Here is a 56,408-nt window from a genome sequence, read left to right on the forward strand (position 1 = left end):
GTGTGCCATTTAGTGGATATATAGTAATCACGCCTACTTAGACTACATAACTATTCACCATTGCAGAACGTGATTGTAAGAAGGTGTAAAACTTATACTTTGAAATTCAAGTATTTGCACGAGTAACATGCCATCGCACTTAAATTAGTTTAAATATCACTAAAGATCCTCCTATATGTTTGCTGTTGTTTACTTTGATGGGTGGGGGTAAGTCTTGTTGCATAATCTGCAATTGACAATTGTTTATTTATATTCTACTAAATTCATCAATCCGAAAATATTCAGGGGAAGCTACGAGCATTTTAGATAATATCGAAATAATTTTGATCAGCTCGGAAGAATCTTCAGCAGTTAAGAGCATATCGGAAAATATTGAGATAAGCTATGAGCAACTAATAAAATATCGGGAGCACTCATAAGTATCTCAAATAATGTTATAAAGGTACTAAAAACGATAGACAAGCGTGAGAAACTCGATAAAGAAGATGAAAGATTGTGGAACGACATGATGTTAACGAAGCAGGGTACATAAAGATCACAAGGCAAACTTCAATTACTTTTTTTTAGTACCTCCCAAAATAAAGACGTCACCATGATATGACATATGTATACCTGATAATAAATCAACACCTAAATGTTTTGTATTTTTTTTTAATTTTTTTTTTAAAGAAAATGAAATGAACTATAGAAAAGCACAATACTTACATACATTGGTTAAGTTCTATTGCAGCATAATTGACATTTGATAAATAAAGCTATTGTTTTATGTCCTTTTTTGGCAGGCTTTCTAATTTTTAGCGTTCTAATTGAGGGTAAATAGTCATCAAAGGTACCAGGCTTATAATTAATAAGCCAGACGATTGTTTCGTCTACATAGAACTCAGCAGAGACGCTCAGATAAAAAAAACAGAAAACCAAACAAATATGAAGTTGAAGATCATTGAGGACCCAAAATTCCAAAAAGTTGTGCCAAATACGGCTAAGGTAATCTTTGCCTGGGATGAGGAAAACCTTAGTATTTTTAATAATTCATAATTTTGCCAACCGTGAATTTATAAAAAGGACTATATAACTGATATACATGTCAACACCAAAGTTCTGACTACTGGTTTGTTGATCCAGCGATTTATGAAGTGGTGTTCTCATTTCTTATAATCTTGGATCAATACTGCTCTTGACACTTTCTATCCCAAAATTATCACCAGCTCATTATTTTTTACATCGATGCTACATTATTACTCCTCAGGAAAAAAGGACTTATATTGATTTGGCTATTGTTTAAGTCATTTTTTTGTCATAATGCTCATCACCTGTTTCGATTCTTCCACTTCCTCGGCATTTACTTAAACGGCTTTGAGCGTTCCTGACGGCGGAAAATCCAGACATGTTCTCTGCATGCATGACTATAAAGTGTTGCTATTATTAATAAATAGAATTTTTCTCAATCTGATTTTAATCTATTCAGTTCATAGAAAAATCTTAACCACTGGAAGACGCATTTGGAACAAGGATGAATATGAGCTCATGGAATCGTGCAAATACTGCAAACCAACTTGTTTTTGCCATCGATAGTTTTCCACGATTTGCGAGTAGAAAATTAACGCGAATATAAATCGTCAAAAATATGTTAAACTTGAATATTCCTGATTTAACTATAGCTACATGAAACTAATTGACAATAGCGACATTATATAGCCTCGTAAAGGACTATTAAAGCATCGACGCGAAATAAAGTTGGCCGTTGAAAAACGATAGATTAAAGTGCATGAACGTCTGAAATAATTCAAGCCGGAACATGAAGATGAAGTTAAGACTATATATATTCTTTTACCAATAAAATATTCGTTAATGATACGACTTTCCTATTAGTAAATTCCAATTTTATCATACCTAATACCTAATGTATTATTACGTCCTTTACGATTTACCTCCCCTGAAGCTTATCATTTTATCGAGCACTTCAAATCATTTTATTTATTGTCTTACTGACAAAATAAACAAAATACAAGTAAAAGTTGATCAAAACCAGCAGCAACAGCAATACAGTTTTTCATACCCCGATGATCAGCAGAACAAATCATTTGAACAACAGCAGCTAAACAAAAACAAATTGGATATATCTAAAACATGACACGGTTAAAACGAGCATGTGTTAACAGCAACAGCTGACAAACACTAAAACAAACTAAACCAGCATGACATGAGATGCGAGAGCATTTAAAATTTAGATCACAAAAACAAAGCGCGAATATCTTTAAACACATACTATAATAGAAAAACTGACAGCTACCTCCTTTAATTAGACGAAGAAACCATTTAATCTGAAATTGTATTTATATCCACCTAGTTACCAAACATGAGAACGCAGACTTTATAGAATGCACTAGATATCTTATAAAAATAAAAAAATTCCGCAAGTCACTTTCAATTCTCAGCAAAACAGTATACCGTTAAAACCTAAGGTAGTCAAGAATAATATAGCCACTACCTACCATGTCAAGAAATTGAAAACAAAAAATGCCGGTATTTTTTTGTCAATTTCTATTCCAAAAAACAGCGGGACGAAGGCTTCAATTCACGAACGCGCAGTAATCGCAAATAAAATGGCTTCTTATCACTGATGTTACTTCCAGGCACGGTTGTAAAACAACTACTGTCCGTCTATTGATGGATGATTACATAGATGACGTCCTTTTCGGTACATGACGTCACGATGACTTTTCACTGAAAAATAAAATTGCAAAATACAAGCCCTACTAATAGCAACTGGACAGCAAAGATATTACGAAGGATAAAAAATATTCTGCTTCATATATAATGTTATTTGAACATCCATAAAATAGGAGCGAAAGACACTAGAGGGACGGTGAAACTCATAGATCGAAAAGAAGCTGAAAAGCTTAGGCTAAAAATGAGGAAAAGGCAAACAGACTAACAACAACACAACATAAAAAAACTAAAGATAAGCAACAAGATCCACACCAAAAACAGGGGATAATTGCAGGTGCTACCGAATGGTAAGCAGATCCTACTCCACATGTGGCACCCGTCTTGTTGCGCATGTTATTACAAACCCGGTAATTAGTTCAATTCGGTTGGTCACATTCATAAAAAAAAGGAGGGGATTGTAGTTACGACGTAAGGAACATATCCGATAAGTATAATGCCGTCTTTGTCTTTTCAAGAGCAAGTTCTATCTGTATTCATGTTCTTCGTTAAACATTTACAGTATAGTTTTTGTTCATTGTTGAATGTCGTACAGTGCCCTATAGTTGTTTACATCCTTTGTTCTTAGGTATGTCCTTTGATTGTGCAATTTACATGTGGTCTCGAGCTAACCTAAAGTAGGGTATTCCAGATGCACATTCCGTTTCCGAGAAGCCACAATTATATGTTTATATAACCATTACATAAGATATTGAATGTTAAAATTTGTAAAAATACATGTAAAAATCGTCAAATAAAGCAAAATTTTTAATATTTGTCAATAAAATAAACTCTTAAGCAGATGTAAAATTAATAATGTGGTTCAAGTGCATGTAAAACACGACGTTTACAATTCCTTGTTAGTGTTAATGTAACTGTTAGTGACAGTGATTAAAAATAGCAAGCACGTACGCGCAATGGTATAAAATTGATGAACAAAGGAAACTGGTTGCAAGCATCTAAAAGTACCACAGACACCGAAGGAAATACAGGTATGAAGTTTTATAAAAATATTATTTTATTTTTTAGTGCACATAGGTGTTTTTTCAAACTAAGTTGAGTTTAAAATCAAAAGTGTACCAATTTCAATCATTTTCTTAGGAATAAAGAACAGAATTAATTGTAGTAAATTTCATGTTTTATTCATGATTATAATGTACATTGTGATACAACTTCATTTCAGGAAACATAATTATATCTTTTTATTATTATTCCAAAAACGCACTTTTTACGTTGAGACAATAACTTCTATTTGTAGATTTTATTTGAAATGTACGAAAAGCAATTTTTCTAAAAAAAATTATTGAAACAAATATGGGTTTGATTAAAAAAAATAAAATTATTATTTCCATACATGTATTTATATAAATTCAAAAGAAATTCTACATTATTATGATGTCTCAATTTTCTGCTTTTAATTTGCTAATTCAAGTATAAAAGATGAGCGGTCATTTGCTGTGACTGTGGAAGGATCTTGAATAAGATATTCTTTAGTTTGCACATGGGTCTGCATCAGATCGACAGCAGAAAAATTCTTGCAGTTATTCAATTTATGTTAAAAACCTTATTGCAAAACCAATTAAGATTTATCTTTTACGGTAATAAGATTTGTTGTATATAGTGAGCCTTGATAAAGACTGGCGTGAACGTTAGAATAAATACATGAAAAAGAATAAGATAGCACCTATGACCCCAAATATAATGGAATTTATGGTAAATGATCGACTTTTTAAAAAATGTCGATGTGTTGAAACTTTACAGTTCAGATTTTTTCAAACTGTAATACTTCTTTATTTATTTTAGGCATGATGATGAATAGTTGTATAACATGTTTTGCTCTGTTGCTTGCAATTTCTCTTACTCATGCCAGTGGTGTATTTGGTGGCAGCGGAGGAGGTTTGTTACACTTATTTCATAATTGAAAAACAACAGGTTGATTCTGTAAAATTAAATTTGATTTGATTTGATTTTTTTATGTTTAAACGCCCCTTTTAAGAATCGCTTTTTTGGCTATTTCGTGGCAGTTAGTTGTTATCGATGGAGGAAGCCAGAGTGCCCGGAGAAAACTGACAATCCTATTTCATTAAGATTGGGTGGAGTGCACCCGCACGAGCCGTCTTCGAACACGAATGTCTAATACTCGTATTTTTGTCTATACTTAATCGCAATAATCAGTTCTAGTCTCAAAACAAAAAGTAAAAAACTGTTTAATTTAAAAAGTATAATGCGCTGTTCTTGATAAACTGACACCAGTAACTTTCAAAACAAAACAAAATATTTAAAATCCACGAGAATAGGTATTTGATAAATATGACCTAAAATTAAAAGCAAATTACACCTAACGTCAACTTTGCCCAAGGTAGTTAAAACCTAGCTATCTTAATAATTTATCAATTTGTACGTGGATAATAAAGGAAAGTTTGTTATAAATTATATCACTGACTTTTCATCTGATGGTATTATCGGGAAAGTAATACTAATAAAGTTTTAAAAAAATATATATCTTTATTAGTTATGCGCAATCGCATCTAATAAAACTATATGACATTATTTTAAGAATATTTTACAGACTGTAATCTAATACACTGTATGATTTTAATATTGCAGCCGCTAGTCTAGCAAGAAGAAACGTTGGTGTTGAACTTATTGGTGGTACTGGAATATCCGCTACTCTGACTGGAAGTGGTGCTAGTCAGTCAATCACACTCAGTATCAATGCATACCTCAGATTGATATACTATGTATCCGCTCTTGAAAAAGTTTGCTACAATGCTATCCAAGGTGGTTGGATGCCTAGAGGATTACTCGGTGGTCTTGGTTCTGGATTCACTGGTCAATTGGGTGGTGGAATTGCCGGACAGTTAGGAGGGTTTGGAGGTCTTGGTTCTGGATTCACTGGTCAATTGGGTGGTGGAATTGCCGGACAGTTAGGAGGGTTAGGAGGTCTTGGTTCTGGATTCACTGGTCAATTGGGTGGTGGAATTGCCGGACAGATAGGAGGGTTTGGAGGTCTTGGTGTGGGAGGATTAACAGGAAGTTTGGGTGGTGGAATATCTGGCGGATTCAACAGTGGGTTTGCTGGTAGAGCTAGTGGGTTTGGCAGTTCTAGTCTCTCAGGTAAATATAGAAAACTATAGTCAATAGTCAAAAGATATTATAGGATTTACACAATTAGAAATTAAAGGCTATGAAAGAAAATATTCTAACATGTTTTGTTTTTTTGTTAGAAATCGATTCAAATCTGTAATCTTAATAAAGAAATATCTCTTCGAAGTTATGTTCTGCCATACTTTTTTTTACATATTTGATGTATTGTAAATGTCAAGATTTGCTGTACTGCAATAAAACATAAAACAACGAAGCAAACGATATCAACCAATACTGTTTAATGATACCTGAATTATAGCGCACATAATGTGGTTGTTAAAGCATCCATGTATGTCCCTCCAAATAAAACAAAAAAAATATCTATGACATATAAGTTTTCAAGGTACGTTTGTGACAAAAACATACTTTTATTAAGATTTACAATATTTGTCCTGCATAAAATATATTCTTCGACATTTTGGAAGATATTGGCATATATCTAAAAAATATATTAAAGATTCATTCAGCGAAACCAGGATAAAAAATCAGCAGAGAAAATCCTCATTCTGATTTAGACATTTATGCATTCTGTAAATCTGATGATATCTATGATTGTTTTTTTTTCTTTAACACCTCTATTTTTGATTAATGTATTTTGTTTGTGTGTTTCCTTCTGCTGGTTGTTATAGAATAAATAAATTTGCATTTTACAGGTTCCCTTCAAGGAAATTTAAGAGCTGGATTAAGAAGTGGGGCAATTGGAAAAGGTATGAATATGAACCTGTGATTATCAAATATTTAAACTTAATCTTTTTAGTTGTTTACCTTTGATATCACTTTTAATTTAATATATACAAGAGAACTTAAAATGAAAGATACTACCGACGAAAATAAATCTACTTCATATTTAGACCTTTTTTCGAAATGACTACTGATGGTAGGTTAAATACCAAAATTTAAGACAAACGCGATGATTTTAATTTTCCTTTAGTCAACTTTCCATTTCTGTATAGCAACATTCCAGCGGCACCAGCGTATGGAGTATATGTGTCTCAATTGATACGTTACTCTAGATCTAGCTAAGTACGTTGATTTTGTTGAACGAGGAATACAGCTTCCTCAAAATTTGCTAACACAGGGCTATGAATCAATCAAATTAAGGTCATCACTCGAGATATTTTACGGTCGCCATCATGAGCTGATTGGCCATTATAAAAAGTGTGTCAGAAATCATATCTGATATTCTTCCTAAGTCATAATAACCTTCCATCATTACCGAACTGAACAAAGAAATAATACGACGGGTGCCGTATACGGGGTAGGAAATACTTACCCTTCCGGAGCACCTGATTTACCTGGTTTTTATTGGAGTTCGTGTTGTTTCTTATTTATTATTTGTAACTGTTGATGTAAATGTCTTTTGGTTTTATGAGTCTTTGCTTACACCTTGGTTTTGATTGTTATTGTCTTATTAACACATTATGTATTAAAGGAAATAGATCAGAATTAGAATGTTCTATAAGAAAGCTCCTTGTTTTCATTTTTTTTTCCTGTTGCGTAAGATTGCCATAGACAAATCCTTTCTATTTACAGGTGCTGCATATTAAATATATATTTACTAGACGCTTAAAATTGATGAACAGATATCCTCATATCCTGATCTTCTTGGTGATTGTTATAATTTATAAAATAAACTTATTCTTCTGAATCACAACATCGTCTTTCAACTCCTTTATTCGCTTTTAACCTACTATTGAGCATGATTTTATAGAATATAACAGGAAGACACTATACGAAAAATGACTGCAAGTAACTTCAGTCGTAAGATATTGTGTTACGTAAGAAAGTTTTGTTAGGAAGGATGAGAGTTCAAATTCAAAACATCCAAGTATAAAGATTCAGAGATGGGATTTTTTTTAACTTGGTAGACATAAGCACAATTAAGTTTGATATCGAGGTGTTTAAACTCATAATCATGCCATCGAAAAGTTTCACACCGTGGTATGAAAACAAAACTTTGTAATGTTTTTGTTATTTTTTTATTTACCAATATAAGGAAAGCCCAAAGTCATAGAATCAAAAGCCAACTATGATATCCGATAACCTTTAAACACGACAAACAAGTTATGCAGGTTGACGATATTGGGCTTCAGAACAGAATGAATATTTTGTTTATAATGTTTTACTGATGAACTGGCGTTTGGTGGCCTAGGTATTTTCTGTTTGAATTATTATCAGATTTTCTTGTTGCCATATATTTCCCTCAATCCAAAATGTTCACAAACCAATTCAAAACATTTGCAAAACAATAATCTATACACTCTAGACAAAAGACATGTGAAAACGATAAACACATCAAAACAAGTGTTGTACATGTCCTTATATAATAATACTAATGTTAATTTGACATTGACCCAAGTGCACCGGGGAAGAGTAATTTAACTATTGAATATACAAAAGACATAAAGAGTTCGTACATAAGGGAGATGTCTCTTCGGATAAGTTAAAAACATGGATAACTATACTGTATACGTCAAATCACATTAGATATAGAAGACGTAAGGAGCCTTATTACTAATTCGATAATTGTTGATGTGAAGTAACTTAAGCTATATATAAATTATCAGCATATTTTGTAAGAATACCACTTCAGGTGTCATAGGTGTTTTAGGATATGCTAATCCATCCGTAGCACCTTAGATCACCTCAAACCGTTGGAGGGATCGTGTTGTTCAGTCTTTAGTTTTCTATGTTGTGTTTTGTGTACTGTGTTTCGTATGTTGGTCTTTTTTCTTTTGAGCCATGGTAATGTCAGTTTATTTTCAGTATAGTCCACCATTTTCTACATAAGTCAATGCATGTTCCAAGTAGAGAATGGACAGATGCTTTTAATTTGTTTGCCGTTTTTGAGCTTCTTATTTAGAAATTTGATAATAGACTTTCCGATTTAAATTTTCCTTCGGAGATCGGTATTTTTGTTAAATGTTTTAATCCCTAATTTAGAATATTAGAAAATATCGTTCAAATAAATAAAGTCAACAGTAGTTTACCGCCATCGAAAAGTAAATACTCGATTAAGCAAAAAAAAAAATCCATGTAACAAACTTAAACGGAGGAATACAGCGGAAACAGAAAAACTGAATTACAACAAATGCTAAAGCCAAAACAGACATTGAAACTGACTATGAACTTGGTATAGGACATTTTAAGACACATTAATGTGTTGAACATGGTTTTATGGCTAGCCAAACCTTCTGTTTATCTAGCAATGTTAACAAATACTGCTAAAATATGCACTATATGATAGGAATACAATACAAACGAACGCAAGAACTCCCAGCACAGAGAAACACAGACATAAAATCATAATTATGATAGTACGTTATAACATATAAAACGCAAAATTACAACGGACACCTTCAATGACAGCACATTAGGACATCACAAACGAAATATAATCTGCGCGTCACATGAATCGATCAACGTCACAAAAAGTGACAATTGTTTTCTGACGTTTATATCATCACAGGTAAATTTCTAAAAATAAAAAAGATTTGTCTTATTTATAATGTTATAAAGACGTACAAGAACATTAAAATGGGAATGATATTGTAAGGGTGTTATTTTATGTATCTTCAAACGTTGGCAAGAATATTAAAATAGAAATGTGTTTGTAATTGTCTAATTGTAAAGACATTTTTCCGGAAAACAGAAACATCGACATTTAAAAGGACAATGAATTCACTCAGTGCAATTGATTATTTCAAGGAGTGATTTAAAACACTAAGGTAAATGTTGACCATAATTCTGATATTCCAGTTAAAAATTTGCAGAAACTTTGTAGTGTTGAATCTCCAGTTGTCGAGGTTAATCCATCTACAGTGTCCAGTGTAGAGATTGAATTGAAATAATGCTGTTCCTGTGTAGAAGAGTCCATGAAAGTTTACGCACGATGTCTGAAGACACATTTAGTGTGAAAAAAGACGCAGTTGGCCTAAAATATGTTTATCAAACAATAATGAAATAGACAAAAATAATGGGGCCAATACTAATCCATCCATATTACATACTACCAACAACTTGCTGGGTTTTGTAAGTTACAAAATGTATAAATATATAAATATATTACTAGTAATGGAAAAGAAAGTATATGGACTGGCATTTTCATGGTATAAATAAGTATTGCTGACAAAAGAATCACCGTACAGACATGAACTTAAAAAGACACAGATTTGTTATTACTGTTTTTCATCACACTGTAGTCTATAAGTCTGCTAAATAGATATTAAAGAATTAAAAATAAATCTCGGACAATTTTATGAAATAAAACAATTTAAAGAGAAATTATACATAATCAGTTAAATACAAATTTGAAATTGTAACATATTCATCAGATGATTAGTTCCAATTGATTGTGTTAGTTTCATGCCTCCTTTTACTGCTTAAATATTTTTATAAATATCCACATGGATGCTACAAGCATTACTGACATCGTCATAGAATCTGAAACAAAATAAAAATGTATTTATTATATCAAAACTTTTTTTTTTAAGATTTTTTATTTTAACAGACAAACATTCTCCTGAATATATGCACATTAACCTCAACTCACTGGTAATGGATTATTGGATGAAATGAACATGATGAAGGTTTTTAAAACATGGTGTTGAAAATAAGCATCGATTTTTTTTATACTACAAAATTAAACATAAATTCAAACAAATAAAGCTTAAATGTGTATACTTTGTTAATTGTTATGCAAAAAGTGTTATAGTCAAACGTTTCATCGTTCGTGTTGCTCAGTCTTTATTCTTCTGTGTCATGTTTGGTGTACTATTGTTGGTATTTTCCTCTTTCAGTTGTCCGTTTTTTTTTTCCACTGATAAATTTGAATGTTCCATTGGTAACTTTCGTCTCTCTTATACAACAGATACTGGAAATGGGTGGTTTTTTTTTTATATCCGTTGCTTTAACTTTATTCATTTTGGCGTTTCTGATGGAAGTAAATCAAGAAAGGCTCATCGGACGCACCAACATTATAAAGCGATATATTTATTTTTTACGGTAAGTGTCACATAAGAGCACTAGTTTATCTGACACTGACTGTTATATATGTACACATTGTTAGGAAATTTGTCACTTACCTGCTCCTGAACATGTTGTTACACAACCAGCATGTGTTAGATCTTCGTCACTGCCGTCGGAACAATCAACTGCTCCATCACACCTTTTTGCACTGGTTACACAAGTCACTAAACCGGATACGCATCCATAGTTATCGGCACCACAATTCTAAAATATATAATTTTCTTTAAACTACATATTTAATGTTATTACTAAAATGGTTTAGCATAATCTTCATATGCGTAAATCAGGCGAAAAAAGTATCTCTCCAATGTACGCATCGATTTATTTAATCATGAACAACATGAAAATTGAAGCCGTTGTAGAGGTGACGCACTATCACTTATTTCGGTCTTTGAAATCTAAGCACTACCATTATAACATGAAAGATGTAGTTGAAAGGAAAATGCTTGATTATACATATTAAGGATCAATCTGTCACACTTCTGATTGATTGTCAGATATGATTATTACTAACGTAGTTTGTGAGAATTAGTCTCCATTAAAAAAAATAATTTATATCTCATAGCTCCATAAGTATGTAAGATACAAAGTAGGATCCGCTAAACACAAATATTTGTTTTGTCAATTCAAAATTTAACCTTATCTAAGTTTCCAAGTTGATTGGGATAACAAGTTGAGGTCCAACAACTGTTACTTTCTGAATCGTCACCAGCACAGTCCGTTCCACCACCAGATGCAGCCGGGTTGTCACATTGTCTTGTCCGGGTGTATTGTCCATTACCACATGTCACTGAACATGATCCATAAGCAGACCACGATCCCCAGTTTCCATTGACTGAAATTATGTTATTTATTCGAAACATGAATAAATAGTAGGCATATCTCTATTTCTATTCAAAATGACGTTGGCTCGTAATAATCATAATTAAAAAATAAGTACCAGCAATTTCTCAAAAGCAGCTTAGTGGGTGTCATACTACCATTCATATCGTTATACAATCAACCTTTTTTATTGACCACATATCTCTTAAAAATATACCTTTAAATAAAAGTTAAACTTAATGAGAGAGAAGCAGTCCTGAATTGTTTATGTATCACATTTTTTTATTACAATTTTTAGCCGTGTTTAATACTTTTTTTACGAACATTTTTCACAGTGTACATTAAATTTTAAAATTTAATGCTCATTGGAGGGCAACATTTAAGTTTATTTATGAATGTAAAATTATATATAGCATGATTGCCAATGACACTAATTTTAATCAGAGACAAAACATTACAAACAAGAAAACTATCTGCCTTACTTATGAACAAAATAATAAACGAAAACACAAATATGATATACAGCAACAAACTACAACCTCTAAATTACTTTGTCCGGAATTGGTAATTGCACGTTCAGAATGTGGCGGGGTTATTCATGTTTCCTGGCGCTAAACTCTTTGCTAGAGAGTACAGTGGTGTCAGAGTACATCATGTGTTTTGTCTGAAGCAATGGGACTGCGATTCATATAATTTTGCAGTTTAACGTCATGTCCGGACCTTTGATAGCTGTATATGCGTACCGTACCGTACGATAACCGATATTTGATTACAAACACGTAATTTGGACTCTAATAAATAGTTATCTAAGTAAAATCAAACACCATAGATTATTTTATATAATATCCTTAAAGAAATATTAAAATTATTAATGTCCCTAGTATAAGAAAACTTGAAATACTTACCAACTTGACTTTTTGACAATTCCACCAAAGTGAATACTGTAACGGCAAATAATAACCGACTCATTTTTGAAACTTTAGCGATTAATTCGTTATTTTGCCTTGTATAAATTTCCTGTTGCTTTATATAAAAACGACATGCACTTCTATATCTGTCTATTGCTACTTGTTTCTGAATACTATTGACATTGTTTTGGATTCGCTTGTAGGTTTACGTGAACCAACGTTTAATTATATTATTCATTTCAGAGCTTTAATGTAATATTTAATTTTTAAAGAATGGATCTCTATCTCTATCATAATATTTAATGTTAAGATAAATACACAATATGATATTGAACCGCAAAAATGCATACGTTAAAATTATATCAACTCAAAAAATAATATTTATAAATGTTATAAATATTTAGGCCGCGTATTTAATAATATAGGTCTAAAGCGGATTAAGCACACCTGTCCAGTTTACGGGAACTTAAATTGTCATGATGGGTAGCAAATCATATATGTGTACAGTCTTCTATGACACAACTTAGATCCTATGTATTGTCTTGCTTTCTTTTTCGTAAAAATGGAAGGTTGATCTACTAAGTTCAGTTTTAGCAAATGAAAATTTGATTCTACGGCAAAAAATATAATAGCGTTTTTTTTTTCAACACTTAATGTCTTTTAGATAACGTACACAAGCAAGTCTTCAAACAGATATAATTTAATAATTCGATATCTTTAGGACAGAGAGATGCACCGATTATATTTACGTAAACAAACAAAATCTGACACACAAATAATCCAAATGTATCCCAACTCTATACCATACATGAAACCTAATGATTCCAACGAAAAAGACTGTTTGGTACAGCTGATCATAATAAAGTTCAAATTTTTATACCAGATCTGTATGATATATCATACTCCATGTTCAGTAGGTTTTCAAAAAATCTATAATATCTCCAAGACTGATAGGTAGATCTTACAACCGCTTACAAAGAACAGCTCTTCATTATAAAGTTACATTATAGATCAATTTTATTATCAATCAATTTAACAGAAGCGGCAACAAAAATTATGTATGTACAAATACAGAATATCACCACCCCGACTGTGTGGTACATTATTAATATTAAATCTACTTAAAATGCAAATAAAAAAAATGTAACAAGCAAATTCAGGAATAAACAAATAAAACCAAAAATATACAAGCTTATGGTGTCATTACAAATGATACTGTGTCAAAATAGGGCTAGTTTAGTTTTATTTTCAAACGATTTCCAAGTTAAAGAAGGTCGAGGAAATAGTTGTGCTTTTCTCAAAATACATGGTTTATTGTATTCAATATACCAGTTCAATTTGAGCATGATTTTATAAGAGCTCCTTAAGTTTCCAGTGTAATGTCGCTCCTGCATTTTCAGTGTAATGTTGCTCCTGCATTTTCAATAATGTGGCTCATGCATTTACAAGCTTAAAAGACTTTTGAACTGCATGTATTGTGAAATTATCTTTATTCAAGACTCCAAACATGCATTGAAATAAGTATGTAGACATTTAAGCCCTGATTTATCATTTATTTTCAAATATTTGAGTCGTGGGGTAAGGCAAGATGTGAAGATTTAATTTCTTTAGAACGTAACCTGGATTAATTAAATTTCTCTGTTTTTGTAACGACATTTTCAAAGAACGATATATTGTAGAGTAGAATAGTCATTATGATGATTTTTGAAATTACTCTTATTTTGTAACAGTGACCCAGTCATAGAGGTAATCTGCTTAACGGGTAATAAACATTTGTTGATTCACCTGTCTGTTAAAGTAGGATAGTTTAATAACTCATCAAATAATAACTTTTATCAATATTTGATATATAAAAAAAATAATGAAAATAGGACGGAATGGAATTAACATTTCATTGACTTATCTTTTCAAATTCAAATTTTATATGAATTTCTTGTTTAAGGTCATGAACAGTCCTTTTTTTGTGAATAACTAGACTGATTAAAAACAAATGCTTCAAAAATGAATAATCAAAATGCTAGACCTTGTGATCGACAACAAAATTGTTGAGTTTGGTATATTTACATAATTTCAAAGAGTCGGTATTACATTAGGTTGTAATTGTACAGCTTCTTCTGACTGCTTTGTTTTTGTACTCATCCGACCAGATTCATACGGAATTTTCTCATAACATAAAGCAATAAGAATCTTGCAAATCTGTAATTTAACTAAACGATATATTGATGATAACACCTGCCACTCATTTACCAACCTTGGATCTTATATAGCCATGTGAACTTGAGATTAGGAATAATACCAAATAGTTATCAAAAGTACCAGAATAATAATTTAGTACGCCAGACGCGCGTTACGTCTACATAAGACTCATCAGTGACGCTCATATCAAAATAGTTATAAAGCCAAACAAGTACAAAGTTGAAGAGCATTGAGGATTCAACTAGAATAGCTTTACTATAACTTAATCGTTTCTATAACAAACGCACTGATTTAAACTTGTCACTAAGTAACAGAAGCAAATCATCTGACCAATCGTATATCTTTTTCCGTTTCACAGTACTTGCTTCATTCATTCGGGTTTGCTCTATACACAAACACTGTTGCAACATATTTAAGATATGAAGATCGAAGCAATGTCTATGTGACTAAAGTCAGTAGGGATACGATTTCGCGGTTTACATCTTTCGACATAGAAAAAGTCGTCTAACTTGTATTCTACCGATTTTGTCTTATCACCTCATGTCACCTCTTGCTCATTTTTGGTTTCGTGTAATTCCTTCAGTCAGTGTTTGTTATCTTGATATTATGATATATCAACATTTGGGTGCAACCTAAAATAACCATCATAGGTTACTAAGTAATCAAGCAACTATTAGGATTCATCGACCAAAACTGTGTGAGATACAACACAGACACACAACGTTAACACACATGGCTGAATAAATCAAATAGACATGTTCTTCTCATATATTTTATGACGGTATAATACAAAACTATAATCAGTTTAAGTGAGGTCTTGATCAGGCATGCCAGTAACTGCCAATAGTTCTTTTTTAGTTTATGTATCATTTCCATTTTGCTTGGTTTCGTCTGTTTCCCATACTGACATCAGAATCAAACTTCTTGTAAACTGAGTGTTATTGCATGTATTGCAGTGTGTTTGTTTATTCTACATTGGCTAGAGGTAAAGGGGAGGATTGAGATCTCACAAAACATATAAAACCCCACCGCAATTCTTCCTCTGGGGTTTGTTACTAATGTATAATAAAATTGAGAATGGAAATTGGGAATGTGCCAAAGAGACAACAACCCGACCATAGAAAAAACACAACAGCAGAAGGTCACCAACAGGTCTTCAATGTAGCGAGAAATTCCCGCACCCGGAGGCGTCCTTCAACTGGCCCCTAAACAAATATATACTAGTTCAGTGATAATAAACGCCATACTAATTTCCAAATTGTACACAAGAAACTAAAATTAAAATAATACAAGACTAACAAAGGCCAGAGGCTCCTGACTTGGGACAGGCGCAAAAATGCGGAGGGGTTAAACATGTTTGTGAGATCTCAACCCTCCCCCTATACCTCTAGCCAATGTAGAAAAGTAAACGCATAACAATACGCACATTAAAATTTAGTTCAAGAGAAGTCCGAGTCTGATGTCAGAAGATGTAACCAAAGAAAATAAACAAAATGACAATAATACATAAATAACAACAGACTACTAGCAGTTAACTGACATGCCAGCTCCAGACTTCAATTAAACTGACTGAAAGATTATGATTTCATCATATGAACATCAGGCACAATCCTTCCCGTTTGGGGTTTAGTATCATACCATCATAACATATATGAGAAGAACATAACCCGTGTCATGCCAACAACTGTTTTTTGAATAAATGTGTTTAGTTCCGATGCACCTATAAGTGAATCAATATTAACGCCATTATCAATATAATGTATGTTTTTTTTTTTCATTTTGGTTCATTTATATGTTTCGGTTTTTATTGTGACGTACATTTTCGCTGGACTAGTACACACTTTTTGGCCTCCGGCAGAGGGATTCTTTCGCTGGGTTGTTTTCACATTGACACATTCTCCGTTTCAATTCTCTGGTTTTTTTTTCAAATAAATTTAACAAAATGTTTATAACGAATAATATATGACGTTTGTCATCTTCCTTTTTAGCTAGGGTATAAGGTAAGTTGAACCCTTTTCGACTTCTGTGCTGACATGAATTATCATTGATATGGTTATATTTATAAATTAACAGTTTACAAAACTTTTGAATTTTTTAAATACTAAGGCTTTTTCTATCCCTGGAATAGATTACCTTAGCTGTATTTAGCAAAACGTTTAGGAGTTTTGGTCCCTAATGCTCTACAACTTCGTACTTTATTATGCCTTTTTAAACTTTTTGGATTCAAGCGTCACTGTTGAGTCTTTTGTAGACGAAACGCGTATCTGACGTAAATACAAAATGTAACCCTGGTATCTATGATTAAATTATTTACTGTTCACAGAAGTTAAAAAAATGCGGTATTGTTCTTGTATGTTATAACATTTTCAAAAAAACTAAAGAAAAGATATATATACGCATTTTTACAGATCTTTTATTGAAATGGAAGTATAACACTGAAAGGAGAACTGTTTGTCAGACTGTTGTATATCTATTGATTTTTTTGTGATAAAATGTGTGGTTAACATTTTTTGAAATTCTTATATTTTTGTCAAAGGGTCAAAGTAAATAATTTGTCAAAATTGTATAATAAACACGCCAAATTAAATTTAGTCAAGGTGTTTGGTACTACCTTAAGAGGAGGTTTCGAGCCTTCCATGGAATAAATTCATATCCATTTAAAAAGTGTATTGGGATAATTATAATGGTAAATAGATATCTTAGCCTGTTGAAATTGCGTTAAATGATTGACATAAATTTGGTGACATAAATTCTTTTAAAAGATATGATAAGTTGTTAGAATTAAAACCCATAGCTTTCTTGACCAGTAAGAAAATTTAAATTTCGAAGGATAATGAAACGATATGTAGTGTCAATATTGAGTACTTACCAATACATTATTAATATTATAAATAAAACATCATAACAATTAATAAGCTTAGCATACTGAGGGTTGGCAATATACATACTTTTGCAATCACCATTATGGTTCATTAGTCTTCTATTCGAGTGGCACGCATGAGGTAAATATAATTACATGTATATAAGTGACAAACATATTTGCATTGATGGTATACAAGTTAAGCAGTAAATGAAGTTACAACTGTCATACAAGTAAGAGTTTTAGCTAGCTATAAAACCAGGTTTAATCCACATTTTTTTAATTAAAAAAATGCCTGTACCAAGTGAATGTCAAGTTTATGACAGTTGATATCCATTCGTTTGATGTTTTTGAGCTTTTGATTTTGCCATTTGATTAGGGACTTTCCTTTTTTAAATTTTTCTCGGAGTTCATTATTTTTTGTTATTCTACAGTACTATCGTTAAACGAAATTGCTACGTTTCGACTATCTTGTAAGAAAGTTGCTAAACATGTTGACAGAAATCAACATATTGTTATAACTTAGTAATGGAATTCATGAGGAGATATATCTTATCGATTGATTGTTTTTGGCAAATAGTATATGCATGTTGAGGATGAGAACAAATCAACACTTAAGGATTAATGCAATAGGAAGTAGATAATGCAATAGGGTTTTGACTGAGATGAGGGTATATCAGATAGGGACAAAATTGTTTTCCTCGCAACAGACCAAACATGGACCCCTCAACAAAATGATGTATGAGCTCTGTGCACTCTATGTGAACGAGGCAGCGGAATTACCGTTTCCACTTTGACCGCAAGTGACTGTGTATTTATTCGTCCTGCAAAGCCAAAGGGATATTAGTAGAATTTAACCAGTTATTCCTCAATTCTTACATTTAAAACATATCTCCGTGTTCTTCTTGATTCATTTTTGTGTCCAAGTTTTGAATATGACATACGAAAAAGAAAGAATATTTACCCCATATTAAAATCTGCTCAAGTTGTTTTTGATAAGATGAGATGCGAACATTTATTAGTGAGACAACAGTTTTGTTTGGCTGGTACTTATCAATTTCTATCTACAATATCTGAATTAGAGTAAAAAAATATTTGTATTTTTTTTCTAGATCTGCTCAGCGAACATGAAGACTCTTTTATATTTGACAGTCCTAGTAGGGATTTGCTATGGACAAGGTAAATATATATATGAACAATTACATTTTGTTATTCTTACGTATTTTTCTCTCTCCTAGATTTACATAATATCAACAGAGATTCGGTATTACAATGGGTAGTAAGTGTACACCATCTTCTGGCTGTTTTGTTTTTGTACTAATTTGAACTGATTCATACAGAATTTTCTCAAGGCTGAAAAAATGTAAGCTTCGAACAAAATTCTGTAATTCATCATTTAGATATATTGACGATAACACCTGCCACTCATTTTCCAACCTTGTATCTCATATATCCATGTTAACTTGAGATAAAGGTTACTACCGAATCTAGAATGTCTTTTCTACGTCTTAATCTTTTCTGTGACAAAATGATTTCATCTTCCAATTACGCAACAGAAGCATATATCCTCTGGCCAATCGTATATCTACTTTGGTAGACGAAACGCACGTCAGTCGTACACAATTTCAATCTTGGTACGCATGATGAGTTTATTTACTACTAAAGTTTAAATATTTGTTTTATAATGGTCAACAAAACTACGTGCATATACCATTTGTTTGGTACACAATATATACTTTATATATTTTTTAAATCAATCTTAAATTTATTTAATTTTTTGTTTTTAGGTTTGCAAAAAAGTATGAACTTGATCTTGTTTTTTTTTTTTTTTACTTTTATGAAATTTTCCAGGCATTATGTTGCCATTTTGTGTTCTCTGAAAAGCTACTTGAAAGAGCTTTAATTGGATGTACGAGTATAACTAATTTTATTTGCTAATTGGAAATTAAGCGGAATAAAATAATTTAAGACAGCAGAGAAGATAATTCTGTTTTAATTGGTTATTACTTACCGACTTAAATAAAAGAGTGAGCTATTAATACTGTAAATGTATGATGTCTCTAGTCTGATCAAAGGGTCAGAGTGTCCTACTTAATTAAACGATAAATTGTTGAAATTAGATAACATGTTTTCACGTGCAGAGAAATTTCACTTATGACCAATGCATCTTTCTTATTGGTCAATGATCTTGCGGGTCAGTACGAGTTCACGTGTAAGTGTATTGTGGTCACTTCCTTTTATCATCAGCATTTGATGTGTTAACTTGTGATTCTTATCAAACAATTTGTTCAAAATTTCCACCCACATACCGCCCTTAATGTTATCTTTTGAAGTAGATATGTATATATAAAAAGTAAAATCACAAAAATACTGAACTCCGAGGAAAATTCAAAAAGGAAAATCAAAAATCAAAAGGCAAAATCAAAAGTCCAAACACATCAAACGAATGGATAACAACTGTCATATTCCTGACTTGGTACAGGCATTTTCTAATGTAGAAAATGGTGGATTGAACCTGGTTTTATAGCTAGCTAAACCTCTATGTTTATTTATGGGGCAGATTTTTCTCCCCACCTTTGCTATTCTTTGTCATGACCAATAAGAAAGATGCATTGGTCATAAGTGAAATTTCTCTGCACGTGAAAACATGTTATCTAATTTCAACAATTTATCGTTTAATCAAGTAGGACACTCTGACCCTTTGACCAGAATAGAGACATCATACATTTACAGTATTAATAGCTCACTCTTTTATTTAAGTCGGTAAGTAATAACCAATTAAAACAGAATTATCTTCTCTGCTGTCTTAAATTATTTTATTCCGCTTAATTTCCAATTAGCAAATAAAATTAGTTTTAAGACAGACAGCTAGATATCATAAACATACTATGTATACACAAGCCAGAGTCTGAGCTTGATTTGCTATATGATATAAAAACTAAACTGACGAAAAAAGGTCATTTATTCAAAATCATAAAATGCAAAAAATACATTTTGCAAATAAAACATTTGACATAAAAGTTCATATCTAATATGAAATAATAATACATAATTAATACGAAATTACATCAACTAATATCATGTCAATTGAATAAATGACAAAGAATAGCAAAGGTGGGGAGAAAAATCTGCCACAAATCCACTCTTAGGCTGAAAGAGTGGATCTGAAATCCACTTTAAGGCTGAAAGAGCGGATCCCCCACCCGAGGACTCTGGCGACGTGAATACAATTATATATGACTTTAAAAAAAAAAATACATTCACATACATGTACACCAAACACATATCACTTTATTATGTAAAACGTTTCCACATTTAGCAGAAATATTAAAAGTTCATATTATCATATACTAAGATATTACTGGTAAAAATGATTAAAGGTGTAAATCTTATTCCGGCCAGTGAAAATTCAAACAAAACTAAAGTTCATTTTTACGAAGCCCTGGATCCTTCCTAAATACGAAGTTTTATATCTAACTATTTCTGTAAGGGATCATGAGCAAAGGATTCTCATACTACACTTAACATTTTTCAATCGAAAATGTATAAATATAAAAAAGAAGATGGTATGATTGCCAATGAGACAGTTCCCCACAAGAGACCAAAATGACACGGAAATTAACGACTATAGGTCATCGCACGGCCTTCAACAATGAGCAAAGCCCATATTGCATAGTCAGCTATAAAAGGCCCCAAAATGACCATGTAAAACAATTCAAACGAAAAACTTAAATGTTAGACATAAACAAACGACAACCACTGAACTACAGGCTCTTAACTTGGGACAGGCACATACATACATAATGTGGCGGAGTGAATTCCATAGGGTAAAAGTTTTTAAATTAAAATTAGTAAATAAGTATTTAGTTTAAACCTTATTTAACTCTCAGTTAATTTTGTTGTGATCCGAATTGATATGAGACTATAGAAATAATTTTTGTAACTCATGATACGGTAAAAAGAAAAGTTTTAGTCACAATTTTTAATATACAGCTTTGTAGAAATTTAATGACTGGTGAACATCACCATTCAATATTAATAGTAATAATATCACTATAAAAAGGGGGTATACACCAAACTTCAGTCCGGGTTAAATAACAAAATGCAATCAAATTTAGAAAATGTGATACATTGTAATTGTCGCCTATGGTAACAGAAAGCTGCAAACAACGCACCACTGATGTACACAGATTTTTATAATTTTTGCCTATTATGTCTGTTTGTTTTTTTGACACATCGTTGTCAATATAATGAAATTTTATACGACTGTCATACAAGAGAGAAGTTTACCTAGCTATAAAACCAGGTTAAATCCACCATTTTCTATATACACATGTAAGAACTTTCCGTCTTGGATTTTACTCGGATATAACTTAATTTGAAAAACAATACAAGAAAATAATTCATTGGTCTGGATGAATATAGAGCGATATTTAATCATAAATAATGAATAAATGTACATTATTTAATTTAGTTGGCAGTGTAAATGTGTTAAATACATAAATTGTATAGTTGTAGTATATTAATATTATAACAGCGATTTCGCAAGTATCCTGTTGTTGTTTTAAAGCAGACACATTAACTGTAAGGTTCCACCAATAGAAAGTACTGCCGACAACGGCATCAAATGTAAGAAAACGTCTTTGGAATATTGCCACACTAGCTTTTCTAGGTGCGGAAAAGATGTGATATAAGAATGGTCTCTATCTAAATGTAAGTTGTCCATTGTTTATGTGGTTCATAAGTGTTTCTCGTTTCTCATTTTTTTTATATACATTTAGATAAGACCGTTGGTTTTCCCATTTGAATGGTTTTGCACTAGTCATTTTTGGGACCCTTTATAGCTTGCTGTTCGGTGTGAGCCTAGGCTCCGTATTGAAGACCGTACCTTGCCCTATAATGATTTACAATTATAAATTGTGACTTGGAGGGAGAGTTGTCTCATTGGCACTCATGAGCACTCATAGTCTCATACCACATCTTCCTATTATCTTATTAATTAGTTTTCCCAGTACTCGTTTCAGTAACAGTCTGAGACTCAAAGAGCTGTTCAGTCTATTTGAATTTGAAATAAAAATATAAAATAAAACCTATAAAAGATTTCCCCGGATCTGAGCCCCGGATCTTTGCTTAAATATCAAGATGATTCATGAATGTGCTTATTAATACTGACAAGTTGCCAAATTGCAGTCATTAAGTCTCGTTTCTGAATATATAATTCAATCTTTAGAAATACGACATTTTTTTTGTTAGAACATCAAAGTACATACTTGATGCTAAGTTACTGTAAATTTTAAAATGGAACTAGATGACTTTTCTATTAATAGTCCTGACGTAAAGAGAGCCTGTGCATATAGGCGGTTTGTTATTTCTCTTTGTCAAGTTAGATAACACGTTGAATGTATAATTATATACTTGTTCTTTTAGTGTAACAATATGGTTTTTAGCATTATAAATAACTGTTCAATATTTCTAGACGACGTATTCAACGTGACAAACACAGTTCCCCTCTTTTTTTTTTAAATAAATGGTAGTTTTTATATTGTTGATTTTAAATGCAGAGAATGTTGTAAAGACAAGACGGCGCGAATAGCGCACTAATTAAAGTCTTACATCTGTGATGCGGTTTAACCCTTGTCAAAGAGATATGATCAATCAAGAAATGTCAATCAGTAAATATTTCTTATAAATGTTATTTTATTAATTACAGGAAGAGATAACCAAGGCACAGAGTTTTTGCTTGGTTTTATGAACAACAGAGGTAGGTAGTTTACAAACTGTCAAATGATACAGTAGAAAAATCTAAACAATCCTCTGTATATCAAAATGATATTCAATAGGATTGCAAAAGGTACATAAGGCAGTTTCGAATCCAGAGGGCAATGGGTTTTGGGATTCGATGCGTCCTTTATTTTTCCTCCCTTTTTTCCTCTTTGAAAGAAACACATTGAGGAGAATTTCATGTTTTAAATTGTACACTTAACTTCCCATTTTATCTATATAAAAATAAGTTGCTGTGGTATGATTGCCAACAGTAATCAACGAGGAAGATAAGATTAAATAATATACGTCACCGACGGCCTTTAACAATGAGCAACCCCTATTCTATATAGTTACCCTGGCTATAAAAGGTACCGACGTAAGCACTATGTAAATACACATCTTATGATAAACAAACTTCCAATTTTACTGGTTTCTGTGATCTTGATCAGGTTGATAGCTACGGATCATAGCTTCCATCAGTCAAATGCCATCGAAATTAAGGGCATCTCATTTTTTTGACAAACTTGAAGTCCTAAAAAATGTGTATGCAGTGATAGAATTAAAATTGAGAATGGAAATGGGAATATGTCAAAGAGACAACAACCCGATCAAAGAGCAGATAACAGCCGAAGGCTACTAATGGATCTTTAATGTAGCGAGAAAAGCCCTCATTCAGTAGTGGGCATCAGCTGGCCCCTAAATAAAAATGTGTACTTATTCAGTGAAAATTGTCATCAACTAAACTCAGAAATATATTATTAAATGAACTAAAATTAAAAAACATACAAGACTAACAAAGGCCAGAGGCTCCTGAATATGGACAGGCGCAAAAATGCGGCGGGGTTAAACATGTTTTGTACGATCTCAACCCTCCCCCTTTAACTCTCGAAAATGTATAATAAATAAACTCATAGCAAAACGATGAGTAAAACTCAGTTAAAAAGAGAGACGAGTCCAATTTCAGAGTAGGTAACAAAAGCAACTGAGCAAAATGACAATGATACATAAATTAACAAAGGACTACTAGTTACTAAAATGTCAACCTTAGACCTCAATTAAACTAATAGAAAGTTTATCTCTTCATTATAAGTACATTTATCTTTAAAATATTTATATTACTTGGTGCTTCCGCATTTCCAGAATACTAAAAATGCTCTCATCGTTGTTTAAATGTGCAAGCGTTTGTATTAAACTTTCTTTTCATCTTAACAAGAGGCGGCCAGAGCGACAGCAAACCGGATTTTATCACTTACATTAACAACATATAAAAATTTTAAAAATTTGGTTAAACAATCCACGAGTTAAAGTACGGACATGACTTGAAACACCACTTTTCAAATTCTTAAGGACCATAACTCCTAATATCAAATTTGACTTCCATTTTGTCATCAATAACAATATATCAACATTTGAAAAGCTTTGATTGTATGGTTCATGAGTAAATGCAACGACATGACTGGAGACACCATTTTTTCAATCTTTCAAGAGCCATAACTCCTGAAAAGTAAAAGTCAAAATCGTCATTATTTAACTTGACCGCCATTTTGTCATCAGTAACAATATATTCAAATTTGAAAATCTTTGGTTGAACGGTTCTTGAGTAAATACACGGACACAACTGAAATCGCCTATTTTCAATTTTTCAAGACTCATTACTCCTGTAAGGTAAAAGCCAAAATCGTCATTATTGAACTTGACCTCCACTTTGTTGTCAGTAACAACATATTAAAATTCAAAAAAACTTTGGCTAAACGGTTCACGAGTTAATGCACGGACAACATTATGCTGCCGTCCACCCGACCACTGTGCGCCCCAAAATCAGAAACCGACATTTTCGACGAAAATCCGGTTAATAATAGAATCCTCAAGGCCATTAATATATATTTATACCTTACACATTCTTACTAGTTGAAATGGTATGTTTTCTATAGTTTCAGGATCATCAACTAATGACCTTGAACTCTTTGTGACCACAAGCTCTAACGCAGCAGTAGATGTAACGGTAACAGCCCCTTTATATTCACCCGGAAGTACACTTGCGTCTACAACTGTTACTCGTGGTAATATTGAAAAGATAACCATAACGATGAACCTTCGCGGGGCAGATGTAGAACTAGGAAATAAAGGTGTCTTGGTCGAAGCAACAGACGAAATCACCGTATTCGCTGTAAACAAAGAGTTATACTCCACAGATGGATTCGTAGGTTTTCCGACCGACACATTAGGAACAGAATATGTACTGATCACATGGTCTGAAGACGGACAGTTTATGGTTGTTGGCGTAACTGATGGAACCACTTTAACCATTACACTTCCGACATTTGTATCTACTACCTTATCCGTTACATACAACGGCAATACATATACTAATGGTGATTCATTCACCGTTGTTCTTGATCGCTACCAAACATTTCATTGTCATCAAACCAATGGTGACTTCACCGGAACAAGGATCCAATCAACTCATCCAGTATCAGTTTTCAGCGGAGCTAAAAAGGTAGCAGTAGAAGATACAATGACAGGTTCAAGTTCTGACCATCTTGTAGAACAGCTAATGTCAGTGGACACTTGGGGCAAAGACTTCTTCACCATAAGTACACCAGAAAGAACTATTGGTGATTACTTCAGAATAGTCGCAAGTGAAGATTCTACCACTGTGTCATTGGCCGGTTCAACACATGGAACCATCAATGCATATGAATACATTGAACTGAACGTCGACACAGGGGATTATAAAACCATTACATCTGACAAAGCAGTCATGGTCGTTATGTTCGGGAAAACCGTTAGTTCCCAGGTTGGAGATGCACCTAATGGTGGTGATCCACAGATGACGGTGATACCACCTCTTCCCCAATTTCCGTCAGACTATACCTTTAGCACAGTTGAAACACCAAGCGGTGATTTTACAAATTACGCCCTGATTGTTATAGATACATCAAAAACTTCCGATTTAATGGTTGACAATGTTGCTGCAAGCGCATCATGGACATCGATTGCTGGGTCAGCCAATTTGGTCACTGCAACGTTTGATATAAGTCCTGGTTCACACTCAGTCTTCAGTAACGACCCGGCTGCAACTTTCATGGCAATAGCCTTCGGCAACGCTCAGACTAATTCATATGCTTATGCATGTGGTTTTCGATTAGCACAAATCAATGCAGTAAGTATATAGATTTAGCCGTTTCAGAATCTAATGCATTCTGGGTAATATTTCCAAAAGTGTATACCAAAACGTAGTGATTGGTTTAAAACGTGATATACAATAGAAATTCAACCAATGACGTCATGCTATTTTCAATTTGGTGTACGAACAATGAGATTACCCATAGTCCTTTAGATTTTGGAAAGGTGAATAAATACAAAAAGTAGATAAAAAAAAAAGAAAACACTGATGGTTTTAATCCATGTAATTTGTACTTCAGCGCTGTGTAAAAAAAAACATGTCGTCACCTCTTTGCCTATCAAAACTTATTGTTTCGCCGTGTGATATTATTTGTTTTCGAGAAATTCTGCTTTTAATTGCATTCGATGAATTAGTATTTCCTTTTTGTATATATTTCAACACCAGAAATCCTGATGTGATGCTTACTTTCACTCGCTAGGTTTTTTTTAACAAATTTAATTATTTCTTTGAATTTAACAAAAAGAAAAAAAGAAATATCAGAAAGTAGATAGCTTTCTTAGACGGTGTCATCACAATGCCTTACTGTCTTGTAGTGTCTGTAGTTCGTTAAAAAGTATTATTCGAAATATCATTTTAAACAATTGTAGCTTTAGTAAGTATATTGATATCGAAATGTATTATATTTCAAATGAAAACCCAGTGCCCAATTCTTGTTTTTTCTTTCTTGTATAAAATGATACAAAACAACTTCGTTATACCATCGAAGTATTGTATACACTAATGAATATAACTCTTTCATGGTTAAACGAATCTTAAATGCCATTAAAAAAGAGGATCTGTAGGTGATAAAAAGAATGCATTACACAAAAAATACATAGATAAAAAAATAATTAATCGATGTGAAACCGACTTAATACGAAATACAATGTATGTAATAGAGTAATTTTTGTATTTTGGGTTTATGAAATAATATTTACCCTTTTTTTTTACAAAACTTATGCTTATCAACGATTTTAAGTTAGATTATATAATTTGCCTGCATTGAAAAAATATTTTCTGTCAGACTTTAAACGAAAAATAATTAAACCGTCAAATTTGGCAATATTATAGACATATGCAAGGGATTAACAAATATCAGTTTGTATGTGAATCCTGCCCTCAGTCATAAATTCAAGAGTTAATATAATACATTTGTATTTATCATAGCCATGTAGCACCACATCAACAGTTGCCGGTGACATCTTGGATAACGATTGTGATGGATGGATTGACGAAGAGACCGACAACGGAATAGGTAATGTAATACAGGACCCGGATAATAATCAAAACCCCACGAGGAGGCTCAATATGTGTAGTTATAATTTGAAGTGTTACTTATATAGCTGAAATGTAGCACAATTATGTAACAATATGAATCAAATGAAGAAAGTGGTTATGTAATTCAAGTAATACACAACGAAACTTGCATCAAATCAATGATATCCACTTGATAGTTGCTGTCAATATTTTAAAAAGATTCAAGTATTTACTGTTCTCGTCTAGATTTAAAACAAAAAGACTGGTAATTGCTAAGGCATTGTATACATGTTCGACAGATGACTAAGGGACGACATCAAAAGATCAATGTAAGATAAAAAACTTAATTCAAATAGTTTGGGGGTGGGGGGGTTGAACTGCTGCAAGATTTGGTTATCCGACATTGATTTTTACATATACCTATATGGGTCAATCGATTTTTCCCAAATTAAGTTAAGAGGGGGGGGGGGGTCAGTGAAAAAAGTATGTGAATTAAGTTTTTTATCCTTCATTGAACTTTTGATGTCGTCCCTAAAATAGCCTATATCCAGAGAGTCATCACAGAGTGTGGTTTCAATTTTGTTTAAAGATTCTTTGTGTCGTACATGTACATTGTACCATATATATTTCATACCTAACGTTAAGCAGTTTGCAGCTGTACAGATATAGATAAGATCGAAATCAATTATAAATAGTTTGTATTTTATTTTTCGAAATAAAATTTTGTCTTTTTTCAATTGTATGAATTCAAATTTCCCTTCTCGGCATTTTATCCAAGGGTGGGTTTCGTTTTTTAATGTGATTCTTTGAAGAACTTTCCTCTAGGCTAACTTAATCAATTAATAAAAATAACAAAACAATAACACATGCATCTTGATATCGGACATTTTTTTTATAATTGCAGACGATGACGGTGATGGATTGATAGATGAAGATTTAGCTACTGCTCCACGAGGTAATAATTGTATCATATTTATAAAATGATGATTTTCCACGTTCAAGTTCCATATTTACACATAGAAACTTATTTAAAATGTACGCTTGATAATTCCAAGATTAAAAAAAAAACTTTCCTGTTAATGTCTCACGTGGGAATAAATATTATTCTGTCAATTGTATACGTTTCTTTTCTTTTTTTCAGTTGACGGAAACTGGGCAGCTTGGGCTGCTTGGAGCGCATGCTCCGTAACTTGCGATTCTGGATCCGGTTCACAGATCAGAACGAGAGCATGCACAAACCCTGCTCCTGCGAACAATGGATTGGATTGCACTGGTGATTCATCCGAAACACAGTCCTGTTCATCTGTCACGCCTTGCCCAAGTGCGTATATCCATAATAAGTCAATAAAATTTTGCAAGATAACCTAAATTACACGAATTCAGAATTGTAATCATTGTAACCCCTTAATATTTGTAGAAATAGTAAAAGTTACTTGAAAGATCAGATAGAAATATTGTAGGTACATGTATTGTGTAGACGTAAGAAAAATTGTGTGTTTCGCGGATATATATATATCAATACATTATTTAAAAAAAAATATTCGCAACTTATCTCGACACGGGCTGATTAAGAACTCCCCCATACATGTACTTTGCTATTGTCTATGACAGCATTCTGACCCATTGACCTTTTGTTAGAATTTTTTATTATTTTTTTAATTGATTTTTCAAGGTTGCCTTATCCGTAACGTATATCGCTCATCGATGTTTACCGTAATAAAACTGAATAATTTAAACAAAGAATCATACACTAGCTGTGACAACATTTCTATCATTACAGTTGATGGAAACTGGGGATCATGGGCAGTATGGACTGACTGTATGGTGTCATGTGGAACTGGTGAAATCAACAGAACACGTGAGTGTGACAGTCCAGCTCCTCAATATGGCGGGGACAACTGTACTACCGGAACTGCTGTAGAAACTGACAGCTGCTGGAATGGAACCTGTTACCCGTCAGTTATTGGAAATATTGATAGAGTATGTTTGTTATTATATATTACTCCATTTATTGGATTTTCTAATGTGGTTTAGATTTTTAGAAACGTTCTCTGATTGAAAAAAACAACAGTCCATTATACAGCGTTTCAACAGTTGACAACACTGAACCATCAATTTAACATTGCAATTGAAGCTTCTTTAAAGTATTAAAAAACACAACAATCATATAAAAACAAGATTTGATGCTTTTTTATTGGTTGTATGCAAGGTTACTCAGTATAAAAATATATATCAACCTCGACATAAGACCTCGGTTAATATTAATTTTCTTGGGTCACCAATTGTATATTATGACATGGTAGAAAAAAATGACATTTTCAACTTTTACTGTGTACAATTTCGATAGCAGTTGGATAAACTTTAGAGGCCCCTCATGGGGGGGTCCTAGTAATCACATAATCACCATTTTTTTGCCAATATAATCACATAATCATTAAATATTTGCTTATCTTTAGTAATCAAATAATCATAAACTAAAAATGCAGTCCTAGGTAATCAAATAATCATGAAATATTTGGCTTAATAATCAAATAATCATTAAAAAAACGGCCAAGTAATCACATAATCAAAAACCCCATGAGGGCCCTCACTTTATAAGTGTTGACCTACATGTATATATGTTAATATAGTGCCTTTGTGTTATATAGGCGTGCTCGAATTCTCAAGGGAGGTCAAATATCAAATATATGTTTTTGGCATGATAGTTTCTTAATGTATGAAGGGTGAATTTCAATAGACAAATATAATCTAAATAATGTAATTGTTGTGCTTGTTTGGTGGTTCTACACGCAGCGTTCAAAACCCCTTTCAAACGCGTATTAATCTTGTCTTATGTTGGTATGAATACAGTTTTACCACTAATTCCTTCAAAAAAGATTACACAATTTTGTACCTTCTATTGCCCATAATTCAAATTATATGTCGCGCTTAATTCCATATTGCTTTGAGTGAAACGCTTACGAAAACGTGCACTGTTTCATGTTTGTATACATCGATTTCAGAATTGTTCTTGGACATGGTTTGGATGTAAAGATGGTGCCATTACATGTATAGATTTCTCCTTCCGGTGTGATGGATCCGAGGACTGTGACGATGGCAGCGATGAGTCAGCAGAAATTGCAGGATGTCCAACACAGTGTAACGGAGCAGGTAATTTATTTTTAACGTGAGGTAACTGATCCGATTACGAAATGATATGATGGACAAGGTTTGTGATCACTAAACCAAAAATAAGTCGATGTAGTGAGATTGCCAATGAGGCAATTATTGACAAGAGACCAAACGACGTATATATGTAAGCAACTATGGGTCACCTTACGGTCTTCAACAATGAGCAAAACCCATATCATATAGCTATAAAATCTCCCCGACAGAATAGAAAGTAATACAATTTAAAAATGTTGCTTTATCGGAGCGGATATCCTTCTCGAATAGAATTTGATAGATGTTTTGTTTTCATTATACAACGGAGAAGGTCTGTAATTTTAAACAGGGTGTAACATAATTGTTGTTTTAATAAGGATGCAAAAGAAACATTGTTTTATTTCATTAATGATACGCAAGGTATTATGAGCGCGAGGAAAGAATATAAACTAAAGAAATATTGAGCATTCGTTAATGAGACAAGAGCCTAACGAATCTAGACAACTTAATAAATGTCGAAGAGCTTTTCCAGATTTACTTTCACTAGGAACGTTCAAACTCTAGAACATTTTAAAACCAGGCTTGTGTAATACGTAGAAGCGTAAGAATCTTTATGACAGAAACGGAGGAAAGAATAGACGAATTCAGTTAACATATGGTCGTCCTTTAATTAGTTATATCTCATTTCACGTTCTTCATTGCCATTAGCCTTAATGAAGTTATGAATACTAAAGCGCAAAAACGAAAAATGACGTTATGTAAGTTATGGTACAGTTTCCAAGTATTTTTAAACGAGTAAGTGCTTAATTTGTCATCTTCTTATTTTTAGGTACCATGTCAGTATCCAGTATTTTGATTGGTACGATTATCTGCTTCCTATATGTGACAATGATGGGACACTTTTAACCTTTGAACTTCAACTAATTAAGTTATTTAGTTGAAATGTATGTTATTGATTTGTATATTTATTTATTTTCTAAAATGTATTTTGTATTATTAATTTATGTAATAAACTCTACCATTTATACGTAGCTAGTAGCATTTTACTTAATTGTTCTTTTTGTACTCTTAGTTAGTAGAGGCGTCTTAGTATAGTTAAGTCTGACTGTACTTTTACGATTTATTGTTATGATTGGTCTCTGTTTTTTCTTATCGATCCAAGCATATCATCCATAGAGATACCAAGATGCAGGTTGTATCGTCGTCATGTCGATAAGCGTTTATTTAACTGTCATGATTTGGTGCTAAGGGCGTGATTAAGTTAGGTCACTCCTCCAAATGGTATAAGTTCTCTAAAAATAACAAAACAGACAAGATTATGATTCTAATCAGTAGTTGACATTAAGGACCATCAAGGTTTCAGTATTGAACTTGTGTTTGTTGAAACAATATAGAAAATTGACATGGTTTTACGGTCGCCATCATGAGCTGATTGGCCATTATGACAAAAGTGTGTCAGAAATCATATCTGATATTCTTTTCAGTCATATTAACCTTCCATCATTACCGAACTGAACAAAGAAATAACACGACGGGTGCCGTATACGGTGCAGGAAATGGTTACTCTTCCGGAGCCCCTGATTTCACTCCCGGTTTTTAGTGGAGTTCGTGTTGTTTCTTATTTATTATTTATAACTGTTGATGTAAATGTCTTTCGGTTTTATGAGTCTTTGTTTACTACTTGGTTTTGATTGTTATTGTTTGTTTAAGCAATTGCCATGGCGCAGCTTATTATAAGTGTTCCTAATTTTATCATGGTTAACGTTTAGATAAAATTGAGATTATTTTACGTAGATATTTTTAAAAAGCGTCTGTCTAAAAAACACCCAATTCACAATGTATACCAAAACGACTATGAAGCAACGTTACATTAATCCCGTTTTTTGTGAGAGAAAAATCGCCATCAAGGCCTCGAAATTGTGTGCTAGCAAGGGAGTTTTCTAACCACCAAGAAATATACAAATACATGTAGAAAGAAATGTAGTATCTCATCATCAATACCAACCAATGAGCCAATGGATAGAGTATAATTGTTTTTAAAAATCGTCGTCAAAATACGTTTCTTGTGACAGTATCACCATATCAACATAAGGGATCGGTTTGGATGCCGACGGGACAAATATCCGCCAAAGTTTAAATGAAGAGTATATAAGCAATTTTACGCCATGTATGTTTCGTTGTTATTTTGGGTTTATTTGTTTTTTTCTGCGTCAATCAAAAACGGAAATCAAGTAAATAAATCAAACTAGCTAGCTAGGCATGGGAAAACACTCCTGAATATATAACAGACATATTCATTTTTAAACATGCCAAACAGTCTGAAGCCAAAAATGAAACTAAAACCATTCTTCTTCATTTCATTATATATAAGAAGATATGGCGTGATTGCCAATGAGACAAGATGAGATATGGCGTGATTGCCAATGAGACAAGAGGAGATATGGCCTGATTGCCAATGAGACAAGAGGAGATATGGCGTGATTACCAATGAGAAAAGAGGAGATATGGCGTGATTGCCAATGAGACAAGATGAGATATGGCGTGATTACCAATGAGACAAGAGGAGATATGGCCTGATTGCCAATGAGACAAGAGGAGATATGGCGTGATTACCAATGAGACAAGAGGAGATATGGCCTGATTGCCATTTCATTATAAATTAGGAGATATGGCGTGATTGCCAATGAGACAAGATGAGATATGGCGTGATTACCAATGAGACCAGAGGAGATATGGCCTGATTGCCAATGAGACAAGAGGAGATATGGCGTGATTGCCAATGAGACAAGACGAGATATGGCGTGATTGCCAATGAGACAAGAGGAGATATGACGTGATTGCCGATGAGACAAGAGGAGATATGGCGTGATTGACAATGAGACAAGAGGAGATATGGCGTGATTGACAATGAGACAAGAGGAGATATGGCTTGATTGCCAATGAGACAAGAGGAGATATGGCGTGATTGCCAATGAGACAAGTATTCACCGGGGACCAAATAATGTAGAAGTTATCAACTATAGGTCATCGTATTGCATTCAACAAATAGCAAAAATCCAGACCATCAAGCAAACTGTTTTTTTTTTTGCAAACTACACTTATTTTTATTAGAACCTGACAATGTTTAAGAACAAACAAAGATACATGTACCAGTTAGTTCACAACACCCCGTTAACGAATAATTTCTTAAATTTGTATAGATTTTCTCAATTTGAACTAATGGAAATGTGCAGTTTCAGTTAATAAATTTAAGTGCCACCTAAATCAAATGACTCTAGAAATAAATACATTAACTTTTTCAACAGTAGGCATATGTAGTCTATACAGTATGGCTGGCTCTAAATCTATAAAAGTGAATAAATTAAACAGAAACAATCAAAAGATTTATGTATATTGTAATATTTGTATATTTTTGTATTGGTTTCACACCATAGACAAAAGAAGCTACGGCAAGTTAATGCACAGTCTTTACATGGAACGAAGAGGTAGAGTCAACTTCCCAGGAATTTATGTCAAAGCAGGGTCATTTTCAAAAGGTCTTTCAACTCGTGTCCAAAAACAGTATTATATGTGTTGTAAAAACGTAATGGCTTAATTCTAAACAAATAGCTCAGTTGTAAGGCATGAAAGATAGTCCAAAAACACAGCTTTTGAGACAGGTTTTATTTATTAATTATCTTTTATTCTGTTGAACCAAGAGTTCCAAGTGCTGAAGTTAAAAATTCTTATCTTATATATGCATTTTTTCTAAATAACCCTTCACCATCGTTTCGACTACTCTGTATTTTATGAGACAATCTGGCGGATCGAAGAAGTTAGATGTCACATAGTGTAAAGTAATGCACTTTGCACTCAACCTCTTCAACTTTGTTTTTTATTTGGCCTTTTTAACATTTTTGATTCGAGCGTCACTCATAAGTCTTTTGTAGACGAAACGCGCGGGTGGCATCAATATAAAATTTCAATCCTGGTATCTATGATGAGTTTATTTAAAACCACTGGGTCGATGCCACTGCTGGTGGAGTTTTAATTCCCCGATGATATCACCAGCCAAGTAGTCAGCACTTCTGTATCACTGATGAATTTTTTTTAGACGAAACGCGCGTCTAGCGTAAATATGAAATTTCAATCCTGGTATCTATGATGAGTTTATTTAAAACCACTAGGTCGATGCAATTGCTGGTGGAGTTTTAGTTACCCGAGCGTATCACCAGTCCAGAAGCAGCACTTCTGTGTTGACTTGAGTTACCATTGATATGTTCATAATTGTTAATTAACTGTTAACAAACTTTGAATTTTTGAAATACTAAGGCTTTTCTACCTCAAGAATAGATTACCTTAGCTGTATTTGGCATAACGTTTAGGATTTGGTGGTCCTCAATTCTCTTCAACTTTGTACTTTATATGACCGTTTTAACATTTTTTTATTCGAGCGACACTGATGAGTCTTTTGTAGACGAAACGCGCGTCTAGTGTAAATATAAAATTTCAATCCTTGTATTTATGATGAGTTTATTTACAACCACTTGGTCGATGCCACTGCTGGTGGAGTTTTAGTTACCCGAGGGTATCACTAACCCAGTAGTCAGCACTTCTGTGTTGACTTGAGTTACCATTTATATGTTCATAATTATAAATTAACCGTTAACAAAACTTTGAATTTTTTAAATACTAAGGCTTTTCTACCTCAAGAATAGATTATCGTAGCTGTATTTGGCAAAACTGTTAGGAAAGTTTTGATCCTGAATGCTCTTCAACTTCATTCTTTTTTTGGCCTTTTTAACATTTATGATTCGAGCGTCACTGATGAGTCTTTTGTAGACGAAAGGTGCGTCTGGCGTAAATATAAAATTTCAATCCTGGTATCTATGATGAGTTTATTTAAAACCACTGGGTCGATGCCACTGCTGGTGCAGTTTTAATTCCCCGATGATATACCAGCCAGCCAAGTAGTCAGCACTTCTGTTTCACTGATTAGTTTTTTGTAGACGAAACGCGCGTCTAGCGTAAATATAAAATTTCAATCCTGGTATCTATGATGGGTTTATTTAAAACCACTGGGTCGATGCAATTGCTGGTGGAATTTTAGTTACACGAGGGTATCACCAGCCCAGTAGTCAGCAAGGCATAAATATAAAATTTTAATCCTGGTATCTATGATGAGTTTATTTAAAACCACTGGGTCGATGCCACTGCTGGTGGAGTTTTAATTCCCCGATGATATCACCAGCCCAGTAGTCATCACTTCTGTGTTGACTTGAGCTATCATTGATATGTTCATAATTATAAATTAACTGTTAACAAAACTTTGAATTTTTGAAATACTAAGGCTTTTCTACCTCCAGGAATAGATTACATTAGCTGTATTTAAAAAAAACTTTAGGATTTTTTTATCCTCAATGCTCTTCAACTTAGTACTGTATTTGGTCTTTTTAACATTTTTTTATTCGAGCGTCACTGATGAGCTCTTTGTAGACGAAACGCGGGTCTGGCGTAAATATAAAATTTAAATCCTGGTATATATGATGAGTTTATTTAGATCGCGTTGTATTTTAACAGGATGCATAGCCTATTTTGTTTTCTGCGGTCTTGAAGGCTTTCCCATTTTAATGATTTTACCATATTTGTTACACAGCCAGATGTGCAGTCTGTAAACTTGTTGTTTGCAAATCTGGCTGTTCTTTTTTTGCAACATCAGTTGTCTTTATTTGGTCTGGGTTGTTTTGGGGGGTCCCATACGAAGCATGCATATTCAACTGAAGGTCTTACTATTGTTGAATATGCTGCTGCTTTAACGGGTTTAGAGAAATCTTTTACGTTTCTTCTTATGAAGCCTAGTGTTTTGTTGCCTTCACTCACTATGTTGTCAATATGTCTGTCCCAGGTTAGGTTATCACTTATTGTTACTCCTATGTATTTCCTGGCTTCCATGGTGTTGGTATTACTGGACGGTTGAATTGTATTTGGATTACAATGCATTTTTTTTGGCATTGAAGCTCATTTATTTTCCCAGTCCTCTTGTGATGTCACCAGCCCAGTAGTCATCACTTCTGTGTTGACTTGAGCTATCATTGATATATTCATAATTATAAATTAACTGTTAACAAAACTTTGAATTTTTGAAATACTAAGGCTTTTCTACCTCAGGAATAGATTACCTTAGCTGTATTTTGCAAAATTTTAGGAATTTTTAGTCCTCTCATGATGTTAGGTCTTTCTGTAGTAGGTTGCTTTCTGCTTGGTTACTTATTGTTCTGTGGAGGAGGCTGTCATTCGTAAATAGTTTGGTCTCTGATGATGTTGCTGTCTCTGGCATGTCGTTTATGTAGGCCAGGAACAACAGGAGTCCAACACACACTCATTCACTGTCCAACGCACATTCACTCATCTACTCTTCCTCCTTTTTTTACTCACTTACTCACATTTCCACACTCTCTTACACTACCTCGCTTACACTCACACCGACTCGCTTACTATCTGTCCCACATTCACTCACTAACTCTCTCTCCCACACTCAGTCTTTCTTCTACACTTACTATTTCTTCCTCCTATACTCACTCTCGCGCTCTTCTTTCTCCTACTGAAACTTTCTTTTACAGTCACTCTCTCTCCTTTCCCCACACTTTCTCTCCTCTTCTCCTGTCTCTCCTACTCTCATTTACTCTCATTCTATCTACTCTCTCACCCCTACACTCACTCTCTCTCCTACATTATCTCACTTGGTCTCACTCACTCCCTCCCTCCGTCCATCCTTCACTATCCACTATGTCTAATGTTGGATAATCTTCAAATGGTTGGTTAAATTTAGCGTCCTTTTTATTTACATTTTACTATAACACACCCGCCCATTCGTCACTTTTACAATAAATGTAGAAATTTAAGATGTTTTATTGTTAAAATTATGTTCTCTTCATTCAAACTGCTACCCACGCATCTAATAGTTACATCACTAGATTAAAATGAAAATCCCATGATTTTTTTTTTATCAAAGAATCTTTATCATATTCTGAGATTTAAAAAACCGATGTCGTACACCAATTTTATTTTTTAAATGTTTCTTAATTATTCATTTTAAAACCGAAAGATTATTTCGTTTATTGACTTGACAGTTTCACATTTGTACGTCATTTTTTTTACATTTAATTCCTTAATTTTTTTTATATTGGTTTCTCAATTGAAATATGCTTAGATCACATATTTTTGTACCATTAATTAAAGAATCGAATTCTTTTGTACAGCACAACGATCTTCGTATTAAAAATATTAAAAATGTACACGATCAACCCTTTAACAACCCTATAAAATTATAAAAAGAAGCATTAAATTTCATTCTTACAATTACATGTTGTTCAGTCGACAACCAAGAACTAAGAGTTATTCATACTTAAATTATTTAAGATAGTCATGGAGCGCATGTGAAGTCAAAGCTGTCAGTGTATTTCATTTGAGAAAAATAGGAGTATCTAGCGATTGTTGTTATCCAATCAAAATTACGGATTCTAATAAATGCCTTATAGGTAATTATTTATAGATATGACTGTTTGTTCAAATGATATTGTCGCACAAATTCATATTCGCTGTAAATACACATTCTTCGGTTATTATAATTCCTTCACAAAATTATTGGTTTTAGATTAAATAAAATTCATAATGATCTGCAGTATTTGGATTATTTATTAAATATTCAAATATCTTTTTAAATTATAATATTAAAGTTAAATATTTTGGTTTCGAATTTCATAATTATTTCATTAAAATACGACCAAAAGTTCGAAGTATATTAACTAGTAAAGAAGATTACAGCAATAAAAATTGGGATCTTTCTAAAACTCTTCATCTTCAAGTCTAGGAACACAAACGGTATGTATTATAATGCTTTTGTTTTTGTTTTTTTTTTTTTTTTTCGCTTTCAAACATATTGAGGCTAACAGTTTAAACAAAAGGACCTCTGGTCCAAAAAGAACAGAACGGTAGGTATATAGTTATATCATTAGTCTTACACATTAAAACAAGGTACTAGTCAGAAATTTTCCTTATGGAATTTAACAGCGAGTACAAATGTACAAGTTGACGCCTGACGTTTTTGTTTATTTAAATTGCGCTTCTGTGTTTCATTTTCTACCCCTAACATATATAAGGGAATGTGAAATCCATATATATTCATTATTTATCATATTATATTTACATTGTCACAAGCTTCAGAAAAGAGAGTTAACACCGGAGGGAAAATATGATACAAACCCAAACGAAAAAATATAAACGAGTCTAAATGAAAACTACGTTTAAACCTATGATTGCGTTGGATAAAAATAAATATATATTCTGAAACTGCTACATTTTGAAACAACGGTAGTCGATTTTCTTAGACATAGACCATTAAGATTAGAAGACACGATGTATAGTATATTCTGTATTTGTTCATGAAAGCTTTCGCCTTTTTGAAATAATAACATTTGCATTTGTTGCCAATAGCTATTGCAATTGCTGATAATAGCTTTTACATTTGTTGATTATAGCTTTTGCATTAGTTGATGCAATTGAATTGCATTTGCATTTTATGATAATTCCATTTACATTTGTTGATAATTCCATTTACATTTGTTGATAATAGCTTTTTCATTTGTTGATAGTAGTTTTTGCATTTGTTGATTAAAAACTTTTGTATTTGTTAATTATAGCTTTTGTGTTTGATTTTATCTATTTCCGTTGACCTTACTTGTTAGGCATGCTTATTTATTACAGATTTAAAAGCGAGTTATGAGGACAGCTTTGGTTTTGGTGGCCCTCTTTGGCGCTTGTCTTGGACAAGGTAAGCTAAATAACAAAACTATAAGGGAAAATTTACAAAGCTTTTGGGAAAATTATATAAAAAATAAAATATGCTAAATGCATTGTTCTTTACATAACAATACTACTGTGTCATGATTAATATTATGTTAAACAATAACTCATTTTTTCAGGTCGGGATAATCAAGGCACAGAATTCTTGTTTGGTTTTATGGATAATTTAATATTTGGTGGTAAGTAATGACCCTTCTTTCAAAGTATAACACTAGAGGTATCGGGGGAGAGTTGAGATCTCACATAAAATGTTTAACCCAACCGCATTTTTGCGCCTATCCAAAAATAGGAGCCTCTGGTCTTTGTGAGTCTTGTCTTTTTTTTTAGTTCATTTGTATGTTTTGGAGTTTAGTATGACGTCTATTTTCACTGAACTAGTAAACATTCTCATTTAAGGGGCAACTGAAGACCACCTCCAGGTGCGGGATTTTCTCGCTGCGTTGAAGGCCCACTGATGGCATTCGGCTGGTATCTGTTCTTTAGTCTGGTTGCTGTCTCTTTGACATATTCCCCAAATTAACTATACAATTATATCAAATATAGAGAATACGTAAAGAAAAATAAAAAAAAATCAACAATTACATTATTTATGTATATTCTGATGAAAATAATCAAAAAGAATAAAATTGATACAGTTGTAAAATTATATTCGTCATTTTTTACTTTTTACTAAAAAAACATTATAATTCAAATAGATCAGGTTCTTTTCATCTTTTTATCTCTTAAAAGGTACAAACGGAAATGACCTCGAGTTGTTTGTAACAACATCTTCAAACACACCTGTAGATGTAACTATTACCGCACCACTTTACTCACCCGGAACAACTCTTGGATCAACCACTGTCAGCAGAGGAAATATAGAAAAAATAAGTCTATCTTACAATCTGAGAGGGACTGGCGTTGAACTAAGCAACAAAGGAATTTTGATTGAGGCTACAGAAGAAATAACAGTGTTTGGAGTTAACAAGGAAACGTACTCTACCGATGGCTTCGTTGCTTTTCCCACCGATACACTTGGAACAGAATACATACTGATCACGTGGTCCTCCGATGGACAGTTTATGATCACTGGTGTAACCGATGGTACTACTGTGACTATTACACTTCCGACATTTGTTTCCACCACCTTATCAGTTAATTACAATGGGAACACATATTCCAACGGCGATTCGTTCACAGTTGTCCTTGATCGCTACCAGACATTTCACTGCTACCAAAGCAACGGTGACTTCACTGGAACAAGGATCGAATCGACGAATCCTGTAACAGTTTTTAGTGGTGCCAGAAAGGTTGGCGTCACTGATACCATGACAGGTAGCAGCTCTGACCATCTTGTAGAACAGATGATGGCAGTGGACACTTGGGGCAAAGACTTCGTCACCATAAGTACACCAGATAGAAACGTAGGTGATTACTTCAGAATAGTGGCAAGTGAAGATTCTACCACCGTTTCATTTGGCGGTACAACACATGGATCCATAAATGCACACGAATACATTGAACTGAATGTTGACACAGGGGATTATAAAACCATCACATCTGATAAAGCAGTCATGGTCGTTATGTTCGGAAAAACTGTTAGTAACCAGAATGGAGATGCACCTAATGGCGGTGATCCACAGATGACAGTTGTACCACCTCTTCCCCAATTTCCCTCTGACTATACATTTAGCACTGTAGAAACTCCTACTGGCGATTTCACAAATTATGCAGTGGTTGTCATAGATACGTCAAAAGCTTCCGATTTGATGGTAGATAATGTTGCGGCCAGTACAAGTTGGGCTTCTATCTCTGGATCAGCAAGTTTGGTTGCTGCAACGTTCGATATCACACCCGGTTCTCACTCAATCTTCAACAACGACCCTTCTTCAACTTTTATGTCCATAGCATTTGGCAATGCTCAGACCAACTCATATGCTTACGCATGTGGATTCAGACTTGCAACTATTAATGGGGTGAGATTTATCTTTATTAAACAATCAAAGGAGTAGGTCCGGTAAGGACCGATTTTGGCTTCAAATTTCAGGTTCATCTGACGAAAGATTTTGACCACTTTTTAAACACTCAAGTATCTATTTTATTTGAATTAATTAGTTTATGTGAAAGATTTTAACAGATTTAGTCATTAAAAACGATCCGATTCAAGCTCAAATATGAAAAATCTACCTAATATGCCGAAAATTGTCACTTTTCAGATGGTTTTTGGTAAAAATGAAAGTGGCCGCATCCGTGTTCATCCTCAACCTTTATATATGTTATGTATTATCATAAAATACAACTTACATTTCAATATTAAGGATGAACACGAATGCGGCCACTTTCTTTTTACACGAAAACCGTCTAAAATTTAACTAAAATGCTAGAATTATGAGGATTTCAGTAATTTAGCATGACTTAATGGTGCTAGCACCGGATATATGTGCATTGTATTGTCAAAAACAGCCCATATTTATGTAGCAGAAGCATTCTACTGTCCAATAAATAACTAAAGGTTTACATTTTAACAATTTTGTAAAACTGCTATATTTTGGGGCCAAAAAGGGGTCTTACTGAACCTACTCCTTTGAGACGTTGTTTAAATGTCTGTTTAATTATTTTTTGGTTTGGTTTTGATTAAATCCTCATACAATTAAGAATATTTCAGTTTGTATTCTGTTGAAAACATCTTCGTTTCCGAACTAGCTACAATGTATGTCATACACATTTGTCATAATGATCCAATTGTACGTCTTGCGCATGTGTAACATATTTTTTGTTTGCTGCTTACTTGATATATGAGATGTGTTCGGGAGTTTTGTTTGTCTCTTCCTTATTACATTTATCAAAAAGTTATTCTTTTATAATTCAGCCATGTAGCACCACATCGACAGTGGCTGGTGATATAGTGGATAACGATTGTGATGGATGGATTGACGAGGAAACTGACAATGGCATTGGTAAGTCATATATCTATTTTTTCTTTTAAATGCGATTTACTCATTCTTACTGTATGATACGAAAACAGTTTTTGAGATTATTGTTATGTCTTGTAAAATAGAAAAAGAAGAGATATAATGCATCTGCTGCAGCCAAGAGTGTACTTCTTTCTCAGTAATCAGTTTTGATATATTTGAGTTTTCGATTTTGTGTAGTTTTTTTTTCATAGTTTTGTATGTCTTTGTTTCAAGTTTTTCTTTCAGTCATTGTCTGTTGTTGCTTAAAGATTACTTAAAAGTAAGGAACTATAGACACTTATTTAAGATACATTTTCATTGAAGTATGTGTAATATAGAATTAACCTCTTCCATTCCAATGTAGGTGCATGGATAACAATTCTACATTAACATCTAAAATTGTATCATTTAATTATAGATGATGATGGTGATGGATTAATAGATGAAGATTTAGCAACTGCTCCACGAGGTGAGTCTTATTTAATTGATTGATTGTTTGTTGCTTCTTGTCCAGTGGCAAATATTTCATGCATGTTCAGGACGATAGTTTTATTTGATGTCAGAGCCGTATAATAATAATATTTTTTGTTATTTATAAAGATAAAAGCAGCTGATTTTTACAGTTAGCTATGTGTTGTGATATTAAAAGCACAACCACAGGTTACATGTTATCCCCAGCATGTGCTTAATGTGTCAGTCCCAAATCAGGAGCCTGTAATTCAGTGGACTTATTATTTATCAAATTAATTCGTGTCTGTCGTATTGTTTTTTTTTTTTTTTAATTGAATTACTATAATTTAACCCTTTACTACTCTCATTATAATCGTTTCACAATATAATTCATGACAGGCCTTTTATAGCTAAATAACGGTATTTGTTTAACTCGCTGTATGTTCACACTGTTTTGGTGTAGCTAGGTCGTATATGGAAATATACAAATAAGAAGATGTGGTATGATTGCCAATAAGACATCTCTCCACAAGAGAAAAATGACAAAAGGACACAAAAATTAACAACTATATATATATGCGTTTTTATCGATAAAAATGACACAAAAATTAACAACTATATGTGTTTTTATATATCGATCATTGACCTTGCTTGCTGCCATTGGTAGCCTTTTACTCGTTTTAGAGAGAAATTCACTTTTCGCTATAGGATCATTATGGTTTTGGGTGGTTCCTTGCTGCTAAATCTAGTTTTTTTATTTTTATTTTGTGTTGGGGAATTATTACATGCAATACATACTGTGTCAAGACTAGATACACTCCTGTAACTATTCTTTGTCGAAATAACTGCATTCTGGTTGTGTCAGGCTACAACTGCCTTAGAAATGTGTTGATCAGATGGATTTAATCTACCATTACTTAATAAAACATGTTATTTCGTTCAATGGATTTTTGTATTTTATTTAAGTTAATGGAGACTGGGCAGATTGGAGTACTTGGAGCGCATGCTCATTGACATGTGATTCTGGTTCCGGAAGCCAATCTCGATCAAGAACATGCACAAATCCGGCACCAGCTAATAATGGATTAGATTGTTCTGGTGACTCGACAGAGACGCAGTCTTGTTCTTCAGCAGTACCGTGTCCAAGTAGGTATTCTATACTTTGTTTGAAAAGGAATTCTGTCGATATTAAATAACCAAAGTTAAACATACTCTAAATTTGAAACTGAAAACCCTGAATATTAAAATTTGTCATGTTACATTTTAGACTGTAAGACCAAAAATAAGTCAATCGTGTATATGAATAAATACACTAAAAATAAACCACCGGGTTAGAAAAATTAGCTTGTTATTTGCTTTTTTGTAAGCAGACATTCAAAAGATGGTAATTTATGACAAAAAACATGTTTTAACTCATTCGTCAATGAATTCTCCTTTCAATACAATTAACAATAGACTCATCCACTTCATATCATCTTTCCGTGGAATATTTAAGATACAAACATCATGCCAAGAATAAAGATTAAATTGTAGACCTCACCACGAGGGTATAAAAGTGTTGAATTGAAAAGAAAAACACTCCAAAAGAATGTTTTCAAAGTGCAATATGCATTTCAGTTAGATGGAAAGTCAATATGTCTAAAAAGTCAGGTCAAAATACATACCTAGTCATATACGAGGGTCGTAATGGGGGTACCTTCATGATGAATAACGGTAAAAATTCTTGCCAAATTACGTTAACGGTAATTTTTGGTGTATGACAATAAAATGTACATTCCATTCTCAATTTTACTTTCTTTTAGAAGATAAAAATATCGACTGCATTTTTCAAACATATTTTCCAAAAATGACGGTAACGATGATTATTTGAGACCTCTAACACGATAAGGATTTTTTCACGAATCACGGTAAAATTTTACACAGTGAATTTGACGCTAACGGAAGCCGAAAATGACTGTTTGACGCCTGGCGTTATAGGGCATTACTATAAAATATATCATAACAAATACTATAAGAAATTATAGTTGTATTCATAGTCATAACTTTGTTACATCGACTAGTTTTTCTTATCAGCTAGGCTATTTCTACCCTCATATACGCAGTAACATAAATTAATCGAACATACATACGTAATTGATCATACAACTTTCTTCGAATTGCTTTTTTGAGATTGTATATTTCAATAATTATCGTGATTACAGTTGATGGAAACTGGGGATCGTGGACTGGATGGTCTGACTGTATCGTGTCATGTGGAACTGGTGAAATCAACCGAACACGTGAGTGTGACAATCCAGCTCCTCAATATGGCGGCGCAAACTGTACTGGAACTGCTATAGAAACTGACAGCTGCTGGAATGGAACTTGTTATCCGTCAGTTATTGGAAATATTGATAGGGTATGTTATAAGTTATAATCTAGACAAAAAAAAACTTAAATTAGAAAATTGTATCAAAAGAGAAAAGAGAGAAAAAATTATGAAATAAGCATTCAATTCTAAATATAACATTTGTATGCTACCACTGTGAAATGACGAGTTTTGTCAAATATTGTATTTGAATGTTTCCTATGCATTGCTGTGACGGTGTAACGAGAACGACGCGCTATCATGAATGCTACAATATGCTCTAAATGGTTGTCATCCAATCAAAAGTATAATTTTTTTCCGGCATGAAGCATATATGTAATGTAATTATATTGTCATACATAACTATTTTATTGTAGAATTGTTCTTGGACATGGTTTGGATGTAAAGATGGTGCCATTACATGTATAGATTTCTCCTTCCGGTGTGATGGATCCGAGGACTGTGATGATGGCAGCGATGAGTCAGCAGAAATTGCAGGATGTCCAACACAGTGTAACGGAGCAGGTATGTGTATAAGATATATGTAGTATGAATCTCTAGAAAATACGACTTGTGTTGCTATATTTATAATTAAAAATCTTGTTTTTTAATGGATAATGACAAGTACTACAATCCTACCCATTTATTATTTTTTTCAAACTAGTGAAACATATTTAAAAGTACATAAATATAATATAAAGAAAATGAAAAAGGAGACCATACAAAAATATTAATTGCCATCACTACACCCCCCTCCCACACACACACAACGAATAAACTTATGACTTATAACAATTACTGTTAATTTTATTTTTTCAGGCGAATTGAAGCTCTCAACCATGTTGGCAGGTACACTGTTAATGTTGCTGATAACGCTTAGTTTCAACAGCCGAATATAAAAATGCATCTGACGACGGCTACACGTGACAGCCGAAGATGATTGAATTGAGGATGTTAAGGAATTTCAGCAGTTACTAATTTTTTGTAAATATATGTTGCGTATCCACTTGAGATTAATTGGATTTTTTAAACGTATTGTCATTTTTAAAATGAATAAAGTACATCTTTCTTTTCAATGTGTTTACTAAAAAAATCTACTTATTCAACAATTTCATCCAATAAAGCCTAGTGTACAATTGTTCTCATCCTAGTCCTTTGGTCTCGGATGAATCGCTTGATCGTTGGAAATCATACCACCTTTCGCTTTCTAAAATATGTGGTACTGTATAGCGGGTTATTTTCTCGGGTGTAAAATATCGCGATTTTCATTGATATACAAGATATTTTGGAGGCTATTATTTTGGCGGATTCAAAACTTTATCAATACCTTTGCATGTGCACTTTTAAATTGGCGGAATTTATTTTGGCGATTTTGTTCTATCCGCGAAAATAAGCGAAAATTTATACCCCGCGTAAATAACCCGCTATACGGTATACATAGTGACGTGAGAGTCCGTCCTACATTTGGTTATAGTTAGTCCGTTCGTTCGTTCTTGTCTGACACACACATATATATAAAACTGCTCTCTTGTACTGCTAAGCAGAATTTTGTGAAAGTTTCATAGAATCTTAGCCTTTGGTGTACCTTCAATCAGGAACCATTTGTTCAGTGGTTGTCGTTTGTTGATGTTGTTCTAAATTGTTTCACGTTTCAAATAGTACACTCATTTTCCAGTTGCAGTCTCAGTGGCTTTGTATGTAATGACTATCTGTTGTACCTGACTCCGATTGCTAATCTATACTGTATATATATATATAAACAACATTGTTGGGTTGATGTTTAGACGAGTTGTATATTCATTATGTACACAGCCATGTATCACCATCATTGATGGCGATCCGATGGATACATCTGTTGTAGGGTTGTCACTGACTCAGACGTACTTATAAATATAATTATTTTCTGTGACTGTATCTTACATTCATTTGTAGGATCCTTTACTATAGATAATTTAGCTGATCTGTAACAATAACATCTTCATGCCTTATATATCATGTACTGCAGTACGCCGCTAGATTAAAACTGACGTGGAAAGGTAACACACGGCCAGCAAAAGCTCATTTTTTGAGAGCCCAGGTGGTCGTGTGGTCTAGCGGGACGGCTGCAGTGCAGGCGATTTGGTGTCACGATATCACAGTAGCATGGGTTCGAATCCCGGCGAGGGAAGAACCAAAAATTTGCGAAAGCAAATTTACAGAACCCAACAATGTTAGATCTGTAAATTTGCTTTCGCAAATTTTTGGTTCTTCCCTCGCCGGGATTCGAACCCATGCTACTGTGATATCGAAGCAAATTTACAGAACCCAACAATGTTAGATCTGTAAATTTGCTTTCGCAAATTTTTGGTTCTTCCCTCGCCGGGATTCGAACCCATGCTACTGTGATATCGTGACACCAAATCGCCTGCACTGCAGCCGTCCCGCTAGACCACACGACCACCTGGGCTCTCATAAAAAGAGCTTTCGCTGGCCGTGTGTTACTTATATATATATCAAAAATTAGATGTGGTATGATTGCCCATGAGATAACTCTCCATAAGAGAACAAAAGACACAGAAATTTACAACTATTATGATATAAGTCACCGTATGGTGTTCGACAATAACCAAAGCCCATACCACATAGTCAAATAGAAGAATGACAAATGTAAAACAATTCAAACGAGAAAACTAACGGCCTAATTTATGTACAAAAAAAGAACGAAAAACAAATATGTAACACATCAACAAACGAAAACAACTGAATGAGAGGCGATAGCAACCAAGATCCATTTCAAATAAGCTCATAAAATTTAAGAGCGGAGTTCTTAAACCACCTGCAATAATAGAAAAGTATTTCAGCTACTTCCTTTCAAAAAATCAACTAACCGTTACCCTACGGTATTAAATTTTATCTTTTTTGCATGAGAATGCCGACCATATAGAAGGCACCAATACCTAGTAATACGGTCTACGATTAACTGAAATTTTCCGTAATATACCTTCTTACTTGTGGAATTTTCGTTCATTTTTATTGCCAATCCAACCACCTTTACAGTTTGTACGAGGGTGTGTCTTTCAAACCTAAGAAATGAAGTTCCGAGAATCAGAGACAATACCCACCAGACATAAGAGACCAGAACAAAAGACTGGAGTGAAATATCTTGTGTTCCTTATTGTTGGAGGGCTTAAATGCTGGATATTGAAAAAAGTCATAAGGGTCAAATTAACATTGATTTGACGATTTTCAAAACAACCAAGTAGAAAATAAACAATAATTAGAATTGAAAAAAGTAAAATAACAAAAATACTGAGCTCGGTAAGTCCCTAACAATCTTATATTTTGATATGCATAATTAGAAATATCTTATATGTAGATCCAACAAACATACTATACATGTAAAACAAACAATCTGCATAATGCTTACATCAATCCGATTGTCGTTTCTCCTGTTGTTAATATATTGTTACTGTTTAGCATGTTTCATAAAAACTATTCAACTTTTTGTTATTTGTTTTTCTGATACTTTGTTCTTGAAAACTCAATAAAACAGAATCGAATATGTTTTTGTCCTCATAACTATTTGTTTTCATTGAATAAGCGTTCTGCTTTTCGTTGTCCGTGTCCATCTCGTCTAAATGATGTAGTCTTTGTGAAAATTTTAGATATTAACAAGAAAATCATAAGCTGAAGACGGACAAACATAAATTAAAGGCAACAGTAGTATCCCGCTGTTCGAGACTCATAAATCGATTGAGAAAAACAAATCCGGACTTAAACTGAGGGAAACACATCAAATATAAGGTGTCAGACCACCAATTAAAAATCCCTATCTGTTCAACCAAATTTTGCAATTTTCACAGCTTTCTAAATATTTTACCTTAAGTTTAACTTCAAGGAAACCAGGTATATCCTGAATTGTACATGTATCACCATCCTACATGCCAATTTTCAACCAATGTTTAAAGTCTTGTAACAAATTTCTGATTTTGAAAAGACAGGTACTACCAAAATAACTCCCGGTTTTCTGGAAATCTTAAATTAGTGTACTATGTAGCGCATTAATCCTGAATTTTTAATGCAAACTCATAGACAAGTGAATTTTGGCTCAAAATGGTCTAAATATATTTCCCTTTCACCAAAAGTTTCATTTCTGCAAATTTGTTGGTTAGTTTAAGTAAACAATGACATCAAAAGCACTATTTTGTGTCAAAGTACGTTCTAAATTGGAGGGAGTAATTGGTGGTCTGACACCATAAGAGAACTACGACACCACAGAAACGAACTATAATAATATAACAATGGCCACTTCCCTGACTTGGTACAGGACATTTTAAGAAAAAATGGTTGGCATTTCCTGACTTGGTACCGGACATTTTAAGAAAAAAAAACGCGATCATACAAACAAAAAAGTATTCACAAAACATTCACGGAAAACAAAATTGAATAACACAAGCTGTACTGATAACATCGAGGCAGACTGGGGTGATAAGTAGGTGACTTATGCAACCACATCAATCTGGCTATAGGTTAACAATATTCAAGATCTATTGTAGCTAATATACGTTTTCCTCATCGTTGAATTTAGGACAATGACCTATAGTTGTTTACGCCCTTTTCCTGTGGTATGATCTTTGATAGAGCAATTTATATTTGGTCTTGAACAAACCCATTCCAGAAGCACATGTCGTTTCTAGGAAGTCTAAATTACATGTTCGTATTATCATAATATAGGAAATGTAATGTTAAAATTAGTAAAAACATGTAAAAAACGACAAATAAATCAGAAAGTTTAATATTTGTCAATTAAATAACTTCTCAAGCAGAAGTAAATATTTATATTGTGGTTCAAATGCATGTAAAACATGACATTAACAATTGCGTGTAATTGTTTAGGTGACGGTTAGTGCCGGTGAATAATAATAGAAAACACGCACGCGCAATGATATAAAAATGACGAACAAAGGTGCTGTTTGCATATTCTCATTCCAGTTAACCAGACATCAAAGGAAAAACAAGTAAGATCTGTTATAGCCAAAATAATCTGTAATTTTAATTAAAATTTAATTCGACCAAACTATTGCAATTATTTGGATATTTAATGAAAAAAACATATTTTCAATATTAAATCTTTATATAAAAAATATACATAATTCCACAACCATGGTTTTATTTTAGTATTTAGTATTTTTCTTTCTAAATACTCATTTGTCTAATTTATACTTGTGAATGAAATATTTTTTAATAAATCCTCGCGGTGAAAGAAAATGCAACTCTTCCCAAATAAGCACTAATTAAGGTGCATAGTCAAGGACTTTACAGATTTTATTCTACATATAAGAAAAGCAAAAACTTGTTTTGAAAATTGAAAAAAAGTTATCACCATATTGATTTAAAAATCCTTATTTATAAGAAAAGTATGACAAATTTATTGCATTTCTCCTTTTAATATGATAATTCCAGTAAAAAAAAATATCCGATCATTTGCGGTCAATTTTTACCATAGATGATGGGATGCTCGCATAGTTTTTGAAAAAGTTATTTGTTGAGTTCTCATATAGCATGTGATCGACAGGAGAAGAGTGCTTCAAGTTGTTATACTTATGTGAAACACTTAATGCAAAACAATTTCCACTTGAGAAAATACCTGTACAAAGTCAGGAATATGACAGTTGTTATTCATTCATTTGATGTGTTTGAGCTTACGATAAAGCAATTTGATAAGGGACTTTCAGTTTTGAATTTTTCCTCGGATTTCAGTATTTTTGTGATTTTACTTTTTAACTATGTTGTTTCTAAGCCTTTAAGAAGACTGTCGTGAATGCGTACGTGGATAAGAGTGTGAGATACATTATATCTTATTGAAAAAGAATGTTGCAATCCCATTTGTTATTAACTCTAGTGTAAATAACACCCATCTCATTTCAACATAGGATAAAGTTTTGACAAATCTTCGGAAAAAAAAAACTTTTGCCAATTGTTTTTTAAAGTCACCAAATATGCCAAAATTCTACAAACCGGTTTATAAAAATTAGTAAAGGAACGCGGTAACACAAATAAATTCGTTACTTTGCTGATATCAGGGGTGAACATAATTTTACACCGTCACCATATAAACCCTAATTACTTACTACATCTGACTATGATCCCAAAAATGACATTTATTGTAAAATTTCGACATTCTAAAAATAAAAGAGTGCTGAAAACTTTCCTTCAAGATTCAAAACTGTAATAAAACTTTATTTATTTTAGGCATGATGGTGAAGTGTTGTATTACTTGTTTCGCTCTTTTGCTAACAATTTCTCTTACTCATGCTACTGGTTTATTAGGAGGCAGTGGAAGAGGTATGTCATACTTATTTCATAACTTAAAACAACACATTGTATCTCTCAATGATGCTCAGTAATCTTGTTTTTGAAAGGTAGGTCCGGTAAGGCCTGATTTTGGCCTCAATTTTCAAGTTCATCTTACGAAAAATTTTAGACGCTTTTTAAACACTTGAGTGACTATTTCAATTAATTCAATTAGTTTATGGGAAAAATTTTAACTGATTACGTCATTAAAAACGCTCCGATTCAAGCTACAATATGTAAAATCTATCAAATATGCCAAAAATCGTCACTTTTCAGATGGTTTTTGTCAAAAATGGAGGTGGCCGCATCCGTGTTCATCCTCAACCTTTATATATATTATGTATTATCATAAAATGCAACTTACATTTCAATATTATGGATGAACACGAATGCGGCCACTTTCATTTCAGACGGAAACCGTCTAAAATTTAACTAAAATGATCAAATTGTGAAGATTTCAGTAACTTAGCACGACTTAATGATGCTTGTACTCGATATATGTGCATTGTATTGTCAAAAACAGCCCATATTTATGTAGCAGAAGCATTCTACTTTTCAATTAACATCTTAACGATTACATATTCACAATTTTCTAAAACTGCTATATTTTGGGGCCAAAAATGGGTCTTACTGAACCTACTCCTTTATAAAAATTAATGTAAATACATGTAACTTTGTTATCCTGCAATAGACCATTTTACTTTACAAACACAGTTTTACTGATAACAAAAAGCTATAAGCGTTAAAAGTCTCCTTGTATCCTGCTTCTGTTGCTAGTGTACAATTATATTTGAATTACTATTTATATCACAGTTCAGTTTGGGATCATCATTCCGGTCCGCGATTAAGTCATCCAGATTTAATTGAAAAGAATTTAATGATTTAATTTAGAATCGAAAATAATAATTATACAATTAAGCTCAGTGTTAAATTACAGGATAAAAATATTATGTGTACATTGTAGGAAATAGAAAACTTATTCGGACTCACTAAGAAAGAGAAGAAAAGCTCGGCGAGCCTCGGTCTTTCCTCTGTTTAAAGGTCGTCAAATAAATTTATATAATCATACAATGTACGGCATTTATTTTTATAATGTGTGTGAACTTTCTTTACAATCGCACCTTTTATACTTATATAATCATTTACTAGTAGTTGATATTTGATTATTTTTAAGAATATTGCAGATGCTAAAATATTATACTAGTACACTCAGTATATTTTTTGATATTGCAGTCGCTGGTCTAGGAGGTGGATTTGCACGTGGTAACTTGGGTCTAAATCTTATCGGGGATAGTGGAATATCCGGTTCTATTATTAGAAGTGCAGACGGTCGATCAATAAGTCTCACTCTCAGTCTATACATCAGATTAATGTATTATGTTTCCGCTCTTGAAAAAGTTTGTTACGATGGTATCTTAGGAGGAAGGTTGCCTAGGGGACTAATCAATAATCTTGGTTATGGATTTAATGGTCAATTTGGTGGTGGAATTGCCGGAGGGTTTGGAGGTCTTGGTTTGGGAGGCAGAACTGGTGCATTTACAGGAAGTTTAGGTGGAGGAATTTCTGGTGGATTCGGCAGTGGGTTTGCTGGAGGAGCTAGTGGATTTGGCAGTTCTAGTCTCTCTGGTAAATATAGAAAATAATTCTTCAGTAAAATGGCATAAGTGTCAAAAGATCCCATAATCATATTGATGATTTACATACCTATAAACCTCTTGTCTCTAGTTAAGAAAGTATACTTACATGCATTGCAAGCATAGACTCCGATTGAACCGATTCAAATGAAATAGTGGTTATTAATAGAAAAAACAAATAATTGTGAATATTAATTATGAAAGCGAATACTGTATTATTTTCCCTGAATTATAGCACATACGAATTGTCCTTCCACGTAAAATAAATAAGTGTTTTTGTGCTCTAACGAGATGGTGTCTTATAACAAAGTAAAATCACAAAAAATACTGAACTCTGAAGAAAATTCAAAACGGAAAGTCCCTTATCAAATAGCAAAATTAATCAAATGAATGGACAACAACGTTTATCATATATAATTATAGAAAATGATGGTATGATTGTACTCTATGATAAAGCTAAATTGTACATATATTTATTCATTAAATTTGAAGAATTGCCGTAGCCGTGTGATATCACTTTTGTTATCAACTGCTTCCGGTTTATATCAACGGCTTCCGTTTTATACCATCTGTATCAGGTTATTATCGCATGCCTTTCTGTAACGTTATCGCGTGACATGTCGATGTCATTCTACAAATTCCAGAAAATACACATCAATGGTACATTTCTTGTGAAAAACTTAACTAAGGAGAATAAAATAAAACTCCAAATATTAGGAAACAGGAAAATATATAATTATTGAAAAATAGATATTATAAATGCATTTTTCAAAGTTTTATAAAAGTTCTTGTCTGTATGTCTTCTATTGAAGTATATGATAAAAATAACATAGCACGTCATTTTTCATATCAGAACCCTTATCAGCCCATGGTTAAAATCATCCCTCTAGTCTGTCGGTTCTTGAGCTGATATCATGAACTAGGGCTGATAAGGGGTCTGATATGAAAAATGTCATGTTATAATCTATATTTAACACAAACATGCATATATAATATTATCATTATTGTATAAGTATCCCCTCTAATATAATTAAGACTAAACGAGTGTGCCTTTTACAGGTTCCCTTCAAGGAAGTGTAAGCGCTGGACTAGGTGGTAGACCAATAGGAAAAGGTAAAATTATGAACAATTGATTTAGTATTTTTTGTTATTTTGGAGATTTATTCTTGATATTAGTTTTGAATAAACTGCTACGATAAAATAAATTTCGGAAAGTCAGTCTTAAGTTTTAGATAAAAGAGGGACAAAAGATACCAGAGGGACAGTCAAACTCATAAATCGAAAATAAACTGACAACGCCATGGCTAAAAATTAAAAAGACAGACAAACAATAGTACAGATGACACAACATAGAAAACTAAAGAATAAACAACACGAACCCCACCAAAAACTAGGGGTGATCTCAGATGCTCTGAAATGGTAAGCAGATCCTGCTCCAAATGTGGCACCCGTCTTGTTGCTTATGTGATAACAAATCCGGTAAATAGTCCAATTCGGTAGTTAAAATTTATGAAAGGGAAGGGATTGTAGTTATGACGTAAGGAACATATTCGATATCATTTGTGAAACGGTTATTCCATAACGGTCAACCAACTCGTGATGGCGTCCGTAACATTTACGAAGTGAGGATTTTAACTTCACCATTTGGAACTCTTGATTTAATAGCTTCCTTGTGAGCATCAACCCTCTATCAAGAAAATCATGATAGGAAATTCAACCACGGGAATATCGTATCGTATCGTATCAATTGGGAGATATGTACACCATATGCGGGTGTTGCTACTTAGAAATGGAAAGGTCACAATTATAAACTGCTACATAATACAGATATTTTAAGGGGAAAGCAAAAATATTAATATGATAGCTTTCTATAAGAAAACTATTTTAACCCTCGACTTTCACTTAGATAAAGTATTTAATTGATAATTCATCCTGTTGTACAAATATTTCAAATGATTGAATTGAATATGAACTAAATATACTATATTCATTTTTAATACTTTCAAATAACTTTTGCTACGATTAAAATGTTGTATTATTATTATTATTATTATTATTATTATTATTATTATTATTATTATTATTATTATTATTATTATTATTATTATCATTTATGTAGCGTAAACGGGAAAGTAACTTGGTATTTACTTCACATATGTTTATTTGTTGCTTTACATGAATCATTTCTTTTTACAGCTGCTACTTATTAAGTATGTATTCACCAGACGACAACATTTGTTGAACATATATTGTACCCTTACATTTTTTTTATCTTCGTGGTGATTGTTATATCTCATAAAATAAATTATAACAAACTCATATATCAAAACAGTGTGTTTGATTTCCGTTTATATAGTTCAGACTATATGTATACTATCGAAGACCTATTTTTAGAATATAATTGATCATACACGTATATACTGTATGAACAATGATTGCAATATCTTTTATTAAATTGATTTCATGTAAATTCAAATTTTAAACATCCAACTTTAAAGATAAAGAGGTGGGGAAATTAGGTCGAACTAATTAACATTAAGTGCAAATAAGTTTAATTCAGGTGTGTTAAACCCGATTCATATCTTCATAAAGTCTCACACAATGTGTACACGATTACAAATTCATTATAAATGTGATGCATTAAAGAGTTTAATAAAAATGTCGAACTCAAAGTTAAATCCAAAAACGGGAAGTCTATAAAAATGGCATTACTTTATGAAAAAAAAGGCGGAGGATACAAGAGGTTCATTCAAACTCATAAGGCAAAAAAAGCTGACAAGACCATGGCTTACAGTACAAAAAACACAAAACACAAAACACAATGTAGAAAGCTAAAGACTGAGCAAAACGAACCACACCAAAAACTTGGGTTG

The 56,408-nt window shown here is 33.0% G+C and overlaps 4 protein-coding genes across 4 annotated transcripts; 3 read left to right on the forward strand and 1 right to left on the reverse strand.

Moving 5' to 3' along the window:
* The first annotated feature begins 3,637 nt into the window (after positions 1 to 3,637).
* LOC143071018 (uncharacterized) lies at positions 3,638 to 7,507 on the forward strand. Its single transcript, XM_076245106.1, has 5 exons — positions 3,638 to 3,698; positions 4,510 to 4,602; positions 5,314 to 5,823; positions 6,507 to 6,560; positions 7,387 to 7,507. Exons 1-5 carry the CDS (start codon positions 3,638 to 3,640, stop codon positions 7,398 to 7,400), a joined length of 732 nt encoding a protein of 243 aa, XP_076101221.1. The 3' UTR covers positions 7,401 to 7,507.
* Positions 7,508 to 10,093: 2,586 nt separating this feature from the next.
* On the reverse strand, positions 10,094 to 12,805 carry LOC143070580 (adhesion G protein-coupled receptor B3-like). The gene is made up of 4 exons (XM_076244825.1): positions 12,609 to 12,805; positions 11,520 to 11,716; positions 10,938 to 11,085; positions 10,094 to 10,296 (listed from the first exon to the last, which is right to left on the reverse strand). The coding sequence occupies exons 1-4, from the start codon at positions 12,670 to 12,672 to the stop codon at positions 10,229 to 10,231; spliced, it is 477 nt and encodes a 158-aa protein (XP_076100940.1). The 5' UTR covers positions 12,673 to 12,805; the 3' UTR covers positions 10,094 to 10,228.
* A 4,928-nt stretch (positions 12,806 to 17,733) lies between these two features.
* LOC143071019 (uncharacterized) lies at positions 17,734 to 46,644 on the forward strand. The gene is made up of 18 exons (XM_076245108.1): positions 17,734 to 17,809; positions 18,780 to 18,846; positions 23,378 to 23,428; positions 25,362 to 26,593; positions 27,764 to 27,851; positions 28,758 to 28,808; positions 28,995 to 29,174; positions 29,634 to 29,833; positions 30,856 to 31,003; positions 39,744 to 39,806; positions 39,958 to 40,017; positions 40,568 to 41,793; positions 42,687 to 42,774; positions 43,190 to 43,240; positions 44,188 to 44,367; positions 45,423 to 45,619; positions 45,946 to 46,093; positions 46,388 to 46,644. Exons 2-18 carry the CDS (start codon positions 18,795 to 18,797, stop codon positions 46,465 to 46,467), a joined length of 4,095 nt encoding a protein of 1,364 aa, XP_076101223.1. The 5' UTR covers positions 17,734 to 17,809; positions 18,780 to 18,794; the 3' UTR covers positions 46,468 to 46,644.
* Positions 46,645 to 50,522: 3,878 nt separating this feature from the next.
* Positions 50,523 to 55,805, forward strand: LOC143070581 (uncharacterized). The gene is made up of 5 exons (XM_076244826.1): positions 50,523 to 50,565; positions 51,800 to 51,892; positions 53,135 to 53,527; positions 54,595 to 54,648; positions 55,732 to 55,805. Exons 2-5 carry the CDS (start codon positions 51,802 to 51,804, stop codon positions 55,743 to 55,745), a joined length of 552 nt encoding a protein of 183 aa, XP_076100941.1. The 5' UTR covers positions 50,523 to 50,565; positions 51,800 to 51,801; the 3' UTR covers positions 55,746 to 55,805.
* The last annotated feature ends 603 nt before the right edge of the window (positions 55,806 to 56,408 follow it).

This window comes from Mytilus galloprovincialis, chromosome 4 (assembly GCF_965363235.1).
Source record: "Mytilus galloprovincialis chromosome 4, xbMytGall1.hap1.1, whole genome shotgun sequence".
NCBI lineage: Eukaryota > Metazoa > Mollusca > Bivalvia > Mytilida > Mytilidae > Mytilus > Mytilus galloprovincialis.

Coding starts and splice junctions, on each gene's coding strand:
- LOC143071018 (XM_076245106.1), top strand. CDS start 3,638: ATGAACAAAGGAAACTGGTTGCAAGCATCTAAAAGTACCACAGACACC. Junction 4,603..5,313: donor ATTTGGTGGCAGCGGAGGAG/GTTTGTTACACT, acceptor TTAATATTGCAG/CCGCTAGTCTAGCAAGAAGA. Junction 5,824..6,506: donor TGGCAGTTCTAGTCTCTCAG/GTAAATATAGAA, acceptor TGCATTTTACAG/GTTCCCTTCAAGGAAATTTA.
- LOC143070580 (XM_076244825.1), bottom strand. CDS start 12,672: ATGAGTCGGTTATTATTTGCCGTTACAGTATTCACTTTGGTGGAATTG. Junction 11,717..12,608: donor ATTGTCAAAAAGTCAAGTTG/GTAAGTATTTCA, acceptor ACATAATTTCAG/TCAATGGAAACTGGGGATCG. Junction 10,297..10,937: donor AACAACATGTTCAGGAGCAG/GTAAGTGACAAA, acceptor ATTTTGTTTCAG/ATTCTATGACGATGTCAGTA.
- LOC143071019 (XM_076245108.1), top strand. CDS start 18,795: ATGAAGACTCTTTTATATTTGACAGTCCTAGTAGGGATTTGCTATGGA. Junction 23,429..25,361: donor TGGTTTTATGAACAACAGAG/GTAGGTAGTTTA, acceptor TGTTTTCTATAG/TTTCAGGATCATCAACTAAT. Junction 26,594..27,763: donor GATTAGCACAAATCAATGCA/GTAAGTATATAG, acceptor TATTTATCATAG/CCATGTAGCACCACATCAAC.
- LOC143070581 (XM_076244826.1), top strand. CDS start 51,802: ATGATGGTGAAGTGTTGTATTACTTGTTTCGCTCTTTTGCTAACAATT. Junction 51,893..53,134: donor ATTAGGAGGCAGTGGAAGAG/GTATGTCATACT, acceptor TTGATATTGCAG/TCGCTGGTCTAGGAGGTGGA. Junction 53,528..54,594: donor TGGCAGTTCTAGTCTCTCTG/GTAAATATAGAA, acceptor TGCCTTTTACAG/GTTCCCTTCAAGGAAGTGTA.